This window comes from Dreissena polymorpha, chromosome 11, assembly GCF_020536995.1.
Source record: "Dreissena polymorpha isolate Duluth1 chromosome 11, UMN_Dpol_1.0, whole genome shotgun sequence".
Taxonomy (NCBI): domain Eukaryota; kingdom Metazoa; phylum Mollusca; class Bivalvia; order Myida; family Dreissenidae; genus Dreissena; species Dreissena polymorpha.
The window spans coordinates 14,384,389-14,456,477 of NC_068365.1; the positions used below are offsets into that span (position 1 = coordinate 14,384,389).

Consider the following 72,089-nt stretch of genomic DNA (forward strand, 5'->3'; position numbering starts at 1 on the left):
TTAATAATAATAAGAATAGGGAATAAGCGATCAAATAACATTTAACTTGATGAAAAATACTAATGAGACTTAACTAGTCGTGTACCGATAACCGAAGATGTGAGCACCGAGTCAGTCACTGCGATCTATTTGTCTCCATACTCTAAAGAGTTGTTGGTTTGTGTATTTTCAGACAATGAACCGTGTCGGCAACTTTAAGCGTAGAGCGTATCGCTGTAAGTACTGTACTAAAGTTGATCGCAGGAGCCGCATAGAGGGCCATATTTTGAAGAAACACGTTCCAATGGACAGGGCGGCGTTTTTCTGCACCCTGTGCTGTTTTAGGTGCCAGGACCAGCAAGCCTTTTTGAAACACTTAACTCAATATACAGACTTGTGCCATAAGTAAACATCATAACGTTTTGAGTAATGGCTGCATTGGTAAGGGCAGTAAATATACAACATTCAAATGAAATAAAAATATAAGGGTTATATCCCTTCCTATAATCAATTATTTTTCTATGCTTCGTGACATCATCATGACGTATTTATATCTAGAATATGACGTAATCTGCAGTCGAAATCGTGTTATAAACAGTCATGGTAGGTGAAAGGAAAGAACTCGCCCCTAACACGAAAACGGCTGTTGTTTCATTGTTTCAATCAGGTCTTCGACAAACAGAAATTTTCCGAATATTAGGCATACCACGGACTACAATAGCTGGGATTATAAATAGATTTCGCGCACGGAATAGTGTTGAAAACTTACCGAGAAAAGGAGCCCCGACAAAAATAAATGAACGTGAAAATCGGACATTGTTGCGGATCGTAAAACAAAACAGGAAAAGAACTTTATCGGACATAACTGGAGATTTCAATCAAAATAGGAACGACACAGTTTCCAGACGAACCGTACAGAGGAAATTGTATAGTGAAGAATATCACAGGCGTGTAGTTGTAAAACGGATTCGAATTCGAGAAATCAACCGGAAGAATCGCGTAAACTGGTGCAGAACAAACAGAAGGAGGACTGAAGGCCATTACTGGAAAAGGGTGATCTTCAGTGACGAGTGCAAAGTTGATATCGGGACCGACAGTAAGGTTTTCATTTGGAGAAAGGTAGGCGAAGATTGGCTACCGTGTTGCCTCGGAACTCCCCCAACCCCTAAGTTCAGTTTGATGATATGGGGTTCCATTACATACGAAGGTGTCGGTACTGTAACTGTTCTAAAGGGTAACATTAATGCTGAAAAGTATATTTCCATCCTATAAGATAATCTCTGGCCCAATGTAGCTCGCCATTTCCCGGATGGAAGGTACATATTCCAGGACGACAACGCCCCGATACATAGAGCCCGGGTTGTAAGCCAGTTCAAAACAGAACATAGAATTCCTTCTATGATCTGGCCTGCCCAAAGTCCGGACTTAAATATAATAGAGAACGTATGGCATAGGCTTAAAAGACAACTAAAAAATCAACCCGATGTCGTAGACATACAAAATAAGCTTGAGGCAGCCATTCGGGACATCTGGATAAACATTCCTGTTGAATATATTAGAAACTTGTATTCGAGTTTTCCAAGAAGAATACATAGTGTATTAAAATCGAAAGGCTATATAACCAAATATTAAGGTAAATGGTTGATGTTTAATATGTTTAAACCGCTTTGTTTTATTAAGCACATTTATTGTTGACGTCAGCCATTCAGTTTTTTTACGTTCACTTGTGGCACATCAGTGTACTAGGCATGTGACTGAGGAGAAGAGGTCAGGGAAACCTGACTATACCAAAGTTTTGCGAAGAGCAAAAGATCCATATCATGTTACCGAGGGGAATATGGTAGCATTATCGCCTGAAGAGAGTGCGCAATGGTGTGACCGAAACAGGTTCCAGATGGAGGACATGGAGGAAGATGACAACGAAACGGTATTTACAGAAGACGGGTCAATGGTGCCTCTGTGGTTGGTTAAGCCGATTCCAGTATCAACAAAATCCCACACTCAGGAATTGCCCCGCTTTGAGAGGTCTGGCCAGATCTACACGGCAGCAAAGGCTTGCGGCATTGCTGTAACTCTTCGATTGTCAGCGCCACTGGAAACATCTGCCAGCCAGATCTTTACGGCAGCAAAGGCTTGCGGCATTGCTGTAACACCCCAATTGTCAGCGCCACTGGACACACCTGCCAGCCAGATCTACACGGCAGCAAAGGCTTGCGGCATCGCTGCAACTCCCCAATTGTCAGCGCCACTGAACACATCTGCCATCCCGGATTCATGGTTTGCGGTGGATTATGAACAGGGGGTAGCTGAAGGGCCAGCACCGTGTCTGTAAACTACTATGAGTGCGCAGTCAACCAACGCCAAAATGATGTCATCAGAAGTAGCAGCAGATAACTCCTTCCAGCCATTGTGTCCATCAGCTGGTTTTGGATCACTAACGAGGTACATTGCATCGCTGTCCACACCTGTGCTGGATGAGAAAGAAAGTCCATTTCTGGATTTCCTAGGGGACACAAGACTGATGACCCCTGTCGCTCTGAAAAGGCCACTACCATTGCCATTCGCAAAATCTTCAGGCAGCCGGCATAAGGTCCAGCGAATTGAGGCATCAACCCAGTGTAGTCCCAGTCCCACTTGCCAGTGTAACGCGTCAAACGTTATAAGATCCTTATCAAGCGCAATGGACGAGCAGCTGAAAGTTAGTCTGTCCACACAGAGGTCTGTGGCAAAACTTGTGGAGGTTAGTCTGTCCACACAGAGGTCCATGGCAACGCTGGTGGAGGAGGTCTCAAAAATCTCGAAGCAGCTGGGCGGCATCCAAGAAACATTGGCGAAAGAGAGACGGTCAAAGTCAAGCGGGAAATACCAATCATACAAAGACGCTGGGCACTGACATTAACTTTTGAGTAATAAGTGTATTTTCAATTAAACATGTTATGTTATTTACTGTTAAATATTTATTGAAGTTAAATGTGTGTTTAAACAGATCATACAGACAGTGAACACTGAACAGTAACTGTTATTTAAATGATCTGTCGTACACTATGATCAGTTCGTACACTGAACAGTGACTGTTATTTAAATAGACTGCCATACACTATGATCAGTTCGTACAGTAAACAGTTATACACAAAGTTATAAGTTTAATACTTTGATCTGTTATTGTTGTTTATTTTTAATGCAATGAAGTACGCTGATAAGCAATTATTGGTATGTATGTGGTGTATTATGATAAGTAAAAGGCAGCAGGAGCTTTGCCTTATTAAGAGGGGGGTAATGATACACCCCAGGTGTGACAGTAACACCTTTTCTCATGGACTGTGAAGTTGTTCGTACTGGTTACATTATGTGACTATATAAATCAATTGGCATATTTTCTCAAGTGAATGTATATAATCTAAACATCACCAGAACTTTCATCTAGTTGTTAGCCATCCATGTTATAGAATTTCGTTTCTTTGTAGTACATTCCAATATTTACAATTTCTGCCAGCTTACATGTACCTATTTACCTATTCACTTCAAGTCGCACCTTGTAATTTTGGTAGCCATTTGTTTTATTGAATTCTGGGAAATTCCCTTTCCTGAAAGTCACTTTGACAGTTTGAGATTTCAACTTTGTTGTCGCAGCAAGATGTATCACATCAAAGTAAATCCATGTTTAATTCTTTGTAATTTTCATTGTTTTTCTAAATAAGGCGCCAATATGTCTTATTGTTATGACGTTTTGTAAACGGCGTCATGAAACGTTCCAATTTCTTGGTCATTATTTTTGGTCAGTCACGTCACTGGTGCCCAGAATTCGGGCCATTAATGACCAGAATCTTGGTCATTGCCCAGAATCTTGGTCATTGCCCAGAATCTTGTGCACTGACCAATTTTGGTCATCAGTATTAAACAATAAGTAAAAACAGTTGACAGTGGAGCTTAAGTAGAGATCTAGGATAGACGTAATTTTTGTTAAGAGAGTCATTCATTTTTCGAAGTAAATACCTTTTAGTCGTTATCAAATAAGTTTTAAGTGAATTGAAGATTGTTTACATTAAGTAACACTGATCTTGGGAGGCATTTTAACACTTGTATTGTATTATTTACACATAAATACTGAAAGAAGGCAGAACTGACGGATTGTGCGTCACACGCCATTAACTTTGTAAATACTACCCTAGTATAATTACCGGGAAGCTGGCGGTTAGGAATCACTTACATTGTGTTGCTGTCTAACGGGTTGTTTATTGCGATTATTTATCTTCGCACGAATAAGCGTAACACTATATTAACAGCTATTTGAAAGCTATAAGTAATCAAGTCATTAAAACGGTATACCTCAAAGCAGAGGTACGTAACAATATTAATGGATACTTTAAACAAAAAACAAGTGAAAAATCGAAGTTCATGTTAAGATCCATTAGAATGTTCCATTAGCTTATTGTGGATATAGTTGTTCAAATATTAACTGATTAATTCCTCTTCATCTTATAGTGTGTTGTTATTTCTTAAAAACTATTTTTAATTTAACGTTTGAATAACAGTTCTAAGTTTATTGTTTTCATCCTCAAATATTTCTGAACAATTTAAGTATTAAATTCATCTTATTCATCATCTGTATATGTTAGTCGAGAATAAGTCTAATATTTAAGATGCATATTTTGTTATTGAAAAACAAATAAAAATGGTATACAGTTTAATATTCAAATTCAAATTTTCTGTACAACTTAATAATAAAATGTATTTGATAAATCATATACATATGGTTGTTTGTCGAACAAAACTCTTAATATAATAAATGTATATTGTGTAATTTGTACAAAAAAAAAGAAATATAGAATTTAATAATTAAATTAAATTTATTAAACATCTGTATATGTTAGTTTTACAAAACACTTTATTAAAGTAAATTGTCCAAAAAAATCACAAAAACTATAATTATATTATGTGTGATGATATGAAATTGTATTCACGTAGATATAAGGATATGTGGATGTATTTATAACTTTTTGTGAATGAAAGAAAACCTGTAAAGTTTACTTCAATAAAACACGCCTGTCTCGCTCAATAAAACTATAAAGGCTTTTAGCCGAATAAAATTCTTTAATAAAAATAAATAAAGAATAAGGGCCTCATTCCAAAGAAATTTAAACTGTGTTCCTGTTTTCATTAGCATAACTAAGTAGTATTTATTTAAATTTAGTTAAAATAAAGATTGTATGATGTGTACAAGAAGCTAAGATTAGAAGCAGTTGTAGGTTTCTTCTTATAATTGACCGATACTGTTGACACATACACTACACGTCTGTAACGGTCAGGATTGCAGAAGCTATGATAACCCAGCGCAATAACCCCTCCAGAAACAGATACAAATAAACGTGAACAATAAATCAATTTATTTACAACATTAAAATAAAACTATTTACAATATGATATGACTATGAAAAGAAAATCAATATTCAAGTAATATTTGGACGATAAATGACGTAGTCCAGCTGTAGATGATAAAGTCGAACGGTAGATGTAGTGATGGAGTAGTATTGAGTGTCACGACCTGAACTTATGTCCAGCCGTCAATGACCAGAGCCGGAACTTAGCACCGGTCGTAGTGTTCTGCGAAGTAGAAAACTTCGAGCTGTATCAAGCCCGAAAGTAGAGTGCAGATAATCCGAGCAGTATCAAGCCCGGAGGTAGACTGTAGATACCCGAGCAGACTATGCCCGGAAGAAGACTGCGATACCCGAGCTGTATCAAGCCCGGAAGTAGTGTTCTGTCAAACACCGAGCAGACTATGCCCGGAGGTAGAATGTATTTGAGGCGTATCACGCGACCGGCCGTTTACCGGTTCCCAGTATTGCCGCCTTATAACGAGGTGTCGTAGGTACTGTCAACGAGTATGACGCCCTGTAGACTTGCTGATGCTCATCTAGCACTGGCGTAACGCTAACGGTGCGTTGACGACCTGACGTCTATCATGCCAAACGAGTCACCACATTGAAACGGCTAAAACAAGAGATTGCCAAGCAATATGGTCCCCTACCGGTGAAACTCCACCATTGTCAGTATTTTTTTGTATTTTTTTATATTTGTTGCCATAGCAACCAGAATTTTTCACGTAGGAACAAAATGAAATGACGTGAGTAAGCTCCATATTGACATATATCAATGTTTCAAGTTTCATGAAAAAATATGAAGAAATGTTAAAGTTATCGCAGGATCCAGAAAAGTGTGACGGACTGACAGACAGACTGACAGACAGACGGAGTGCAAACCATAAGTCCCCTCCGGTTTCACCGGTAGGGGACAATAAATGACATTAGTAAATACTTTGTCATTAACGACTGTCTTACAGTCATACCATATAAATATAGTAAATGCACTGTGTGCCAAAGAGTTGCACCTATAATACTCAATTCACAAACTAACATCTGAAATTTAAATGTTATACTCCACCGTTATGTGTAATATTCAATTAAATCAAACTCTAATGGTTTGTTAAATCAACTAACACATAAAGCGTCTACAAAAGATAATGATATAGACATTTACAAACTCATTATTATACATGCCTAGCATACCTAGGATTATGTACAAAAGCAAACTATTAGACAGGTTCATGCACATTTCCGCTTTGACAAATATTTTAAAAAAGAAACAAAGCATAAATTGTAATATTTAAATAAAACAACAATTTATTTCAAACCTAGCAAAAACGAGTCTCAAAAATGCAATGGAAAATAAAATAACTTACCAAAATGCCGTATGTTGCGGACACTTACTTCCCAGCTAGTGCTCTAGTCGCAATGCTGTAACTGTCCGTGTATGTCAAATAGTCTGCCGATTTTATACGTGTAACCGCCCAGCAGCGTTTACCGCCAAATCAAGAAACATGCTTTTCATGAACTCGAACTGAACAACTTTTCTTCAACTGACCAATCAAAATAGACATAAATCGATCATGTACACATCACCCGATATCGTACGACTACAAGCTTGAATTACTGAGGCCCATAAGTCTTACTTAACAGAAGAACATAACAATTTACAAAAATATGAAGATCGAAGTTTCTTAAAACTAAACGTATTTAATCGTGTTTTGGCTTCAAATGTATCTTCTACCACACTGAATAATGTGCCTTACAAAAACTTGCTTAAAACCCCTATTATAACCACCAAACAGAAAACTCTGAAAACTAACATAACTTGACAAACGTACAGTTCTATACAAATGAGGCCCGCTAATTAACATTAAATAACAAAGAAATGGGTTATATCGTTACAACGTTACATTGTAACGTAACGAATATTTTGGGCAATATTGAACAAATATAATTATCAACATGGAATCAAAGCAATAACAAATTGTTCATACAATCTTCAAAAGGCAGGAAGGCCTTGACCAGCATTTCATTGCCTCGGGTATAAAACGTCAAACATCGGTAAATTTCGTATGTATTCGTTATGTGTCCGTTGCATACGTCATATTTACGTTGATATTGTTAGACATGTGACTTTCCACACGGCCCGCAAGAATTTGCACACGTTACAATTAACTTTTTCATCGTTTATATCTGTATTTTTAGTGTGAGCGTTAGCTCACACTAATGTTTCAGACCATTGTTTGCAAATCAGTATGTGTTTAGAAGCCTTAGGTACGGTATGGAAAGACAACCACTGCCTGTTGCAGCAGACGACAAATGCCATTCTACTAGCAGAGTTGTCGTTCGTGCCTCAACATAAATGTGAATGTGATGAACCGCTGTGTATTGGTACACTGCAGAGGGTTTATATGTCTAATAGTGTTTAACAGCTTGTAAAACGAGATTGTCCAGTGGTGTTTATCATTGAACTCTGTACATATTGGCTGCTTTCAGGGAAAACGGGGCTTAATGCATGTCAAATAAGATTAGCCTTTGCATACTGATTAGCCTGTGCAATGCGCACAAGCTAATCAAGGACGACATTTTACAACAGCGAACACCTACAGTGCTTTCAGCGCTGTGATTACTTTAGTAACAAGACAGTATCACGCACATCGCCGAACATTGAAGGCACACAATTTGTTTTGTATCGGGGCGGCTGCGTCCGTTACGCCGCATGTATCTTGTAGTTCAGAATAGTGTACGGACATTTGAAAGCGTGTGTGTCAGAATTTAATCAACATAAATAAAACGAAATGAACACTGAAATGGAGTTGCGTACGTTTATTATGTTTCCAAGACTACTTGACAGCACTATTTCTGCGATATTTTTCAATAGCTCTAGAAAAAGTGTGGGGTTTAGGTTTTGTATACAACGAGCATACGCCATTTGACGAACAACCGGCATTTACTTTATCCTCTAAAAGTATGTATACACATGATGCTCTTAACCCATTTAAGCCTAGTGGACTCTCCCATCCTTCTAAATTTGGATCAATTTATTTCCAAAATTAGGGATGTCTAGTATATTTATTTCTATATTTAGAATTTTTCTTACGGAATTCCTTTAAGCAAACAACGCAGACCCAGATGAGACGCCGCATCATGCGGCGTCTAATCTGGGTCTACGCTGTTTGCCAAGGCCTTTTTCTAGACGCTAGACAAAAATAGGTAAAACATAGATGTACATTTTGTAGTTTTTATAGCAGACTTAATTGTATCTCATATACATGTGTACATATGTGTGTGTTTTCTTTATTATTTTCTAGGTCCTGAATCACGGAAAATGCACTCTGAAGTATATGGCATTATTGCTGATAACGATGATTATGGTCAGAATTAAGCATTATCATGTACGATTTATGTAACTATTTACTAAAACTTGTTATTGATGTTATGTTAAAGATGTATTGCACATAGGCTCTTCGTCTTATTCGAACGACGATTTTGTAGATTATGAGCCTTGTCATCTATTCGATGCTTTTGTTAGATCTACAATGTATACTGAATTACCCATGTGAACCATGGGGTAAATGGAATTAGAAAGGGTGCTCTTAAAGTTAGTAAGATACCCACGATTTATTCGTAGATATTTTAGCATAGTTTAATATCGGTTAAAGCTTATACAAACTGATTCCATATTTTTTTAATCAATGTATGTACAAGCAGTAAATGGATTTGTTAGACACCTACGTTTTGTCATACGTGTTTAATAACCCAAGCTCCGTACATGTTAAAATATACAGCACATTTTTAAACTGTTGTAATCAATAACCTAAAACAGGAGTGGTTTTGATATGTTGAGAATAGTTGTATTTTAGATATGTAGCGTGTGTTTAAGTCTACGTTTGTGTACGAAAATTATTTAGATTTATTACCTCAATTATTTAGACACTACGTCACAAAGATTCAAACTTCGCGTCTGCCACTTAGAATTTGAACTGGAAGATATGCTGGTCAAAATATACGACGACACGAACGTTATAGCCTTTGTTTTTACGAATAACATGCTGAAGATCAGTTTCATTTTGTTTCCTTTATATGCTGATATTAAAAGAAACTACTTATAAATGTTATAACATTAGACCCTCTTGTTATAAATTTCACCAATTGCTGAATACAACGAATAAAGTTAAACTTATTAAATTAGCCAAATAATGTACATGAAGCATCGACGCACGCAAAGATTTATTACGTTTTAATCTCACATTGTTCATTTGTAGTGTGATGTGTTTGTATTGTTATAAATTTGAAAATAAAATATAATTGTTGTCTTTTTTCCTTACTGGTATTTTGCTACATAAACTAAACTGATTAAAACTGACCCAATTTCAGTCACAGCTAATATTTCAAGGTTCTTTTTGTAAGCGATGCCGATTTTTCAAATTGCAGTTTAAAAATGAAGAGTTTACAGCTAACGATTGGCTTGCAGCACAAAACGGTTTACTTATAACTTGCTGCCATAAAAAACGCAGAAAGAGTGAAAAAAAATGGGTAATATTAAATGACGTGGTTTTATTTATTTCTCGTTTAAATTCCACTCGTATGGATAACTTTTATTCTTAGCAGTGGGATGCAACAATAAATTGACATGAGCTTATATTTCCCGTTTCACTTTCTTAAATTGAGAGAAGGACGCGAACGGAACAATCGATGTTTAGCAACAAATAGGATTTCATATGTCGTCTATCTCGTAGCATTTTTATTTAGATTGGCGTTGCTGAAGCACACCAGATTATATGCTTTATTAAAATGTTTTATTCCCTGTGACTGGAAATAAATATGTTGCGAATAAGTGTATTACTTGCGCTTAACAATTGTTTGCATTGTAAGTTAATATTTAATCATATTCACTTGCGATATTAAACGTTTTGAACAATTTTAAAGAAATTCACTTTGAATACAGTTTGTTGTAATGTGTTGAAATACTTTTTTTGCAGGTTCACAACTTCCAATAATTGCCATAAAATCTCTGAACGCGTCCGAATTATCTATCTCGTGTTCCGTTAACGACGATTTAAGAAGAGTGCTACAATTTAAGAGAGTCTCTGATACCTCGAAGGCATCAGTGATTGTAAATAACGACGATTGTTCTCTTAAAACAACACTACCTAATGGAGCAATAAAGTGTGAATGCCTTGAAAGAAACACGGTTGTGTGCACCATTTATGACGCTACATATATTAAAGACGGGGACCAGTGGAAATGTGAATCTTTCAAACACAATTTTCTTGTAAACAGCAATATCGTCGTCGTATCGTTGCACGGTATGTACGGTTCTTATTTTTCAATCAATCAATTTTCTACATATTTTCACCATAGCTTCCCATTTGTAAATATTAAAATGTTTTTGTTTTGGGGTTTTGTATTTACTATCCTGTTTCACCGTTATCTTATCATGGTCTATTTTTATTTATTATATATCACTTACGTAAATGTGAACTGAAAAACTTGTCTCATTGTTTGCTATATAAAGAAACCAAAACCGTGCACGAACAATCGATATTTATCCGAGTAGATTTACTTATCAATTGTTTGAAGTAATTTTGATAACACAATATCACACTAAATACAGTAATTCAGTATTTCACAATCTTGGCAATTGCAGTCTGTAATCGAACTCCTTTACAAAATTACTGGGAAATTCCGCGGAAATGTTTGATTGGCTCTATGCATATCCGAATTCCACTTTGTGTCGTGTGGGATCAAAACCTAGGTCACAAGGTCAATTCTAGAAAAACCCTGTTTTCATCAAATTGTATTTGGATATTACTCAAGAGGCCACATTACGCTGTAGATTGATCACAATTAATATGCTTAAACTGTTTGCCATTAATATACTAAGGCAATTTCGGATTCAGTGGGATCAAAATCTCTGTCAGCAGGTTACATTGTTTGGACAATAAAGCAACAACATAATCACCACACTAGAAGCTACAGTTATTGCTCCATCTTGATAAAACATGCTCATAATGATGACAATACCGAAGCAAATTTTAAATCTTGGTAACATGGGCACGAAAATCCTGGTAACCAGGTCAAATGCAAAAATAAACAATTATCACCATTGAAGCCAAATTTATTACTTATATTTAAATTTGTCAGAATGGTTATCTTTATAATAACTAGGTCGATTTCGAAACTGTATTAATTAGTGTAAACAGTTTGTGTCATTTATGAGTTAATTTTAATAAAACTTAATCCATTTGTTTGTCTTTAAAAATCGTTAAAAAGCTTTAAATTGGGTCACGTCTAGTAAAATCAGGGTCACGTGGTTTCATCTTCGACAATGTATAAAAATTAATGGGTGGGTATTTAGGACGCTTCAGCTATTCTCAGTAGAACAGCGTATTCACGCTCTTTGAGCTATCTGATTCAATTGTTTATTTTTTGAGGAGCAATTACACAATGCCTAGTGCAAGTTGTTTTATTCTTGCGAACTAAAAGAACCGAATTGAAAATCCGACAAATGACCGACACCTTTAGGATCATTGATTTAGTTACGTCTAATTACGATATGTTGACGATCGTAAGATATTACAAATTCACTATGCAATTATTCGATTGTCTCAATTAAGTTTTTAGAAAATAACAACAATTGTAATCACATATGTGGTTTGGTTGCAAAACCATGGTTTCAAGCATTCAATCATACAATATTGTAAAACTGAGTACTTAATTTGGAACGATACTGAACTAATGATAGAATAAAATATGTAATTGTTCATGTGAACGCATTTATGTTGATAATATGTGTGATATTTAAACTGATTTACACTTAGTTAATCAAATGCTTTTTACACTTAGAAACAAGTCCCAAACCGTCCACGGTAGACATTATCTCGATAGCATTAGCTACGTCTGAAATGAACGAAGGCATTAACATGGAAAATGAAACACTGACGACAACTTCTGTTAATGATGGTTTGTCGCATATAATATTATATATTGTTTGCTATATTTTTAAGTTTGTGATTATAAACGGTTTTTAATTTGTCATGTTTATTTTTATTAATTATCTGGTAAATTAGTTGTTGTTATTTTATTTAAGCAGGCATGTTTAGAAACACCCATATATAACAACAACAACAACAACAACAACATTTATTTCGGCAATTAAGCTACAAATAAGCTTCTAGCCTACAATTATATAAAGCAAATGGTAATTCTTCAGGTAAAGATTGCTGTGGTTGTTAGTTGAATACAGAGGAAGAAAGATATTAGTATTACAGGTCAAAGATCGTGAATGCAATGTTAGTGCTTGATGGTCATTAAATATTTATTTGTTAACGTAAACATAATATACCGAAATCGCTTTTTGGTATATTGAGAAAACTATTTAGAATATATAAATATTACAATAGTGCATGCTTTTGGCATAATGAGAAAACTATTTTTACTATCGATATAGTAAAACCAATATTTCACATATACAATGTAGTATTAATGGTACCAATATTTCACATATACAGCATAGTATAAATGGTACATGTTATCGATGAAAAATGTTGACTAATGTACATATATATACATTAACATAGTAAAACTAGTATTTCATATACACTCTCAACAAATAAAATGATGTATGTTATCGATGTTATATATGTGTAAGGAGCTTATAACCATTATAATTTATACTGTTGTATTAAGTTTAACAGAAACGTATTTTACTATAAATATGCCATATTGAATATTTAAAAGTTGGAATATTGTTCAGCTTCCAAATTTCATTATTAGTTAATATATGCCTACATCCAAATACAATAAATACAAAATGGTGTATGACAACTGGTTGCTGATTTAATTTCTGTTTTGATGGTTACGCGTGCATTTAAATTATTATCTACATATACAATCGCCGATCATGGGCAAACTAACATTTTGAAAACCATTGCGTGAGCATATGCAAGTGTTCAGTAAAATCGATCAAAGAGCTGGGTTAAATATAATTCTTTGAAGATAAGGAAAGTGCTAAAGCGTACTTACGCCAAAAATTTAAAACAGAACGTGTCTATAATGGTAAAGACATGTGTTGAATGGTACGTGATACATTATTTAAAACTATGGGGCAAATAATACCTATTGGTTGTCCCTTTATATTATAAAGGGCTACTTTTGTTTTTCTATTTGAATTGAAATTAAGTTTATATGCATGTCTTTTAACTGTCTATCATTTTAGATCATCGAAGAAGATAACTCAGACCAGTACATGTTTATGTTACTTGCACAATTATTAAAAAACAGGCTGGGGCCAATACATGGGACGACCTTTCTGAAAACAATCCATGCCTATTTCTATTTAGCTGCTTACTTATAAGTTGAATAATGATCGTTCTATCTCGTCAATTAGATACTGTGTTAATTTTGTTTGGTATCATTAATGACCTGTTCATCGTAAGTGTGATGTTTAAGGGTGTATAATGATTAATTGTTCATACATTCTTTTTTTGTGGTGGGTTTGTGTAAAATTGAACATTGTTGAATTATAATTGGTTAATTAAATATGAAATTAAAGGTATGCATGGGTATGTTTAAAATACACGTTGATGCTCATTATCGTACACACACACACACATTAAACTTTCAAGTAAATATTCCAAGCTTGTAATTGTATGTCAGATGTTTGTATATATAAATTGAGTACGCTTCCATGTCCTATATTTCCAAGTATTAATTATTTTAATTATATAGTAGTAGTAGTAGTATATCTTTATTTAAGTCTCATCAATATACATTCATGGTAATTATATTACAATTATTTACACATTATCAAATGTATATTGCCATTTCATATTGGAATTATAAGAGACTATCGCAATATATATATGATTTATGCATTTGCATCCGCGTACCATTATTTCGCCTAAAGTCGGATAGCTATTTCTTTCTATCAATAAACAGATCGAGTCCAATGCGAACACAACAAACGACCCAGCCATCAGTGCCAGCTTGTCACTGAAAAAGAAGATATTGCAATAAAATTAATTCTAAAAATAGTGTAATGAATGTTATGCATAACGTATCAAATTTCAAAAAAGTCAAACATATAATATTAGTTTTACCGTCCTCGTCCGTTTAAGCATTGACTTTTACTCATTCCGTGCCGTTTTCTATTATTCCACTTACTGCACTTCCAAAGTCGGTGACATTATTTGAAGCTTACGTAGTGGGACTTCATTGGAAGGATCAATATCTGGTGGTAACGTGTAGATGTATTACAACAATAACAAAACATATGTTACCTGGTTCGATGCCAACAAATAAACAATGCTTATCATTACCGGTATAATCGTGGGCTTGTAAAAGTAAATAAGCGCATCTAAAATTTGCGAACGCTCATATTGGCCACCAGTGTAAGCAATCCGTTCGGCAGATATGTAGCAACTGACTCCGTTTAAAAGAATACTCATAAATTGCAGCATTTAAGTTCATGTAAGTGGCTTTACGTACGCATATATGGAACAATATTTCCCGCCATTATTTGCCAAACTTTCTCGCCATCTGGAAACATGTGAAATGCCCCACCATCCGCAAATAAAAATCTGGAATCTGCGACATCTCAACAAAAACTTTAGAAAGGTAGATGAAACTCAGTTTGAGAGACATATGGTGAATATGAACTTTATATAATGTTTTTTGTCTGGCAAACCTTGTGGTTGCTAAGGTAATAGAAAATTTTAAATCAATTGAAACTAAATTCATTTTCCTTTAATAACGAAATAGTACTTAATCTGAGTTAATAAATTGTATCGCGTTCTTTTTCCGACGATATTGACCCGGTCGGGCATTGCCGATTTGTTTGTGAAAAGGCTGTTACTAATTTTCGTTTCAATATTTCAACAGATATGCCCATTGAAGTTTAGTTTCTGACCACTAAAATACGTATTATATATCATATCCTCATATCTAAAGTAATTGAAATACATAGTTTTCAATATCTCTGATCCGTTACTTTCCAAAGCTTGGGCTTACGCCCTCGTGGTTTTATTTTTTCACAGCAAAATCGATGATTATTAACATATAAAATCTCTATACGATTATCATTATTTATAGCGGTTGTTGACGGTATAACAAATCTCAAAGATTAAACTTTGTTTATCGGAAATGGCATTTCAAATAACCTGTCGTATTTATATTCTCACATTTTTGTTTTACAGTTCAGTGGAGTAAGTCGTTTCAATATGACCCGAATGTTCTTTCTCTCATAAAACTACATATGCAAAAAAGTAGACTTAACAATCGCATCAAAGCCGAAGTAACTTTCTGATGAAGGTCTATTTACAAGATAATTTATTGCGCTGGGTATTGATGGTCTAAAATACATGCAGTTTGGGAAACATGACAACAAGATGGTTCCAAATACTGTTGATAAGATTGAAGATTGAAAAGTAACTGATGAATATACGATTGCCATCAAGTGCTTCAACTCCAGAATTCAATACTTTTAGTTGTTTGTTTCCTTGTTTCCTGTTTCGTTTTATAATATCATTCAGAAATTTACATAATGGGCAAAGTATAAATGAGTGTTCGCGCTTCTCGTGCATATTTTGTTGAATAATGTAAAACGAATGATGCGAGTTCTTTTCTCGATAAACTGCCTTACAGCATGGATCGGATAATATTATTTTACATACTGGATGCGTGTTTCAATGGCTACTTCTGTAAGTTTTTTGACGATGCTTTGATTCTGTGATGTGTATAAAATGGCAAACATTAAACTGGAGAGTCTATACTATACATCTTTCTAATCTGCTTTGATTCGCTTTGCCGGATTTCGTTTTCAACAAAATATCTTTTTTGTTCTGCATGGTAATTTAAAACCAGCTGTTTAAGCGGATTTGAGCTTTTCTAATAACAGATATACAAACAAATATATGTGTCAATTTTATTGAAACTTAAGCCGTAAGCGATTGTCGCATTTGACTCCTTTGCAAATGTAATAATGTATAAAAATGTTTCTGTATGAGAGAAATAACATTTTTCATATTACACACGCTTACTCGACAGCACTATAAAACAGAGTCGTTAATATATACGTACGACAAGTTATTTGAATAACCTTCTTTGATACAGCAAATTTGAGATTGCAAATTATGTTACTAACTGCTATAAATAATAACTACCTGATAAATTGTCAATATTGGTCAATAATGACTGAATCACGAGGACCTTAGGCAAAACTGTTAAAAAAACAAGCACCAGATGTATGTATACACGTATATGTGTATGTTTATGAAACGATTAAATCGATGATGTGTACGATATTACTTCGATTCTAATCTTATTTGGTTAATTATTTAGAAGTTTGAATCAAACTACATTTCAATGTTCGGGGCGTTTTAAAATTAATTTGTATGCGTCTAAATAAACATGTGATATCATAAAAGAATATGTATTTTAGTGGTAAGAAACCCAACTTAAATATGCCACATCTATTGAAATATTGAAACGAAAGTTAACAAAAGCTTTTAACACAGATAAAACGGCAATCACAGAGCGGGTTAATTTTGTCGGAGTAAGAACAGGATCTCCATACGTTTTTAACATAGCCTAAGGGCTTGTTGTTTATGGCAGGGTACTTTTTTGTTTTCAATTAGAAAACAGACGAACAGACAGACAAAATAAAAATAATAAATAGTCTTCATTATTAGAGTATCAACAACAATTTGTCGCGAGTAAAAATGAAATAACGTGCGTATTGCCACAAGGGTCTTGTATCCACATTCTGAATTAAGTGATCGTATGATCCAGATTTTGTGTACTAATGGTCAGGCGGACAGAGGGACAAAAGCGAACTAAGGTACCTTCCCTGTATGGTTTCTTATCACATAACAAGTTTCCTCCGCCAACACTACATACTTTTTAGTCATCGAATGATCATTATTTTAATTATTTTGTATTTATTTCTGTCAACATAGCATATGCAACCACAGTTATATAAACAACTAAAATAATATGCATAATAGTATGTCCCATATGAGCTTTTGGCAGCAATCCAAATTCCTTCAACCGAACTTGAGTACTTTTGTAGTACCAGATTTTAAATAGCAATTATTTCCGCAAACATAGGCGCCACAATTGCGATCCGAAGACAAATCTTAAATGACGTACATATTTCATATATAGCAATCTATACACATCCCAAGTTTCATCAATGAGGATTAAGTACTTTTTGAGTTATTGCAGATTCAGACAGACACACAGACAAACAGGCGCACTGAATGACTTACACACGGACAGACTGGGAGTCAACCTATACTCTCCACCGGTAAAACCGGTACGTAAATTAAAAAATCTCATTTTAGTGTCGCCAGTGCCATGGATTGCCGTAAGAGAGATATGTACTTCAAAATTGAATGTTGAATGCAGTGTTTCTGGTGGTAGTTACGGATTGTGGACGTTTCACTGGACTCCAAATGGCGAGACGGTTTGGCAAAATATGGCAAAAATATTGTTCAACAAATATGTATGTATTGCAACTTACCATCGCAGTATTGATATGATGCTATGTATGTGTATACCTGGAAATGGGGTCAGTTGCTTCTTCTGAAGAACATATTGCAAACACAGGCGACAAATGGAATTGTTCTAAAATCTGGCATGGTCATACTTACTTTAGCGATAACACGAATGTACCCGGTAATGGTAAGATTTTAATAACCGTAACGAAGAGGGTATTTTGGGGGTTTAAGCGTGTATCATATATCCGTGTTTTTAATTATAATATTTACTATAACCTTATACCACCTGATAATGACTGTTCTGACAAAATGACGTTTTTATAAGAAACCAAACCATGTCCATCTACGTCGGCCGAAGAGAATTTTACCGACATTGGACGTACGGCTAGCGGAATCCTAGAAAACGGCGTTGAACACGTAACAGAAACTATCAATACTTACACAGACGAGGAAGGTATTATGACAATAAATGTTAAAAGCACATTAGAATGACACTATTTGCATATACGAAAATAGTTCATGGAGCAATAAATAACTGATATGGTTTTCTTTCATCTGTAATTAACATATTACATAACAATTGTTATTACATATTCCAAAGAACAATAGTACCATTCAACACTATTTACCTAAAAATAAGAATAGTGTTTTTATTGTCCATAACATTAAGTCAACCGTTTCATTTAAATGCACGAGGATATGGGCAGGATATTATTGTGTGACTATATCGATCACGAATTCAGAACTCAAATGCTATTATTTTATACGCTTAAAATACAAATACGTTTTTAAAGTGACATGCATACATGGGATTGTACTTTTCATGTCAAGAAAACAATATCACAGCGGAAAGCGCCAATATCATCACGATACGCAATGCATACAATACGGCGGAAGTTAATCGCGAGGAAACGGATAACAAACCCGAGAGTAAGAAATTGGAAGTATTATATGTGTCACTTCATTAACAGTCCAAAAACGTTAACACAGCACAATCACAAGTAACTTTTTTGAAATTGCATAAACAAAAATCTGTTTAACAAATTTACAAAGTTTGTTTATGGTGGCTTAATGCCACTGTAAAATCTAACTTAAATTGAACGCTTATCGAAACAGTCGTCTATAAGTTCATTTTTAAATTCACTGTTTTGTTATTTAAAAGTAACTAATTAGTTAAGTTCGCTTTGGGTAATTTGTTAACAGAAATTGTATTCTTAAAAACACAAATAACACATGGTTTATGAATGATACATTTGGTACTTTGTACCTTAACTTCAGTAAAAAAAATACAGCAAGGACTGTATTATTATTCAAATTAAGTACTGTGTACGTCCTATTCTTTACAGCAATGTCTAACAGGCAGTTAATGATCATCGTGGCAGTTGTGGGTGCAGCGATTGTTATTGCAACCAATGCGTCCATTTGCACCTATTGGAAAATGAAAACCCGTTCAAGGGGTAAGTACTCTAAGAAATTAATTCATATAATTCATATTAATCATATTTCATATTATGCTATTGTGTACATGTAACAAAAATACACTATCATTGATTTAAACTATTTTTATGAACTGTAAATTTCACAAATGTGTTCTTAGTAGAAGCTAACTATTATATTACTGAAATTGATAACACCATAGCAGAAAGGCAAACATTGACGATTATGCTGAGCGATATAGAGACCACCACTGAAGAAAACACACACGTTCATTATTATGAAATCGAGGACACACCAAGCAATGTCGGTTATGACGGTTCTGCGGTGCCTGATTTTCTTAACACAATAGCATCAACAGACAACTTCGTAAATATCCCACAAGTCCACTACGAAAATATTGCGCTAACGGCACCAACTGAACTCAGCAATATCATCCAGATAAACACCATGGAACACCAAGACAACACCGTCCCAACACAAGCAATCGGAATTAATAACATTTGTAAGATACCTCGCAAACACAGCACGGTGGTTTCAACATCCAGTAGCAGCCAGACCTTCAGAACAGCGCAAGAACATGATGGTTTTATGACATTAGCCGATATCAACATTTTTGACGGTAAGAGAACACTGCAAGATGAAGTTTCTGCATTGTTCTTAAATAAACAAAACAGTGAAGCGTTTATATTTAGACTGTGATAATGTTTTGCTTTATTCTCTGCGTCTTTCTATCCGTACACATGTCAATAAAGTTATAACTGCTCATAGTATTTAGGTATATGTATGTTAATGCACACATGTTTGTGAACTGTAAAACAGTATTTGTAAAAAAAATAGAAATAAGCATAAACAGAAAGTGTCAATAATCTTTCATGGAAATCACGTATTTAGCGGTTCAAACAATATATGTTTGTGATTTTAAACGAGCACGTGGTGCAGTTTGTGATTTTGTATGAATGGAAATCAATCCTTAAGCAATTAGTTTGCTCATTAATAGTTCTTAAATAAACAGTTACCCAAAAGTATGCTACTTAAGTTGAAAGATCGAATATTTACTTCAATGGTGGTCATAAAATATATTTGCCAATCGTGAAGCGTTAATCATTCACCAAATGCAACACAGATGTATATTTTCCAGGTGCTGTTGCCGATTCAAATGGCCCTAACGATCCGCCTCGTCACAGGTCCGTCTCTAACATTAAAAACAAATGTGATGCTTTACATGTTCGACTGGTTTCCAATCATAACCAAATGGTAGCAACAATAACTTTTAATAACAAAACTACCAAATGTATTAACTGTTTTGATTAAGCATATATTTAATTACATTTAATTGTATACGTATTTTTATCAATCAGTGTGTCATACTATTTGAAATCACATCGCTTAAAGACAATAAACATCTACATGCGTGCATTCGCTTTCGCATTTAATTACTAGAATATTTTTTTGCTTTAAAACTAGTAAATGTTTTCAGCGGTGCTGTATTTAGGACGGACGTGGAATGCAGTCATTACGAAAATCTTGATCCAACCTCACGGGATGCAAACTCGCAGTACACCACACTCGTTTGAAGCCATAATAAAACCAAATCCATTGCCAATTCATTTTTATTGTATTTTCATCACGAGCACAATCATATTATTTAAGAAAAAGAAAACCTCACTGAGGGCCCTATGGCAGAATAGTGACCAGCCAGGCAGCCCCAAATAGTATATGGACCGATGCCGAAGGTATATTATACCGAACATTTTTGTGCAGATAAATGTCAATAGAAATAAAAATAAATAACACAATAAAAATTCCATAAATATTTATCAGTTTCTTTGAATAATATAATATGTACCGTATTATTGTTGTGCGCGAGTTGTCTCCCTGCAAAAGTTGGACACGGAAAAAATCGCTTCTTTATATAAAATTCATTTTTATTGTAAAGCATTTCACATATTGAGATACATTTTACATAGAGATAAGTGCTTATATCACAGACAACATGTTGCAAAACATTAAACCCAAATACAGCATTTATTTTTTGTATTTTTAAGATGTGAATAATAATAAAAAAACACACACTCGTGACCTGCGAAACGAATCGTTACTTTTAATAATATGTACGGTATTATTGTTGTGCGCGAGTTGTCTCCCTGCAAAATGAGACACGGAAAAATACGCTTCTTTATAAAAAAATTAATTTTTATTGTTAAGAATTTCACATACTGAGATACAATTTATATTAAAATATCTGCTTTTATTACAGACACAATTTTGCAAAACATTGATCCCAAATATAGTATTTGACTTTTGTATTTTTTAAGATGTGATTAATAATAAAAAACACACACGTGTCACCTGTCAAATTATTCCTTGGCATCGTATTTTTCCTTACAAAATGCAATTTAAATGAAATTCGTATGAATAAACGGCATTCGTTTGGCGTATTATCATTTTTCAATATATGCATTTTATGCTGTGTTCTGTGTGTTTCCAGTTAAGCTTGCAATCACTCATCAATTATGATTTTATTTTTGGGTGTGTATGGTAATTAATTTTAGTTTAATTTAGTTTTTCTCTTTTATTATTATTGTATTGTTCAGTTTTATTTATGTTGTTATTTTTAAAAATGTGTGATGTTAAAATTTATAAACAAAACTTATATTCAAGCTGAGAATTGTATTATAAGCAAACATTTTTAGTAGTTAAATTTAACAATAATACACTATCTGAATTCAATACTTTATTTTTTAAATTCATAGATTAAAAACAAATTCTTCGTGAGACTACCAATGTCACAAAAAGCACTCTTATGACTACGTGTTGTTATTTGTCTGTTTCTCTTATTGAATTTATAATTAACAATAAGAGCATGGAGAGTAAATATAACCCAGCAAATTTAAAGGCATACATGTTCGGTATTTTTGTTAAGTACATTGATTGTTTTCAATAAGAAATAAACTGTTTAAATGCTTTTATAGTTAAAGCTCGCATTTCTTATGTAACAATTGTTCCGCGGTCGGATATATATGCCCCCCCCCCCCAAAAAAAAAACAGGGCTTTGAACTAATGACCCCCATGTTGATATGGGTCATATACTGTCCAAGGCCAATGTGCATGTGAAGTATCAAGCCAATCGGTCAATTTGTTGATGAGTTATTGATCGGAAACCGTTTTTACACTTATTGTGACAGTGACCTTGACATTTGACCTAGTGACCCCAATTTCAATAGGGGTCATCTACTGTCCAAGGCCAATGCACATGGAAAGTATCAAGCCAATCGGTGAATCAGTTGACGAGTTATTGATGGGAAACGATTTCACACTTAGTGTGTAGCATTGACCTTGACTTTCGACATAGTGACCCCAATTTGAAAAGGAGTCATCTATTTTCCAAGGCCAATGCACATAGGAAGTATCAAGCCAATCGGTGAATCAGTTGATAAGTTATTGATCGGACACGATTGTACTCTTAATGTGTAACAGTGACTTTGACCTTTGACCTAGTGACCCCAATATCAATAGGGATAATTTATTGTTTAAGGCCAATACACATGTGAAGTTTCAAGCCAATCTGTCAATTGGTTGACAAGTTGTTGATCGGAAACGATTTTTACACTAAATGTGATAGTGACCTTGACCTTTGACCTAGTGACCCAAATTTCAATCGGAGTCATCTTCTGTCCAAGGCCAATGCACATGTGAAGGATCAAGCCAATCGGTCAACTGGTTGACGAGTTATTGATCGGAAACGATTTTTACACTTGGTGTAATAGTGACCTTGACCTTTGACCTAGTTACCCCAATTTCAATAGGGGTCATCTCAAGCCAATCGGTCAATTGGTTGACGAGTTATTGATCGGAAACGATTTTCACACTTAGTGCGATAGTGACCTTGACCTTTGACCTAGTGAATCCAATTTAAATAGAGGTCATCTACTGCCAAAGGCCAATGCACATGTGAAGTATCAAGCCGATCGGTCAATTTGTTGACGAGTTATTGATCGGAAACGAACTGGTCTACCGACATTCAGACTGGTCTACCGACAGATATCCAGCAAAACAATTTACACCTTCTTCTTCGAAGAGAGGCATAATAAGTGATCACACAGTTATAGGTGTCTCCATTTCGGCTTTTGCTTTGATTACGAATGTATTATATTATTTTAATTTACCTTTTCGCTTAAATGTACTGAGGTCAGAACAAATATGTTTACAAAAACCTATGCATACATGTTTATGTATTGAATGACGTTGTAATGCCAAGTTAAATACAAATTGTAACATTGAACATCATTTCAACGCTGTTTGTTTTATATTTAAGATTGTTACATCTCGACTTCATATGGTTAACGTCTAATACATTACTTATGCTTTGCTAAATATTTGTAAACATATCCTGCACATACTACGAATCATGTGAGGAAATCCATATTTGCATCTCAACGTTAAAACGCACCTCTGAGATTATAATGTGCTTTCATATAGATATATTCGTGAATGTGATATTGCGCATGCGTGAACATGGCGGGCTAAAATTTTAAAGGAGTAAAATTACATCGAAAAAATTGAAAGTTTATGGAATAAAACAAGTGAGGATGAATGAAAAGTGTTTTTAAGTGAATATTTGGATGATACCTATGATTATCTATTCTGGATTTTCGTAATTAAGAAGTTGTCTCCCATTCGGGAAGGTATCACGAGTATCCTGGGTAAAAAGAGATCCGTCTAAAATGCGAATATGACTCCTGTCCGCGGATTGACCGAAAAGTGCGGATATGGACGAATACAGGCAATATCGACACTTTTTCTGCAATGTTTTAGTTTAAACTTATTAATTACGACATAGTAACATATTCATAAGTTACATGACATTGACATAGGATTGGGCTGAAAGGCGAACCTTATTGGAGCCCTCTCCCGATAAATAATATATGTACGCCTGACATTATGTCATGACGTCGTAGTAAATTGACAATACAAGATGCAAAATGCAACTTACAAATCCAAACAACATAATACAGAATGCAACGTATATTCAAGTCTACTAACATTGGTGGAAAGGGACACAAGCATTTTTACAGGGGAAAAGAAATAGAAATTGAGGGGGGGGAGGAAACATAAACAGAAAAAGAATTGATTTCGAGGCTGTAAACGGTCATGTAGAAATTTATGGAGAAGAAGAGTGGCAGAGAGAAGAAAATGGATGGCGGCTAGAATCTCTTGGTTGATTTTATGAAGCGCTGAACATGGTCAAATATGATACAATTTTCATTGGCAGAAAGCGAAGGATCACCAAATAGAAAAACATATAGTGATGGAGAACATATCTGCGATACACTATTTAAAAGCTGAGCTCGTTCTACACTGAACTTAGCACAATGAAAGAAAAAGTGGTTGCAGTCTTCAATTTCGTCACAAGAATTGCAGTTTGGCGAGTCATTAATGTTTTTTCTAAAATGATGGGCAGCAAGAGAACTACAATTGGTGCGAAGACATGTATGTAAAATTTGAAGATTTCGCGGCCCATGGTAAAAATGTTTTGGACTGCTGGAAGGTTCAGTGTTAGTATTCAACATATTTTTAAATGCGGCAATAGATGGTGCATTTTGAATATGACTTGGCAAGGAATTGAAACTGGCGATGGTTGAGGGTAGAAATGTGTTCTTATAGAATGATGTTCGGAAATTGACGTTTTGAATGTCACTTCTATTTCTTAAAGAGTACGGGACAGACTGACCTACTGTAAGCGGGACAAGGTTAGCAAGGTAATCAGGAACATGCGAATTTTTCATTTTGTAAAACATAATGAGTTTGTGTTTGTTTCGCCTAGATTCTAAAGATTTCCAACCGATTTCTGATTGAAGTATTTCAATAGATACTAGTTTTGTTGTGCCAGTAGCAATTCTTGCTGCTTCGTGTTGAATTTTTTCGGCCTGTGTGCAATTGTCGAATAGGATGTCACCGTATTCGAGAATTGGACGAATAAACGAGATGTATATAGTTTCCAGGGATTGTCTATCAAGTTTGAATTTAAGTTTTCTCATTACGTTAATTCGTTTCCAACACTTTTCTTTTATATAATTTATATGGGTTGACCAATTAAGATTTTCTGTCAGAATTACACCCACGTGTTTGTGAGAAGAAACTTCTTTAATTGGAGTGTTATTCATAATGAGTGTAGGGTGAGCATGGTCATGTGTGCTTCTAGATATAAGCAAAGACTCTGTTTTGTTCGGATTGAAATTTACAAGCCATTTAGACGCCCAGACGGATATTTTTTGTAGATCATCGTTCAGAGTGTTTGCGGCAAGAGTTGGATTTTCGACAATGATTGAGAGTGAGGTATCATCAGCAAATAATCTAATGTTTGCACAAATGTCATTAACAATGTCATTGATGTAGATAAGGAATAACAAGGGACCTAGTATAGAGCCCTGGGGGACACCGGCAGGTACGACATTCCACTGGGAACAGGAACCTGGTAGGACAACTCGTTGTCTACGGTTGGAAAGATACGATTTAAACCAAGTTAGCATAATGTTAGATATTCCAATTTCGTTTAATTTAAAAATTAGGCCGTCATGCCACACTCTATCAAAAGCTTTTGATATGTCGCAGAAGACTACTTTGACCTCTTTCCCCGAATCAACAGCTTTGGCAAACATATTATAAAGATACGTTAATTGATTTGTTGTGGAATCGCCAGGTAAAAACTCCGATTGGTACGGCGTTAGGATATTGTAGTCATGCAAGTAATTGAACGTATGCTTGAAAACTATTTTTTCGAAGGCTTTTCCAATTGTATTTAGTAATGATATTGGACGGTAGTTATTTACAAGACTCGGGTCGCCGGATTTAAAAATTGGGCAAACATTTGCGTCTTTCCAAATTGACGAGAAAGGATCCCGTGCGAAGGGAATATTTGAAGAGCGTACACAAAGGACCAGACAATTCTAAGGACAATTCAAGGAGCAATCGATTATTTAGTCCATCAGGACCAGAAGCTTTTCCTAGAGGCAATCCCTTAAGAACTAGTTCTACTTCATATGGCTCAAGAATAAGTTGACCGAGGCTTGATTGGGTTCTATTTGTGACTGTCGGTAATGTTGGTATTTGGCAGTGGTCAATATTTGACTGGGATGTAAAAAAATTGTTTAAAATATTTGCTTTGTCGAATGCATCATCAATTATTTTGTTGCCATATTGGATTGGTGGTATTTCGGAGTTTCCCGAGGATTTAATAAAAAATTTCAATGTGGCCCACCAATTTTTGGAACTTTTGCTGCTTGTTTTTAATGTTTCGGTAAGTTTGTTAAAATAATTTCCTTTCGAGCATTTTATAAATTCTGTCGTTTTGTTTCTAATTGTTCTAAATTTTTGCCACAAAAATGGTGTATTAATATTTTTAGCTTTACGATAAGCGCGTTTTCTTTTCCGAATATAACGCCGTATATTATTGTCTAGCCAGGGTGGGTCGTTATTACGAATAAGGACATCTCTGTTAGGTATACATTGACTGGATAATTTAATTATGTTGTCACTTATGTTTTTTGCATAGATGTCAATATTTTCGTTTTGTAATATGTCCCAATCAAAATTGGAAATATCATGATGCAGTTTAGAAAAATCGCCCTTGTCAAAGAGCAAGACGTGTCTTGAGTGAGTACGTTGTCGATTTTTATGAAGTTTTAATAGAGCATAAATAGGACAATGATATCTTGTTGTTTGACTTAGAAATGGGTCAGCAACACCACTGAAAAGAATGATGTTTGGGTTTGATGTTAATATTAGATCAATTAAGCTTGCCGAAGATTCTGTAAAGTGCGTGTTTTCAGAAATTACTTGTGTAAGTGAGAACTGATCACATATGGACTTAAGCTTAGATGCTGATGTCGTGACATTTGCATTCAGGTTGAAATCGCCAGTTATAATAATGTCTTGGATACCAGTATCGAAAGCTAGATGTATTGAGTCTGTGAGAGCGGAATGTTGTTGGGGTGTGGTATTTGGGGGTCTGTAGAAGGCTCCAAACAGCAGAGGCCGGTTCGAGACAGTAATTTCAATCCAAATACATTCAACACCAATTATTTCTAGGTCATCTCGCCGCCTATGAAAAAGGTTTTCTTTGATATAAACCGCTACACCCCCATGTCTATCCTGACGGTCTTTGCGTTCGGGAACTTTGAAAGAGTTCATCTGAAGTTCTGTACTCGGAATATCATCATTAATCCACGTTTCAGTGAAGGCAAGAATGTCGAAATCGTTCAATTCAGTATAAAGGATATCCAGCTTGGGAAGTAGGCTCTGAACGTTGTAATGGACAAATGAGAAATAGTGTTTAAGGTCAATGTCGGAATCGACAGAGGAAGTGACGGAGGAGATCGAAGATGTTCGAGACGTCGATAGTGGGCCTGGATTTGGATGGACAACGCCTGATAGCATCAGGATAAGAAGAATAACCAGTGAGTTCGTAAGCAAGCATGTACAAATCAACCGCTTGGTAAACATAGTGTTTTGCAGCTGGGCTTCACTTGGTGGGAATCGGGATCGCCTAGAATTTGTCTGAGACTTGATATGGGTATTTTGCGTAGCCGCAAGATATATAGAGAAGGCAGACCGGTGATCTTGATGACAGTAAATGATGATCATAAAAAGTGTTAAAAATCTGAAGTTAAATTTCGGGATACTCAAGCTGGCTTTGTCTTTTCTTAGTTTCATGTTACTCCACTGGGGATGATGTAGGGAAGGGGATGAGCCAGCATGAGTATGATGTTATCGAAAAGAGACAAGAGATAGTGAGCCGCCATACGAGAGAAGAAACAAAGGAAGTAAATGAAGTAAATGATGAATGATAATATTTGAAAAATTATTAGGAGTGTACAATACATGTATATACATGTATTTAACACAAGCGCATGAAGTCGTTAATTATTTGAGTTGCTTCAAAGTAATGTTGATTTCATAAGGGCATGTTTTGGAAACGTAAATGGATTGTCCCGTAATCGTTCATAGTTCATAGACGACACATAGTTACTAACAATGTTCATTACTCTTAAATTACCGGTATGTAGCCTATCATTCGATATCTCGTCATGCGCGAATTGCCAAGATGACGAGTTTTGCATTAACTCCCATTTTCTCGTGCCGCGCATGGGACAAGTCGGTCCCTCTCTATTATGTTAATTTCTCTGCATAATACAAAATAAAATATTCAACAACACCATGTATCAGTTTCTAGTCCAATTTAATGTCTAACATACTTAATATTTTCGGTTATACAAATACAGTCTGATAGCTACATGATCGTATCTTTCTCGATCCGTACACCTCCAAGTCTAAACGCTAACCCAACCGCGGAGTGCCGCTCTCCTTCCAAACATCCCCATTTTGTCCCCAAATTAATTTGCATATTTTTCTTTTTAAACTTTTGATTGGTCCTCAGCTAGTATGGTTACTATTCATTGGTTGATTCGTCAGAATATTCTAGAAGGAACACTTTTTCATGTATTCACTTGCTTGGCGGATATACTAAAATTTAATCAATATATATTGGTACTAATCAATTTTTATTGATATAGAGTAATTCTGTTACTTTCGTCAGTACTATAACTTTTGTACCCCAGACAATAGGTGACCTTTTCATCTGTGCTGTTTATTGACCATGAGTGTTACTTATAATCTCGTATCTATATGCCGACTCTGGACTCAATGTGTTCTTATTTGGATTTAATCAGGTCTGACTTTCCATGTTATTGATTCCAATTATACCCCACCCTGAGTGTGTTTGCTACTTTAAATAAATCTTAACCAGGTCTTAGTTTTGTAAATACCTCCCATTATTAATTGTTCAGACTTTATCTTAACATTGCATATATACATTATTTGAATATACATATTATCCTTTTTAATTTCTATCGTAAGAATAAAGTCATAAGAATAAACGATAAACGATATGTTTGCATACTCGCTACTGATATACTTGTCAATATTTCGTACATAAAGAAAACCCAAATATTTCACCCAATTTCTCATCATTATTTGACACAACCCAATTTCTCATCATTATTTGACAGGATGCTCATTGAGTACATAAAGAACATATTTATAAATGTTAGGCAATGAAATTTTATTTTAAATTAGTTGGCGAGAAGAAATTAATATTTACCGTTAAACAATTTATAAAGATTTTAGAACGCGTTCTTTGAAGATAACGGAATGTGTATTTCATAAGCGGACAACTGTTACGTAGTATCAGGAAGGACACAAAGTATTAGTACAAAGGGCATGTTTTGGAAACGTAAATGAATAGGATGCTCAGTGAGTACATAAAGAACATATTTATAAATGTTAGGCAGTGAAATTTTATTTTAAATTAGTTGGCGAGAAGAAATCCATATTTACCGTTAAACAATTTATAGATATTTTAGGACGCGTTATTTGAAGATAACGGAATGTGTTTTTCATAAGCGGACAACTGTTACGTAGTATCAGGAAGGACACAAAGTATTAGTACAAAGAGGGTTGTTTATGCAATACTTGTTCAGTGAGAAAGACTCAAAGTTTAAGTACAAAAATGCTAGCTTATGGCTTATACAATACTTGTTCAATAGGAAGAGTACAAAGTATTAGTACAGAGAGGGTTGCTTATACAATACTTGTTCAGTGAGACAGGCACAAAGTATAAGTACAAAAATGCTAGCTAATGGCTTATACAATACTTGTTCAATTGGAAGGACACAAAGTATTAGTACAAAAAGGATTGCTGATATAATACATGTTTAGTAAGAAATTAATGTTTTTAATTTAAGAAGATATCGTAAACAATTTGGACACGGCAGTTAATTTCGTTGTAAGAGAGCCAGTTAATACTTGTTCAATAACTAGGACACAAAGTATATTAAATATAAAAATGTTAGCATGTGCAATACTTAAACAGGAAGGACACATAGTATTAGTACAAAGAGGGTTGCTTATACAATACTTGTTCATTAAGAAAGACACATAGTATAAGTACAAAAATGCTAGCTTATGGCTTATACAATACTTGTTCGACAGGAAGGACACAAAGTATTAGTACACAAAGGATTGCTGATATAATACATGTTTAGTGAGAAGGACACAAAGTATCATTTTAAAAAAACACTAAAAAAACACTAGCTTATGCAATACGGGTAATATATTTATCGCATACTAACGATATATACGCATAAGTGGGCACGCACAACGTATAAGGACAAAAAGGTTAGCTTATACAATACTTGTTCAGTGAGAGGGACACAAAGTATAAGTAAAAAAGGTTAGCTTATGCAATACGGGTAACATATTTATCGCATACTAACGATGTCTACGCATAAGTGGGCACGCACAGAGTATAAGTACAAAAAGGTTAGCTTATACAATACTTATTCAGTGAGAGGGACACAAAGTATAAGTACAAGAAGGTTAACTTATGCAACATATTTATCGCATACTAACGATGGCTACGCATAAGTGGGCACGCAGGCACAACACACAATCGCACAGTTAATCGGAAACAAAAATGTAAATGCCACACACTTTTGAAATAAAATGTGTTCATAGGAAGACCCATCGTGATAACTAATTATCACTTAATCGCAGGGCATAGAGTGTGAATGTAAACAGGGTATCTTATGCAATACGGATGACGCATGTATCGCTAGCGAGCGATCGTTACGTGTATTCGTACGAAGGCACAATACACACGCACACACGAATGCAAGCACGCCGCACACACACACACGCACATATTATACATATCATTATATTATAAATATCATAATATTGTCACAAACACGCACCATACAGTGAAAAAAACGTAAGCAGAGATAACTACAATAGGTACATGTACATGCGATAAGTCAATGTGTAAGTTCAGCACGTATGCAAAGAAATGGAAAGCAAGAGTTACACGCCGCTGCGCACATATAATCACATTCAGTCATGCGCGAATAAAACTATTTGGATATCAACTTTTTGCTAGGTGTTAACAACTGCTAACTGTTCCGTATGACTATTTGTATAACAATGAATGAAGTCTATCTGATAGTGTGATGCTTGAATAAACACGTAATGACGGCAAATATACTGTTCAGGGCAGAAAAGGGGACTTATTCGAACACTTTGAGTTCATAATGTCGAACAACCCTGTGGGTACGGTGATTGAGGTCCTTGACCATAATGATCCCGTCTGCAGTCCAGCAGCCCTCCAGCTTTTTGTACTTTACAAGTTGCCTGGCGGTGAACATGATCTGGCTTCTTTTACGGGTTAAGTCCTCGTTTAGATAGGCACCGGAGAAGCCCGTCGATTTTAGCGCCGCACGAGTTTTGTAAAGGGTTTGACGTGACCGATAAGTTGCAAATTTGACTATGATAGGTCTGCTTTTGGAAGGGCCGGGTTTACCAACACGATGACTTCTGTCAATATCTGACAATTTTATGTCAGCATTGACCTGCTTACACAGTTTGATAATGATGTCATCTGTACTCTCGCCCTCTGTCTCGGGTATACCAGTAAGTCGTAAGCAATTCCTGCGGCTATACTGTTCCGCGTCATCTATCATGTTCTCCAACGAGTTGACGCGTAATCGGAGATCTTCGTTTTCCTGTTTCAGAGTTGCATTTTCATGGCTCAAAAGATCTAGTCTAGATTGCAGACCCTGAACCACGCCATCAACGACCGGTTTGATAAGGCTTAGAATATCATCCTGGAAAGCTGACTTTAGTACTAGTGCGATTTTCTCTAAGTCAGTGTCTGAAAGTGCTAGGCTATTAACAGCACTAGTGTTGCCAGCAGTTTCCATGATACTGTCCAAGAATCGACCCTTTTTTAAATCAGCTATATCTTGTGGTGATGACAGAAACCTCTTTTTAGTGTTGTTGACAGTTGGTGTCGAAGGGGTTGTTGTATTGGTATCAGACATACGCTAGTTTTTTTAGTAGTATACTCTATCAATACTAACACAAGCCATATAAGGATATGTGATTGTCAAATATAGACAAAATCCGAGGAAGAACAGTCAATTTCTCGTGATCAGCCTGGGAATTGTTAAAATCGTGGAAAATCGTGGAAAATCGTGGAGCGTGTAAAGTCAGTTGAACAATACTGTAATAAGATCTTCACTTACTTCTCTAATTCCTTAAATTCCTTAAATAAAAGTCCGTGCCACTTTATTTTCCTTGCATAATGCACTTAAGTATTGTCTCCAGTTTATTTAGCACTCATTTTTCATAAGAACAACATCACTTTTCGTAAGATAAACAGTGAAAAACGACCACACACACAAAACACTACTCCGCCATGACATAAAAAAAACCCACAATATGTGTTAAATATGTTAGTATTGTCTCAAAATATAACACTTTAATAGACATTATCATTTTTCCAACATAATATCACTTTAAAATCGATAATCCACCGAATCCAACAAATGTCCTCTATATATTATAGTTTATTAGTACGTACAAATATGCAAGTCATTTTATTTATTCAAATGAACAAAGGATATCGTAGTGCTACATTTAAATGTTTCAAGAATGATTATAACCATTATAGTTGCGCTGTTATTGAAAAGCAATGCATGTCCCGCTAAAATTTTAGATTTTTCGTTAATATTATGTTTTATAAGTGAATGTAACCGCTGTAATATTGATCTTTAACATATAGGCTTCGTATTTTAACTTTTCGGGATATTGAATATGAACTGATGAAATATTAACGAAAAACCAAAAACTTTTGCGGGACATGGATTGCTTTTCAATAACAGCGCAACAATAATGGTTATAATCATTCTTGAAACATTTAAATTTAGCACTACGATATTCTTTGTTCATTTGAATAAATAAAATAACGTGCATATTTTTACGTACCAATAAAATATAATATAAAGTAACAATCAAATATAATATATTTTACTATGCATATTAAATGCATATTGTGTATTTTCAATGAACATTGCAGAAAAAGTGTCGATATTGCTTATATTCGTCCATATCCGCACTTTTCGGTCATATCCGCGAATATGAGTCATATACGCATTTTAGAAGGACCGCTTTTTACCCGGGATACTCGTGATACCTTCCCGAATGGGAGACAACTTCTTAATTACGAAAAGACCGAATGACCAGAAAACGCAAACCCTCCAAAGATTCGCCGGATAACGGTCAAGTAAGCTCAACACAAAGCACGAACAAGCGAAACAAAGGGAAAAAAATGGCGCAAAATGCTCAGGCTTCACCCGTGACTAATATAAGCGGACAAACACAGGCGAACCAGGCAGGTCAGTACTATGGCAGTCCACAACTAACGCAGATACCATTTCCATACATGATGAACAAGCCCAATTTTTATGGACAGGGGTTTATACCCCCGGCAACGCCATCGCCGCCACCAAGCTCGGACATTTTATCATCAATTTTGGAAAGGTTAAATTCTGTTGACAAAAAACTTTCACAACTTGACCAAATTCATCAAACAGTGTCGGGCATAGTTTCGAGAATAGACAAAATAGAGCAACGAATGAATAGCTTTGAAACCCGAATGAAAGAGTTAGAAAAATCGTGTGATTTCAGTGGGAACATGATAGAAAACATAACAAAACAACAGAGTGAATTCGACTCAACTCTAAAATCCACGAGTAACTTGCAAAGTCGCGAGGATTCAGTGATCCAGCACGAACATAAATTACAGGCTGAAATAACGGACCTCAAGTGCAGGAGTATGCGGGACAATTTGTTGTTTTTCAAGATACCTGAGGAGCAAGAAGAACAGTGCGACAAAAAAATCTTGGAATTCATCGAAACAAAGCTTCACGTGCAAAACGCCAAAACCGAAATCAAGTTGCACAGGGCACATCGGATAGGCCGATACCAGCCAAATCAAGTGCGGCCAATTGTTGCGAAATTCGCATACTACCCGGACAAGGAGAGGGTTCGCAGGGAGTCAAAGGAACTAAAAGGTACCCCTTTCGGAATATCCGAGCAATATCAACAGGAAGTTATGGAGGCCCGACGAAGGCTAGTACCCATCATGAAAAAGGCAAGATCCGAGGGAAAGGAGGCGTATCTCAGGATTGACAAACTGTATATAAACAAGCAAGTGTATAAAGAATAGGACGTTAGTGAGGGTGTCATTAAAATTGTCACATGGAATGTGGAAGGACTAACAGCGTTTAAATGCTCTGATAGTAAGTTTTCATCTTTTTTTAACTGTCACGATATTATATGTCTTACTGAAACATGGACAAATAAAGACTCTACCTTAGACCTAAAAGGCTATAGTAAGCCTATTCACTCATACAGACAATTACAACACCGTAGAGCGAAGCGCTCGAGTGGTGGTATTGTGATTTACATTAAAGACTATATTCGTAAAGGTGTTACATTAGTAAAAAAAATGACATTGATTGCATTGTTTGGCTTAAATTAGATAAAATGTTTTTTAATATTGTATCAGATGTATATTTATGTGTAATATATATTGCACCTGAAAATTCCCCTGTCCACTCTTTGTATACTTATGATATTTTTCAAACTATTGAATTAGATATTAATTTTTATCAAACCAAAGGAAATGTATTTTTAACCGGAGACACAAACTCGCGAACGGGAAATAAAGCCGATTACATCGAAAATGATAGGTATATAAGCGATACCGATTTTGATACTGTCCCAGATATTGAAGCCTTAATCCCACGCTCAACTTGTGACCTTACTACGAATCGATTTGGAGACAACCTGTTAGATATTTGTAAAGCGGCCTTGAAATAAAATTACAACAGTTTATCATGCTTTTGTAAATATCTAGTTAGCCAGTGTATGTTTTTTAATGTTGTAGGTCCCTCCGTGCTTCTTTACATTAGCATGATTAGGTCAATAGATTTGCATTGACAACCTGCATAAAGCTTAACCATATAAAGTAAATACGAAATTTACACCAATATGAAACTTATCGTTTATTTCCATAATCCTTACCTGTTAAAGTCCTCCTCCGTCGCACCTATTGTATAAAAGTAAAACAACATTACAAAAGTAGTCAACAAAATATAAATGGGCGATTCTTATTCGCTGATCTGTTTTAATAATAAACGTGCTTTGTGACTGTCAATTTGAAGCGGACGGACGAAAGTACTGACATTTAAATGTGCATCGATTTGCTTGCGCACACAAAACAACCCTGCTTCTCTCGTTTTACTGACTCGCATAGGAAGGACTTTTTCGACCAAATAGTCAGTTTTTTTAATTGTCAAGAAATATCTTGATGTTTGATAATCCCGATTTTTTCTGGTTCACCGTTTTAAATGAATCAGATATAACAAATTGTCTCTCTCGTGTGCTGTATATTTCAAATACAAATATATACTACTTACTGTGTCACTCTATTATCCGACTTTGACATGAGCCATTCGAAATCTGAAAAACAGACCAGAAGAATAGGCATAAATCAGTGTACAACTTGTGTTAAGTAGTGCACAATATTGTCGATGTAGATAAATTCTTAGAAGAAATAATTGGTGTTTACGTTCAGAATAAATTATTAATTAAATTAATAAAGATCTATGCTTATATTGAAATTTGACTTTGGAAGTAAACACACAAAAAATAACAGGTTTACATTTTACACACCTGCCCGAGAAGGGTGAAAAACATGTTTAGGCCGACGATCACGTTTGAACTGCAAAAAAATACAATGTCATTATAAATGAAACATGCACTGTCAATAGGCTTAGCATACATAGTATGACGGTTCGGAATTCTTCAGAACATAATCATTGCAAATTAGCAAACAATTGAGTTCATTCTTTGTTTAGAGAAAACACGCCATTATGTTATGCCTTAATTATATTTTTCAACGAAACTTGATCCAAGTTCCTACATACTTAAATTCTCGTCAACACTTAAAACGGGGATAAACAAGGAACACAGGAATTAATCCATACCTAAATATGAACGAGAACATTTAAATCGAAAATTACTCAATTGTTTTTTATGGAGGAGTTATTTATAAGAAATATATTCTGAACCAGTAAATTCTGTGTGCGTGGGTAGCATTCATAAAACAATCTTTTCTATAATGATGAAACAAAACTATTTAGTGCGCGAATTCCGACAGTGGTGGAAAATAGCTGGACACTTATTTTAGCTCTCGTCAAAACTGAGAGTGGGAATAAAGCAAGAAAGTTCACAGTGGCGTAGTGGATATGGTGTCCGCAAAGCGGACTCCATAATGTTTTAAATACACCTTACGCTTTCGGTGCAATTGCGCTTAAAAATAGGTTTAAACTTAGTAAAAAGGGAATTAAACCATAAGTAAAAAAACGCAAGTATTGGAATCGATAATTAAGCAGTTGTCTTTTTATGGCTGAAGGTATTTATGTGAGCTTTGTTTGCACCTATAATACTTCTGATTATTCTTCGAACGGAATTGGAGCTTCGGTTAAGTGTTCATTTAAGACACATTTCACATAAGTCGACCAATTGCACGCATAATTTAAGAGACAATATACCATCTATAATTCCATTATTTTTCGAAAATCGCAACTCTCAAATGTTAAAGATTCCGATTGCGTAGAATATTGTAACTCATCTTTAGATAACTGCAAACAATTACGACCTTACCCAAGATCGCCTCGGTTAAAGGTCAACATTAACTCATATGTTTAGAGTAATGAAAACGATTCTTGTAGAGAAATAAATAATCATGTTTTCATTACTCTAACCAGCCGCACACAAATGAATCATATAAATGAAAAGTTACTTGTCATGGTGTTAAAATAAACATACCCTGCCTTTACCGCACATTAGCCTAGCCCACCTAATGCATCCTGAAAAGGGGATTATGTATAAGATATTAACATTTCGTAGTACAACGTGAGGTAACAATTAGCATTAGAATGCCATCGTGACTGTTTGGCAATCATTCAACTCGCTTTAAGCGTCACTTGCCGTTTAAAGGTATACGAATCATAAAATTGTCCGAAATTAATTTCTGGATAAATATTTTTATAACGTTATACAAAGTTCAAGACAAAAGTATGCGAAATTGCTTTTAAGAAATATATTAAGTATTATATCGTCTATAAAATGTACCCATTATGCTATCACAACTAACACTGATATGAAAAGGTAGCATATATCTGCGTGTAAATGATATATTATACTAACTGTACGGTTTACCTCAATAGGTACATATTAATGTGCATGAATATTTTTGAATGTGTATTTACAGTCTGGCCTACATATTGTGCAAACAATTTGAAAGATAAAGTCATAGACTCATAGGGCTTAAGTATGAAAATATGGGGCTTTTAATTTCCGGCTTAATCGTAAAATGTAAAATTTAGATTTCATATATCAAATGCGTTACCTTTCTTCCTAAAGTGAAGGCACACCAATGCAACATTAATAATGCACGAAATGCACAGTGTTGTAGAAATCACACTTAGGACTGCACAGTCTTCTTTTGTTCGTTCTGCAGTTAAATATGTTAAGATAAAAAATACGTAAACACGAATGCAAATTAAAATGTAAAAATGTGTTTCTTTGGTAGAGTTGGAAACAATAAATTTTTCTTACAACAATGATTATATATGGTCTGTGCTGTCCCATGAGTCTGTTATTCAAGTGCAATTATATAATAATAAATGTTTAGATTTTATCCAAAAATGATCATATCAGAACGTGTTTGGGTCCATTTTAACTTCATTCGCAAAATGAATTTTGTCTAAAATAAGTGCCTACCCGAACTGTTGTGTTTTTGATTAGTCATGTCCCACTCTGACTTAGTGCTTGCGTTGTCCGTTAACGCACAAAATTTAATGCTATGACACAGCTGGGTATCATACGTTTCACAACAGCTATATGTCCCATGTGATTTGTCCGTAACAGTGTTAGTATAAAATCTTGCTCCGCGACCAGTATAAAACACTGCATAGATATTGTCAAGAGATTGTTCAGTCAAATAGCATCCTTTTAAAATAGTTGAACATTCTGCAAGTGTTTGTGTGTAAATCGAAGTGATGTTTTTAAACTGGATGGTTATATCATTGTTCGAAATGCACTCGAAACCTTCAAGCGTCTTCTTTTCCAATGGGCGCACTTCAATGGTGCAAAACCCCAGACTTGCCGCTGAAATACATAGGCAACTTGATCACAGGTGAATACAAAAAACTGACCCTTATCGCCTTAGTTGAAAGAGTAATTATATCATTGCAAAAATATTTCAAAATTAAATTACTGCGGAATATGATTACGGAGTATAACGCTTCGTTCAGTCTGCCAACATTACCTTGTATTAGGAATATTGCCTTAAGCCCGAAGGAGAACGCCATCTGAAAATACAAACTCATGACAGACTCAACTTATAACTAAACACGCTTTTTACTAGTGTTATAGTTCACATAGTCATAGTAGTACATTTCTTCTATATAGGCATGCATGCAGCGTATATTTAACACATTCTTTGAATTTTATTTCTTTTAGATACTTATTATTCATGGAATACTGTTCCACACTATCCTTACACTGCAACACACAGACGCACACACTCGCACACACGCGCAGACACACGCGCAGACACACACACACACACACACACACACACACACACACACACACACACAAACGGATTTCCAAACATCTTCATGACAAAGACAAGTAAGTTCATCGACTTGTCGCGGAACCTGTAAGATCATTGTAAATTCAATACTTCTCAGGGAAGGGGGGGCATGGAAATGGTGCTAATGACGTTCTGACAATGTAATTTATCGAAATATACAAGCATGGCGATCAATCAATAAAGGGTACATTATTACATTACGTTACTCCATAATATTGTGGTTTAAGTTCTCCAATATGTGTTTGATGTAATATATTAGCGACAATTGGGTCGTTTTCGAGATTAACTTACTTCACATATTAATAGTGGCGGATTCTACGGTTTTTTTTAACCAACTAGATCCAGTTGCATTTTTTGGAATATGCACAGTTTCTATGCAAAAATTAGACGGCTTTTCAAGTTGCATAGGCGTGCACTATTTGGCATTTATTTACCCATTATGTGTACTCGTGTATAGCCACAACGGCATGGTAATATAGACTACATTTAATATATAATATGAAGGACCGCAAAACATATTATAAATAGGTAACACGATATATAAAATTGTGAACCAGATCTTCATATTTTCATATTTGATAATTCTGAAATTTTGCGATTTTAGTACAAATCGATCGGTTATTATTTTTATTTTTATGTTTAATGTTTGGTACTTGCTAATGTTCTTTTTGCCAAAGAAAGATATACTGATATGCATAATTACCCAACTTAACGAGCCAGCTGTATTGATGGGCTTTTCTGATGCAAGCCGCAAAATAAATTATCGTTCAATCTACTATTATTTTCTTTCGCTACTCTGAAAAGAGTCCTTCAAAAGTATTTGTTAGATGGACGATGCACAATTATTGTTCTAATTACTGAGACATATAACGATTTTTTAATTTCATTCAATCTATTTTACATAAGTACACATACGTACTTGAAATTTTATTTTACTTTACATGTCATAAGAACACTATTAATTCTCAAGACTTATCAAGTTTCAATTTGTGAATGGCAAAATCGGACATTAAACGCATTCGATATTCCGATTTTATTTTAGTTCAAAATGATTTAGTTAGAAAAACACTTTCGTTATGTCATCTTTGATTATCTTTAAACGTCAACAAGATATACTTTAAATGTAGATAAGGTTTAATAGCTTATCTAAATTGTCTTTAAAATCAATATAAAAAACAAAAATAATTATACTCACGGTAAATATTGGGCAAATAACATATCCTATGCAAATAGTTATACGTGGCAAACAATAAACTGAATGTCGTGTTATCCTACCTGTAACTGATATTACAGTTAAACGTCGAGTAATTCATCGATTTAAGACAACAGTCATGTTAACGTGACATTATGTGCAAATGTAAAGCGCACTGCGGTATATAGTTACCCAGTGATCGGGGGAAAAATGTGTAGCGCCTCTGAACGCACATACTGTATGAAAAGGGCGCTATATAAATGTGGTAACAAAAAAAAATGACGTACATGTCATAAGTGTGTGGTTTTGTGACTGTTTGTCGTCGTTGCCACGTACCACAATTGTTCCCTAGGTTAACACTTTAATGATAAAATCACGGCAAGTTATTTAGAAGACTAGTGATGGCAACCGGGTATAATTCACGTGGAAATTGTGCACTGCATGCACAATACAGCTAAATCATGTATTCGACTCGTAAAAATCACTATACATGTATGCAATGTAAAACCCGTGTTTTAAGAAACAGCGCTAAATTATTACTGTCGTCTGCAATGTCAAGTGCCACGAGTTGGGCTAAAAACCAGGGCAAATAGCTTTTTCAAAGCTTGAAACAACTCAATCCAATTGAACATAGAAAACAAATTGGCGACTGTAGATCAATTAGGCCTAGGAAATGATTCAATTCCAGCTCACAAGACATGGTGCATTAAAATGTCGGCAAAAGTGTTGCTCATAATTTAAAAAATAAACAAATAAAGTATCAGATACACTTAACACAACATGTAAATGTTTCTAGGCTTGTTATTCTTTAGCAAGGCAACCAAAATTCTAAAGATGGATGCCAGTGCACTAACCAATTGCGAAAAAAAGAGATATAGTGTTGTTATTTTCTATAAGTTATCTATAACATAAATATGTGGATAAACAGTGCACCCACATCTCGACCTGTGCTTTAAGACACACTGTTTATAAATTTGAATGGGTTGTGTTCATTTCAAACTTGTGATACAAAAAGCTATAACATAATTTTGAAAACTGAGTTGAGTCTAAGATTATGCAATAGCGTACAACTTCACCCCTGTTTTATATTTTTACCCGCAGACCCTAAGAAAATGTAGAATAGCGGTCGAATAATTTCGAACGTTGCACACGTTGCACACGTTTGTGCTATTGAGATGCGCTGTTTTACTGCAATACATTTGATTTAAAAAAAAGACATTGTGCAATAGTGTATACTCGTTCCCCTGACGTGTGTCAAAGAATGCACTATTATATTAAATTGCTTTTTATCTGTGAATCAAGTTATGACACTCATTTGGCGTATCATTCAGTTGAGTACGTCTGACCTTCGTAAAGTTCGATCGTTTTCCTTAAAAAAATAAACAATTATACGCACTACATAATTCATACCAAGAGTACTAAAACGCATCGAATATAAAATATACTCTGGTCTAATTGGAATTCCGAAATGTTCCTATTTTCTTGAGATATACATTAGCTTATATAATAGATTAGCACGAGAAGAATACAATTGTAAACTGTGTTATCAAAATTTATGTAAATCGGAACATCCTTCTTACTATGTTGTCCATTATATAACGAATTGCGTATAATGTCAGGACCACCTTGCCTACCATAAGTAAAAACATATAAATGATGTCTAGCGAACACGTTCTAAAATGCAAAACCATTGAACAATTTCATTGACGCTTTCAAACTTCTGTGTGAGAAACGTCTAGCTGCCCTACATTTCCATTTTAACAAATATTAATGTGCTTTATATTCATGCATATATTTAGTTTTTATGCGTACGTTTCTTGATTGTCATTTTTGTTCACCTTATAATATTTTATATTGTTTGTGTCCCTGTCTCGGCAACATTTTTTTGTGTATATGTACTAGAGTTGCGACACCTTAAGGGTTTCGCGGGATGGAATGAGTGGAGAGTTCATATCAAATTGAAAATCGATTATTTCAAAATAAAAAATTGGTACGAAAAAATATGTGGGCAGTGGGTACTAAAAAAATAAAAAATTTGGGTACGAAAACAAATTTGAGTACGAAAAAAAAAGGGTACGAACAAAATAAAGGTACGAAAAACTATTTGGGTACGAAAAAAATGGGTACGAATAAAAAATTAGGTACGAACAAATTTGTGTACGAAAAAAAATTTAGTACGAACAAATGGGTACGAAAAAATTTGGGTACGAACAAATTTGTGTACGAAGAAATAATGGGTACGAACATAATATGGGCAGGAAAAAAAACTAATTTGGTTACGAAAACAAATTAGAGTACGAAAAAATAAAGGAAACGAAAAAAAATAGGATACGAAAACTATTTGGGTACGAAAAAAATGGGTACAAATAAAAATTTGGGTACAAAAAAATCTGGGTACGAAATAAATATGGGTACTAAAAAAATGGGTACGAATTTTTTTATTTGGGTACGAAAAAAATGGGTATGAAAAAAAAATTGGGTACGAACAAATTTGGGTACAAAAAAGATTGGTACGAAAAAAAAATTGGGTACGAACAAATTTGGGTATGAAAAACATTTGGGTACGAAAAAAATGGGTACGAAAAAAAAATTGGGTACGAAAACAATTGGGAACAAAAAACATTTGGGTACGGAAAAAATGGGTACGAAAAAAAAAATTGTTACGAAAAAAATTTGGTACGAAAAAAATTTAGGTACGAAAAAAATGGGTACGAAAAAAAAAGGGTACCAAAAAATTGGGTACCAAAAAAATTGGGTACGAAAAATTTGGGTACGAAAAACATTTGGGTACGAAAATAATGGGTACGAATTTTTTTTTAGGTACGAACAAATTTGGGTATGAAAAACATTTGGGTACGACAAAAATGATTACGAAAATCGAAAAATTGGGGTATGAAAAATCTAATTTGAATAGTCTAGCCCGTGAATTGTCTCCTGGGGGTGAATTGTCTTGGGGTTGCTATTAAAGCTACATGTACTTTCGGCCAAGCCACGTGTTTATAGCGATTGCGCAATAAAAAAACCACTTTTTCGTGATTTAATCAAAAACTAGATTTTTCCCAGTTATAACGAACAGCCAAAAGGTAGATCGCGTTATATGTACTGTTAATGGAAAATTTCATAGGGCCATACATTGTAACTCTGTGAAAAATCATTTGACCAGAACCGGCTGATAATATGCATGTCTCCCCTTGGTAGTGAAGCTTCCCATTAAGTTTAATTGAATTCCAGTCATTAGTTGCTGAGAAATAGCCCGGACAAAAATTGTGCACGGACGGACAGACGAAGCGGCGACTATATGCTCCCCCCTTAAAAAATTTGGGGAGAACATAATAAAGAAGTTGTGGCAATAAAAAATGAATTTAAAGGTGGTACGCAAACTTTAAAATAGATTTATCAATTATATGCTTATTCTTAGTGAAAAAAAGGCCATAATTGTTACAAAATGCTTGATACAGTTATCTGCTTTTGTTTATACATTGGGGTCATGTTGGTTAAGAAGCAAAATACATGTATGAAAGCAATATGTCAATGGACATAGGAAATATATTCGAGGTGGTACGCAAACATTCCAATGCGCGCACCTACGCCGGGTGAGTAGGATAGGTCCACTATATATATTTCATATATAATAGTCGAGCTAAAAAGTAAATATACTATAAACAACAAGCTTACCTCAATCACAATTTTAATGCAATGCAGTTAAACAATAAAGTTACAATGATATGCCAGGGATTGAAACTAACTTTTTACTATTGTGGGCAACCATCTTTAGTATTTTGGTTGCCCAGATAAAGAATAACGAGCCCAGAAATATGAACATGTGAATATTATTATACATTTTTTTAATAAAATAATAAATAATTATATACATTTGCTGACAATACACATGTTCAATGCATGATGTATTATTATGAGCCTGAATTGAATCATGTCCTATTCCTAAATAATGAATGTTATTTAACTAGTATTGATCCATGGTGATCAATTGTTTTTCAATTTTTATTGCACTGAATTGTTTTAAGATTTAAAAAAAACAAGTTTACCAACTTTTGAAATCGAGTTGCCCAGGCCAAAATCTACTTGCCCCGGGCTCATGGGAAACCACTTATTTCCATCCCTGTATGCTCTTCATTTTCTGTTCTTCCATCCCATTCTCAAAATTAATTTTAAAGCACAATATTTTTTAATAACATTTGTATGAATTACTAACCATTATCACCCAAAACACAATTTTACAACGCTGTAATCGTGTCGTAGAGATTTAGTTTACTATTATCAGTGTTCTCTTTAAATACCGGCAGCCAGCGATTCTGCCGGTTACATTTACTCTTACATTTACATGACGGCTACTTTTCCCAATATATATCAAGTAAATGTCATAAATACTTTTGTTTTACTGCATAGTTGCCGGCCATATAACTGGCTACTCCATTTTTTTTTTGAAAAACACTGAATTATGCATGACAAACACACAATACTTAAAATCTTAGATTCGTTTTTAAAATAAATTGACACTTCCAGCTTGTCAACATTAAAATCCAAAGATTCAAATAATTTCCCACGAGGTACGTCAACAATTGCGTAATCAAATGAATGAAAAATAAAAGTAAAGAAAGCCGGATTTTACATAAATTCCAGGTTGATAAACACAACAAGGTAAAGGTACCTTGTAGTCGGTGAGATATAATAATAATAATGTAAGTAAGGCTCGTACCCTGGGTACGGTAAATATACTAAAACGTACCCGGGAATTTTAACACTAAATCGGTTGTTGTCGGGTATTTTGTAAAAATTAATTATGTTTACATTTGTCAATTTTCTGTTCAATGGCATTTATATTATCAAAACTCATTGTTAAAATCAATAATGTGATTTAATTTTAAATCTTAAATTGTTTAAAGTCGCGTCATTGTATGACGTCGTTAAGTATAATATTTTCCGTGACATCGCACGTTCACTTTTTACCGTCATAGATTATTTAAAAGAAACATTATTTGGTTTGCAAGGTCCGTTAAATGGGGAACACCATATTTGGAATTTATATTATGTTTTAACAATTAATTCATGCTGTGTAATAAATATTGTATAAGATATTTCGATATTGATTGAAAATGTTTCAAATTGTTATTTATGAAACCTCTTATTCTAATTAGTGTATGCCATTATATTATACTTTGAAAAGCATATCTGTTGTACTATAATCTTATTATTCATTTTTTATTGTTAATTTCATTTATTGTAGAGAATCGTCAATGTTACATCTAGTCGCCAATGCTTGTCGTCAGTGTTAGTCGTAAATGCTTGTGATGATTGTCGTCAATGTTAGTCGTCAATCCTTATCGTCGTTATACATGAAGGAAATAAAAGCAGAAACAGAGACGTATTCTTGATTACTTGCTTATTCCTACGGCGTCCTCTCAACACTCAAACTAAAAAGCATGTTGATGTAGATTTTTTAAAAGAGAAGGTTGTTTAAGGTAAACAATATTGTTTTACGTTATCTGTAGCATGTTTAACGACATCGGATTTTGGGCGGATATACAACTCGGATATAATCTAATATTTGCGGGTATGTTTAAGTTTATTTACCGTACCCTGGGAACATGTAAGTAAAGTTAAGAGTACCCGGGGTACATGTACCGGTAAGTAGTACCCGAGCCGAGAATGACCAATCGAGCCTTAGTAAGTGGTTGATGGTGTATGGGATAACATGCACTGAGGGTGTATATTTTTCATGAACAAGTCTATTGAAGGTGTTAGAGATGCATTGATCCATAACATTAAAAAGGGTAATTTACCACGGGCTTATTAAAATTAAAACGATGACATTTCATTGTACCAGCTGTTTATTGTTCAGTACTGTAAGCTTGCAATATTTTAAATAATGTAAACAACTTACCTTGTATTAAGTTGGCACATTGTTGTCAGGTGAAGAAACTTTTTATACTTATTTCTGTTAAGTTGCACTGGCTGAACCAAAAGAATTATGTAGTCGTTTCTGAATAATCACGAAACAACCTACTAATGCATATATGCTTGCCAGTTACTGAGTTTGTGCATTTCCATTCATTATATTATCGGCCTTGGCAAACAGCGTAGACCCAGATGAGACGCCGTGTGTTGTCTGCTATTTCGTTACGCTGAAGATTTCCATATCCATGGGTGTTTTTGTGTCAAATGTTATGGTTTTTCAATAGATCGTATACTTATCTACAAAACAGCGAATTAGCGTTCACTTTACATCATTTTTAATAATGTTATTTTGTTAATACTTTCTCGAGTTCTTTTCGAACATGTATTAGCAGCCATTGAGTCTTGACGCCGTCTGCTATTTCGAACGATGAAGATTTCCATATCCACTGGCGTTTTTTTTATGTCAAATGTTAGTGTTTTCCAATGGATCGTATACTTATCTACAAAACAGGTTCACTTAACATCGTTTGTGATGATGTTTTTTTGTAAATACTTTCTAAGCGTTCATTCTGACGAAGTCGGCCATGTTGACGGGTGTGAAGAAATACCGAAATTCCCGTAATTACCAAAATTTCCCCAGGAATCCCCGAGATCCCACGAAATCCCCATTAATGTTTATTATTTATCGAAAAACTGCGTATTTTAATATAGATTGTTGCGAAATACACTGAAATCACTAATGAAACATTGTTTTTATCAAAGTTTGATTTCGGAGATTTCGGTAGGACTTCGGTATATTCACATACCGCATTTTGTAAATCCGGTTATGTAGAACTTGCGAAATCTTTACGTGATTTAATAAAAAAACTTGATTTTTGCCAGGTATAACGCCTACGCCAACAGGTAGATCGCATTCTTGTCCATATACATGTCAAATTTCAGCAAACGTGCTGGGCCAGTTTTCAAGAAACCCAAATCGCAGTGATTCTCGCCAGCTTAACGAAAGTTAGCCCCCTTTATCATTCGTTCGATTGAACGTCATCAATGATGACGTCCAATACATCACTCATTCCATATTTTGCCAAAGGAAACACGCCGGATCACCAATAAACTTTGATTAAGTAACTAATATTTTACTAGAGTTGCGACACCTTAAGGGTTTCGCGGGATGGAATGAGTGGGAACTAAAAAAATGTGGGTTCGAAAATTTTGGGTAAGAAAATGTGGGAACACAAATTTTGGGTACTAAACAAATGTGGGTACGAACATTTTGGTTACGAAAAAAAATGTGGGTACGAAAATTGTGGGTACAATGGGTCAATGTTAAGGTTTTAGCATGGCGGACGCTGGACGGCGAAAAGACACGATACGACACGATGAGCTGCCTATGACAATACCTCAGGTATTCTCCGAAAACAGCCGAGCGCATATGCATAAGTCAGTGAGTAATACTCAACAAGACTATTGTCAAGCAAATTTGTCCCCTAACGGCTCAACCATTGACAGAATTTATTTTATTTTATTATTTATTGCCATTGAAACCAAAATTTTTGACGTAGGAACAAAATGAAATCACGTGCATAATGTCCTTACTGCCATCTATCCATGTTTCAAGTTTCATGAAAAAATATTAAGAACTTTTAAAGTTATCGCAGGATTCAGAAAAGTGTGACAGACTGACTGACTGACTGACTGACTGACGGACACACAGAGCACAAACCATAAATCCCCTCCGGTGAAACCGGTAGTGGACTAATAAAAGCTAGGCACGGCATATAAAATCAGAACCACTGGGTCGAATCTGCTGAAACTTGGCCACATTATAGATTATAGTCCAAACAAGCTACAGAATGAGCGTTTTTGGACCTGGCAGCGTAAAACATTAACCAATAATGGACAGCACAAAATGGGTCATTTTGTACAAAAAATGTAAACTTTGAGTGGCATTTAATGACCTTTAGACATCAGAAAGTTGCAAATTTTTAATATTCTGCACACTTCACTTGTTTTTTTTTACAAATTTAGAAGCATTTATGCTTGGGATGTATATAAACCATGTTATTCAGTGTCAAATTTGGCAAAAAATCACAATACAATCCCAAAAATGGCTAAGCAGCAATGCCCCTTTAACATTATTCCTTATATTTAATTGTATTGTTTAAAAAGATAACTGTGTATATTTAATCATAATGGCTCTGTATATCACACATGATAGGGCACTGCTGGGGCTTGAACCCAGAACTCATCTCACATTGTAAGATGCGTTTTTCAATTAAACTACAATGACTGTATCTTGTGAAGTGGAGCCAACATACACCCACATACCGGTAAGTGAAAAAATCATTCTGTCCATATATATGTACTGGGCGTTAGTGAAAGTGAAAGTCTTTTTCCAGGTTTTCCCTGATTTCCAGGTTGGCTGGAAACCATGTTTAACTATGATAAAATGTTCTTTAGATGCCATGTGTATTAATATATAGGTCTATTTTTCTGAGATATTAATGAAAATGCCTTTGGGTATGTGGCGAATATTTAAAAAATCTGCAACTTGATATATGGTGCTAACACGGTAAAATTGTATGAGCCCAAATTATAATAGATGAATGCGTATTATGCTTCTCTGCTTATACTATGACGACATGTTCATACAATGTCATTTTTATTATTATACATGTATATGCCAAATTTAATGAAAAAGACTTGAAAATGTGTGTCGCAAGATACCAAGTACGAAAAAAATCAGCATTTTTATGTAGCGTCATCACACGGTAAAATTATTTGTGCCCAAAATAATAATAGATGAATGCATATAAGGCTTCAATGTTGCTTATACTATGACTACTGGTTCATACGATGCCATTTTTATAAATATCTATGCCAAATTTAATGAAATAGACATGAAAATGTGTGTCGCCAGGTACCAAGTAAGAAAAAAATCAGCATTTTTATCTAGGGTCTTTACACGGTTAAATTATTTGTGCACAAATAATAATAGATGAATGCATATTAGGCTTCAATGTTGCTTATACTATGACTACTGGTTCATACAATGCCATTTTTATAAATATCTATGCCAAATTTAATGAAATAGACTTGAAAATGTGTGTCGCCAGGTACCAAATAAGAAAAAAAATCAGCATTTTTATATAGGGTCTTCACACAGTAAAATTATTTGTGCCCAAGTAATAATAGATGAATGCATATTAGGCTTCAATGTTGCTTATACTATGACTACTGGTTCATACGATGCCAATTTTATTAATATCTATGCCAAATTTAATGAAATAGACTTGAAAATGTGTGTAGCCAGGTACCAAGTAAGAAAAAAATCAGCATTTTTATGTAGGGTCTTCACACAGTAAAATTATTTGTGCCCAAATAAGAATAGATGAATGCATATTAGGCTTCAATGTTGCTTATACTATGACTAATGGTTCATACGATACCATTTTTATAAATATCTATGCCAAATTTAATGAAATAGACTTGAAAATGTGATTCGCCAGTTACCAAGAAAGAAAAAAATCCGCATTTTTATGTAGGGTCTTCACACGGTAAAATTATTTGTTCCCAAATAATAATAGATGAATGCATATTAGGCTTCAATGTTGCTTATACTATGACGATATGTTCATACAATGCCATTTTTAAAAATATCTATGCCAAATTTAATGAAATAGAATTAAAATGTGTGTCGCCAGGTACCAAGTAAGAAAAAAATCAGCATTTTTATGTAGGGTCTTCACATGGTGAAATTATTTGTGCCAAAAATAATAACAGATGAATGCATATTAGGCTTCAATGTTGCTTATACTATGACTACTGGTTCATACAATGCCATTTTTAAAAATATCTATGCCAAATTTAATGAAATAGACTTGAAAATGTGTGTCGCCAGGTACCAAGTAAGAAAAAATCAGCATTTTTATGTAGGGTCTTCACACGGTAAAATTATTTGTGCCCAAATAATAATAGATGAATGCATATTAGGCTTCAATGCTGCTTATACTATGACTACTGGTTCATACGATGCCAGTTTTATAAATATCTATGCCAAATTTAATGAAATAGACTTGAAAATGTGTGTCGCCAGGTACCAAATAAGAAAAAAATCAGCATTTTTATGTAGGATCTTCACACGGTAAAATTGTTTGTGCCCAAATAATAATACATGTAGATGAATGCATATTAGGCTTCAATGTTGCTTATACTATGACTACTGGTTCATACGATGCCATTTTTTAAAATATCTATGCCAAATTTAATGAAAAAGACTTGAAAATGTGTGTCGCCAGGTACCAAGTAAGAAAAAAATCATCATTTTTATGTAGGGTCTTCACACAGTAAAATTATTTGTGCCCAATTAATAATAGATGAATGCATATTAGGCTTCAATGTTGCTTATACTATGACAACTGGTTCATACGATGCCAATTTTATAAATATCTATGCCATATTTAATGAAATAGACTTGAAAATGTGTGTCGCCAGGTACCAAGTAAGAAAAAAATCAGCATTTTTATGTAGGGTCTTCACACAGTAAAATTATTTGTGCCCAAATAATAATAGATAAATGCATATTAGGCTTCAATGCAGGGTTGGCATATTGACCGGTCAATTGAGTATTGACCGGGCCGGCGGTCAATACCTGGTTAAAACCGGTCAATACTGGTCATTACTGGTCGATTGAAAATTGTAGCATTTAAACATTACAAAGGAGCCATTTTATATAAAATCAATAATTATTCTGTAATTGATAAACTTTTTTCTGAGTTATTTATTTTTAAAAAAATCTTTAAAGCTGTAAAAAGTTACTTCTTAATTATTTATGGAAACAGCCTCAAATACATAAGGACTAAGGCAATATCTTTATCTCAGTGTATCACATCTGTTACTAATTAGCCAGATTTTACATAAATTCCAGGTTGATAAACACAACAAGGTAAAGGTACAATGTACCTTGTAGTCGGTGAGATATAATAATAATACAGTTAGTAAGGCTCGTACCCTGGGTACGGTAAATATACTAAAACGTACGCGGGAATTTTAACACTAAATCGGTTGTTGTCGGCTATTTGTAAAAATTAATTATGTTTACATTTATGTAAATTTTCTGTTAAATGGCATTTATATTATCAAAACTCATTGTTAAAATCAATAATGGGATTTAATTTTAAATCTTAAATTGTTTAAAGTCGCATCATTGTATGACGTCGTCAAGTATAATATTTTCCGCGACATCGCACGTTCACTTTTTACCGTCATAGAGTTTTTAAAAGAAACATTATTTGGTTACCAAGGTCTGTTAAATGGGGAACACCATATTCGGTATTTATATTATGTTTTAACAATTAATTAATGCTGTGTAATAAATATTGTTTAAGATATTTCGATATTTATTGAAAATGTTTCAAAATGTTATTTATGAAACCTCTTATTCTAATGAGTGTATGCTATTATATTATACTTTGAAAAGCATATCTGTTGTACTATAATCTTATTATTCATTTATTACTGTTAATTTCATTTATTGTAGAGAATCGTCAATGTTACATCTAGTCGCCAATGCTTGTCGTCAGTGTTAGTCGTAAATGCTTGTGATCATTGTCGTCGATGTTAGTCGTCAATCCTTATCGTCATTATACATGAAGGAAATAAAAGCAGAAACAGAGACGTATTCTTGATTACTTGCTTATTCCTACGGCGTCCTCTCAACACTCATACTAAAAAGCATGTTGATGCAGATTTTTTAAAAGAGAAGTTTGTTTAAGGTAAACAATATTGTTTTACGTTAATCGGTAGCATGTTTAACGACATCGGATTTTTGGCGGATATACAACTCGGATACAATCTAATATTTGCGGGTTTGTTTAAGTTTATTTACCGTACCCAGGGTACATGTAAGTAAAATTAAGAGTACCCGGGGTACATGTACCGGTAAGTAGTACCCGAGCCGAGAATGACCAATCGAGCCTTAGTAAGTGAGTGATGGTGTATGGGATAACATGCACTGAGGGTGTATATTTTTCACGAACAAGTCAATTGAAGGTGTTAGAGATGCATTGATCCATAAGATTTAAAAGGGTAATTAACCACGGGCTTATTAAAATTAAAATGATGACATTACATTGTACCGGCTGTTTATTGTTGTATACTGTAAGCTTGCAATATTTTAAATAATGTAAACAACTTACCTTGTATTAAGTTGGCACATTGTTGTCAGGTGTAGAAACTTTTTATACTTATTTCTGTTTAGTTGCACTGGCTGAACCAAAAGAATTATGTAGTCGTTTCTAAATAATCACGAAACAACCTACTAATGCATATATGCTTGCCAGTAACTGAGTTTGTGCATTTCCATTCATTATATTATCGGCCTTGGCAAACAGCGTAGAATCAGATGAGACGCCGTGTGATGTCTGCTATTTCCATATCCACGGGTGTTTTTATGTCAAATGTTACGGTTTTTCAATAGATCGTATACTTATCTACAAAACAGCGAATTAGCGTTCACTTTACATCATTTTTAATTATGTTATTTTGTTAGTACTTTCTCGCGTTTTTTTCGAACCTGTATTGGCAGCCATTGGTCGACGCCGTCTGCTATTTCGAACGATGAAGATTTCCATATCCACTGGCGTTTTTTTATGTCAAATGTTAGTGTTTTCCAATAGATCGTATACTTATCTACAAAACAGCGAATTAGCGTTCACTTTACATCATTTCTGATGATCTTATTTTGTAAATAATTTCTGAGCGTTAATTCCTACGTTGCTATGTCGTCAGCCATTTTGACGGTTGGTTTGTTTACTTTCGGTTTCCACTACAAACGAAATTAATTGATTTGCTGCTTGCGTTTATTTATTGATTAAATAATAAATTATTAAACCCTAATAATGTAATTGTCTGAATATCATTTATATTCAAGATATTATCGGATAAATAGAATACCATTCTAATACCAGTGTGTACTTACATTTATCTCAGAAAGCCTAGCCGTGTAAACCTTTCTTTAACTCGTCGCACTCAATACGTTGAATAACACATAGATTTATGTCATGTTCATTAAAAAACCACAATGTGCACAAAAGACATGCATGTGTACTACCGATTGATATTCAAACACAATTATTACGCCTTTGTTTATCGATTAAACGCCTAACTGAATTAATAACGCGTAACGTCAGTTTCTTTGTTTCGTAGCAAGATGGAAGCTAGCCTAAGCGCTTTTCATGACGTCACGCGCGCGTGCCCTTTCCCATAAAAGTATTTAAACGCAAAATACTCGAAAACTTGATTTTTCCCAGGTATAACGCCTACGCCAACAGGTAGATCGCATTCTTGTCCATATACATGTCAAATTTCAGCAAACGTGTTCGGCCAGTTTTCAAGGCGCCCAAATCGCGACTATATGCACCAACTTAACGAAACTTAGCCCCCTTTATCATTCGTTCGAATGAACGTCATCAATGATGACGTCCAATACATCACTCATTCCATACAGTTTTTGAGTTCAACATTTAAACTAGAGTTGCGACACCTTAAGGGTTTCGCGGGATGGAATGAGTGGGGAGATGAAATAAAATTGAAAACCTATTTCTTTTTGTGCATTTAATGATTGTAACCAAAGTTCTCGCAAAAAATTAATATACATATCATTTGATAGTAACCATAATACTCGCAGACATGTTTATTTTTTCGAGGCCGTTCGATTAGCTACCTTAAAAAGTAGAACTTCAATTCCCATGACTATAATATTAAAAACGTGAAAAGAGCAAACAACTGCAGTGTGTCGGACATCCCCATCTTAAACACTATCGACTAGCATTAAGCCTTTTTCTTTGTCTACAAAATTCTGTGTATTTTATTGAAACATCATTATAGCTTTGCGTTCAAGATAGTGTTGAATTCATTTTGCAATGCAATCAGCGCTTTGATTTTATATTACGAAATGTACTACGCAGTACATTGTGTGACGTCATTTCGGTGACGAAACACAATGGTTTTATTTACACTCTCTGGAATTTAAGGACATGTCGTTGTGTTTTTCATCTGTAAACTATTTGTTTAAAGCATCGAACGAATGCAAAACGTATTTCGGATTGTGTGTTCATCATGCATAAATGTAAACATAGATAGGAATACAATACAATTGTGTGGTTTGAACTAAGTTTCGATAAAGACATGGATTAATAAAGGTGAAAGTGCATATCGTTTCAAATTGTTTGTTATAAACTTTGGATTAAAGTAGTCAACTTATTGTTACAAACATTGGATTAACGATGTCATTTAGGTAAGCGTGACGTTTATACTAAATTAAGTTTTTTATAACTCTTGTTACAGCTGAAATTGAGTCATCAAATTTCGCTACAAAACGGTGTCGGTTGCAATAGATATTTTAATGTGCTATGTGAAATTATAATTATGTTTGATTATTTTGTTTATTTGTTACGCACTTTATGCTGCTAATGATGTGTTGCTCACGGCAAGCCTCGCCGTGTAAACCTTTCTTCAACTCGTCGGACAAATTCAAGTACACGTGATACTTACATTGTATTTTATTTTTTCTGTGTATTTGATGATGGTAACCAAAGATATCACAGAGATTTTAATATACATGAAACTATTTCAATTAATGCTATTTTGAGAAGTCCGTCACCACTCTATCGTTTGTTATTGTTTATATCATACTATTTTGCTCCACTATATAAACATTTCTCAAAACCGGCTTTCCGTACTTTTATTTTGCATGCAACTGATTGCGCAATTTATGACGTATGTTGTGTGACGTAATTTATTTGTCAAAACAAACAGTTTTAAGTTAAATTCTCTGGATGTTTTTAACAGTTATTTATTTGTTTAAAGCATCAAACGAATGCAAAAACGTATTTCGGATTGTGTGTTTATCATACATAATTGTAATTGTTATATTATATTGGATTATTGTCGTCATTAAGGTAAGCGTGTTGTTTATACTAAATTGATTTGCTGCTCACGTTTATTGATTGATTCAATAATTAAACCATAAATTAATAATTTATTTGTCTCATGATTATCATGTATATTAAAGATATTATCGGATAAATAGAATACCATGTTAATACCAGTGTGTACTTACATTTATCCGACACGTCTCGGAAAGCCTCGCCGTGTAAACCTTTCTTCAACTCTTAGCACAAAATAACATAAATTTATGTCATGAATATCTTAACAACCACACTCGATCTGCACAAAAGACATGCATGTGTACTTCGTATTGATATTCAAACACAATTATTACGTCGTTGTTTATAGATTTAACGCCTAATTGTATATATATTGAATTAATAACGCGTAACTTAGTTTCTTTGTTTCTTAACAAGATGGAAGCTAGCCTAAGCGCTTTTCATGACGTTACGTCACAATGTTTATCTACGCGCGTTGTGTTTCGCAGAAAAAATATTTAAACACAAAATACTCGAAAACTAGATTTTTCCCAGGTATAACGCCTACGCCAACAGGTAGATCGCATTCTGGTCCATATACATGTCAAATTTCAGCAAACGTGTTCGGCCAGTTTTCAAGAAACTCAAATCGCAGTGATTTGCCTCAGCTTAACGAAACTTAGCCCCCTTTATCATTCGTTCGAATGAACGTCATCAATGATGACGTCCAATACATCACTCATTCCATACCAGAGTTGCGACACCTTAAGGGTTTCGCGGGATGGAATGAGTGGGGAGATCAAATCAAATTGAAAACCTATTATTTCGACCAAAAAATTGGGTACGAAAAACATTTGGGTACGAAAAAAATAAATGGGTAAGAATATACAAATGTGGGTACGAAAACGTTTGGATACGAAAAAAAATTGGGTACGAAAAAAATGGGAACCAAAAAATAATTGGGTATGAAAAAATTTGGGTACGAAAAATTTGGGTAGTAAAAAAATGGGAACGAAAAAAATTTGGGTACGAAAAAAATTGGGTACGAAAAATTTTGGGTTAAAAAAAAAGAGTGGGTACGAAAAAGAGTGGGTACGAAAAAGTTTGGGTACAAAAAAAGGGTATGAAAAAAAATTTGGGTACGAAAACATGTGGGTACGAAAAAAAATTGGGTACGAAAAAAATTTGGGTATGAAATAAATGGGTACGAAAAAAAAAATTGGGTACGAACAAATTTGGGTACGAAAAAAATGGGTACGAAAAAAAAATTTGGTAGGAAAAAAATGGGTACAAAAAAAATTTGGGTACGAAAAACATTTGATTACGAAAAATATTTGGGTACGAAAAAAATGGGTACGAAAAAATATGTGGGTACAATGGGTTCATGTTAAGGTTTTAGCATGGCGGACGCCGGATGGCGAAAAGACACTTCATGACACAATGAGCTTGCTATGACAAAACCTCAGGTTTTGTTCGAAAACAGCCAAGCTCATATGCATAAATCAGTGAGTAATAGTACTTATACTCAATAAAAGCTAGGCACAGCGTATAAAATCAGAACCACTGGGCTGAATCTGCTGAAACTTGGTCGCATTATACATTATGGTCCAAACATGCTACAGAATGAGCGCTTCTGGACCTGACAGCGTAAAACATTAACCGATAATGGACAGCACAAAATGGGTTATTTTGTACAAAAAAAAAGTAAACTTCAAGTGGCATTTGATGACTTTTAGACATCAGAAAGTAACAAATGTTTAATATTCTGCACACTTCGACTTGTTTTTTGTTTTTTTTACAAATTTAGAAGCATTTATCCTTGGGGTGTATATAAACCCTGTTATTCAATGTCAAAAATAGCTAAGCAGCAATTCCCCTTTAACATTATTCCTTATATTTAATTGTATTGTTTAAAAAGATAACTGTGTATATTTAATCATAATGGCTCCGTATTTCACACTTGATAGGCCACTGCTGGGGCTTGAACCCAGAACTCATCTCACATTGTAAGATGCATTTTTCAATTAAACTACAATGACTGTATCGTGTGAAGTGGAGCCAACATACACCCACATAAGTGAAAAAATCATTACGTCGATATATTTGTCCTGGGCGTTTCCCGACATGTCGCATAACTGTTTACAACAAAAGATGTATACATAGATAAATATACATACATGTAAATGGGAAAAAATGAACCATCTATTTTTAATTTTTGCTTCATATATACACATTTCCTAGCCATGATTTATAATTATATCATGTTGAAATCATTTTTAGACAGAATATTACTGAAACTGCAATAAACAATAAGATGGATAGATATAATGTTTACTTTTATCTAGTACAATGAACAAATGTTCTTCCGATGCCATTTTCACTAAGGTATAGGTATTGAATCCTGTTATATATACGACTAAAAATGAACATCTAAACACCAGTATTTTACATGAAGAGTACTCACAAAACCACAACAATAATACTCAATGAATGGGCTGTCCGAAATCCGAAAAATATGTACACTACAATAACAAGAGGTTAATACAAAATATGCACGTTAACATTATTCAAGATATGAAAGCAATATATCAAGGGATATAGGAAATATTTGGGGTGGTACGCACACTTTAACAAAGAGTCAGTGTGCGAATTTCACATTTGAAACCACTAGCCCGTTCGGGCTACCAGATGGAATTTTTCACTAGCCCGAACCAAAGTTTACTAACCCGAACTGTTTATCACAAGTTTTTAAAATAAGTTTATATTTTTGCGGTTCTGGGTAGATTTTATTGCAGGTAGGGTGTAATTGATGAGGATTGCAACTAACAGTTGATCCCAATTAACTGGAAATGTTATTATAATATTTCATTTTCAATGACACAATACGATTATAATATTTATGTATGACGATATTCGTCAATCAATACCTTACATGCAGTCAAGATGCAAAGGTTTATATCCAGTCTGTAAATAATTTTAGATGTCAATTGTCCCAAATTTGAAATCCGAAACATTTAGCCGAAAGTCTTAGGCCGTATGATAAAGCGAATAGAGGGCAGTGTCTCCTCCCCCTAGCTTACTGTTTTTTTTTATAGTCTTTCTAGGTCCAATTCTGGTGAGTACAATGTGAAAAATTATCAACCAGACCATCCGTAACATCGCATGTGTATTCATCATTCTAGATATTTTTTTATCAAGAATGTCGAAAATAAATTAAAATCGACAGATAATACCGTATCCGGAAACAACTGTCCAAAAACAATCAATGTAAGTCCTTGCACGTGAAATAAAATATGCATAACGTTTGACTGCCAAAACTGAAAACCAGTAAAAAGTAACCAAGCAACTACGCTATCAATATATAATTTGGTTGACATATTCTATTAAAATATGATATTGCAATGCGTTAATTCGTCAATAGATCATTACAAATCCAAGATGGCGGACATTTAAAACATTTGTAGACTTGTATGGTTTTCTGAAAGTACAGCAAATTGAACAACCTGGGTAGATCCGCATTTTATTTGCACGGTATCAAAAAAAAATTGTCATTCAAACTCTCGTCATGTCAACATAATCGGAAGGGTGAGGAAACGCGATACGAAGCTAAATAAACCCTCTAAGGTATGGTTCAAACGATGGATGAAAATAATATTTTTGAGCATTTTTAATTTCAAAAGTTCGAAAAATCAATAGCCCAATCGGGCTAGTACCCATTGAAATTCAGTAGCCCGAAACAAGATCAACTAGCTCCGGGCTAGTGCGAATTTCGAACATTGTAGAGTTATCAATAATATGCATATTCTACATGGAAAAAGTGTCATAATTCTTATAAAATGCAAGTGATACAGTTGTCTGCTCTTGTATTTAGGTTGGGGTCATGTTGGTTAAGAAATATGCAAAATATGGAAGCAATATGTCAAGGGACATAGGAAATATTTGGGGTGGTACGCAAACTATAACATTTGCACGCTAACGCCAATGCCGGGGTGAGTAGGATAGCTCCACTTTATATATTTCATATATAATAGTCGAGCTAAAAAGTAAATATACTATATTATTAACAACAAGCTTACCTCAATCACAACTTTAATGCAATGCTTATAACAATAAAGTTACAATGATATTTCATTGATTAAAACTAACTTATTACTATTGGTTGCCTGCACTGGCAACCATCTTTAGTATTTTGGTTGCCCAGATAAAGAATAACGAGCCCAGAAATATGTACATGTGTATATTATACTTTCTTTTAATAAAATAATAGATAATTAAATAAATTTGCTGACATTGCACTACTCAATGTTTGATGTTTTATTATGAGCCTGAATTTAATTATTTCCTATTCCTAAATAATGAATGTTATTTAACTAGTATTGATCCATGGTGGTCAATTGTTATTCAATTTTTATTGCACTGAATTGTTTTAAGCTTTAAAAAAAAAACAAGTTGCCCGGCCGGACTATCAACTTTGGAAATTGAGTTGCCCAGGCCAAAACTACTTGTCCTGGGCTCACGGGAAACCACTAATTTTCATCCCTGTATACCCTTTCATTTTCTGTTCTTCCATCCTATTCTCAAAATGAATTTTAAACCACAATACTTTATAATAACATTTGTATTGAATGCTAACCATATTATGACCCAAAAAACAATTTTACAAACCCGTAATCCAGTCGCAGCGAGTTTTTTTTATTTAGTTTACCATTATCAGTGTTCTCTGTAAGACCGGCAGCGGGCCATTTCGCCGGTTACATTTACTCTAGACGCCAACTACTTTCCCCAAGTATATCAAGTAAAATGTCACAAATGCTTTAGTTTTACTGCATTGTTGCTGGCCATATAACTGGCTACTCAATTTTTTTTGGAAAACACTGAATTATGCATGACAAACACACAAAACTTAAAATCTTAGATTTGTTTTTAAAATAAATTGACACTTACAGCTTGTCGCCATTAAAATCCCAAGATTCAAATAATGTTCCACGAGATACGTCAACAATTGCTTAATCAAATGAATGAAAAATAAAAGTAAAGAAAGCCGGATTTTACATAAATTCCAGGTTGATAAACGCAACAAGGTAAAGGTACCTTGTAGTCGGTGAGATATAATAATAATACAGTTAGTAAGGCTCGTACCCTGGGTACGGTAAATATACTAAAATGTACCCGGGAATTTTAACACTTAATCGGTTGTTGTCGGCTATTTTGTACAAATATTAATATATGGTCACATTTATGTCAATTTTCTGTTCAATGGCATTTATATTATCAAAACTCATTGTTAAATCATTAATGTGATTTAATTTTAAATCTTAAATTGTTAAGTCGCATCATTGTATGACGTCGTCAAGTATAATATTTTCCGCGACGTTGCACATTAACTTTTTACCGCCATAGATTTTTTTAAAGAAACATTATTTGGTTTGCGAGGTCAGGGGTCAGATCAAAATTCCAAATAGTGCAGGGTCGCACATAATGCTCATAGCTACCATGTGTTTAAGTTTCATGGTTCTAGTGCTTATGGTGTAAGAGATAGTGGCTAGGACAGACGGACAGACTGATGGTGGAGATAACAACAATGAACCTGTTAACAGCCAACTAACGCTGCCAACAAAGCACAAGCTTTACGTGTCAGGATGTGGCACTATCTATACAAACTGCATAAGAAATAACAAGACGCTTAGGGTTTGAGGGACACCAAACCTGATTATGAGTCTTCCACACCTTAAGCATCTTAACCCTTTGCATGCTGGGAAATTTGTCGTCTGCTAAAATGTCGTCTGCTGAATTTCTAAAATTAGCATTTTCTTCGATTTTTTATCAAAGAATACTATCAGAATAGCAAACAGTTTGGATCCTGATGAGACGCCACGTTGTGTGGCGTCTCATCTGGATCCAAACTGTTTTCAAAGGCCTTTAAAATTCGGTTACCGCACTGAAAGGGTTAAATATACTTATTTGCTTGTGTACATGTACCTGATAATAAATTATTATTATTACCTGTTTTGGCATCAACAAGCTTTATCAATTGGCCCTTAAATTTTGCACATAAACGCTACACGATCAACCAATATGCCTTTTCATTTCAAGTTGGAAAGCAATTTAGCCCTTATTCGGCCATAATAGGGTGGAGGATCGATTTAAAATACAACTATTCCAGATACAAAAATATTAATTCATTTATTTAATGCACTTATTTTCTTCATTTTTGCTACGAAATGACCAGTCATATTTTGCACTAGCAGATAATATTTTTTTTTTTACATATGAAAGGTAAAAAGAAATTCAAGCAGCATTTTATAATATAAATTTAAAAATGCACTAAATCATGCACTTAAAAACAATATTATTGTGATTCTGTTATTTATAATCATATTAATAATGCCTCATTTTTCTCCATTTTATGGTTTACTATCTATTTTTCCCAATTTTATGGTTTATCTTGCTTATTTTCTGAATTGAAAAGGCACTGGCTTAAAAAAACTGTCTATGCATGTAACTGTATATTGAAATCTCATTATGAGTGATTATAAATGCATGATAAAATTCTAACATGTTATGTTATAGATAAATCTATATTGTTTGTAATTTTTCCTAAACATTATTAGCCACCGTTGTGGTCAAACATATTTTTTTGTTTTATTAATGACGTTGTTTCACAGATTACTGTAACAGAGCTACAAATTAGGTGCGCATTTGTGTAAATACCCAATGTAAAATTGCCGATTACGCATAGAAAAATAAAACCATGCGTTCCGAAACCCAATTGAAATTGTCGATTAGGCATATCATATTTTTCCTTTGCATATTGAGTAAATCTGTCCCGGAAATACCCTGGTCCGAAATACCCGGATTCTTTCCGCTTTGTCCAAGCGCTTTCAGTATACGTGTTATTGTTGTGAAAATGTAGATGTTAATGTTATACTTGTTATGTACAAACTGACTTAAAATAAAATTTGTATTTGTATATTTGTATACCATGTGCTCAAGTGTTTTCAAATTCAGAATGACATTTCCCGGTATTTTAGAATATTCTGGCTTGTGTTGTTAACAAATTGTAGTGTAAATACAAACTCAAAGTAAATATTTAAAACTACCTGATTCACACTGAAATCAGTTTTATAATCCACCAGACGTATGTTGTTAATCACAAATAATAGATTTCAGAAAACAAAGGTAATGTTTACAATATCAGCAAAAGATGTCAAGGATGATCCAACAGTATCCAAATGAAAACTAGTCTTGGACAAAGCGACAATGGCTTCAAAATTGTGAATTTCAGACTGATGAGAGTTATTTTCATCTATTGTTAAATGCATTTGAAACATTTAAACCTTAAAATATTCCTTGATGCAGTAATTTATATTCATTCACCAATATATGTAGAAATGTATCCAAGAAAATGAGTATTCTTTGATTTATAGCGTGACATAAATATGTTACGACTCTGGTTGACTTTCGATACAGAGTTGGCTTCAGAGTACAGGTATGTCAATACCATATAAATTGTACGCTTAAGTTTCTTTAGCTAATATTTTTCTAATGTTGACAGACCATTGACATTGCTGGGGTTTGTTGATTTAAAGACTTATTATCATCACGGGCAGAACAACATTATAGACATTAAACAGCGCGTCATTAAGTAGACAACAGCTGCACAACTGTATGGTAAAAGGTAAATATGTATCTTAATAATTATGTTGACAACTAGCTTACGTAGCAACGTCCGAAAATATGAAATATCCGACATGTATTTCAATATTTAAAATTCAAGATATAATGACGACTGAACTGTTTTACTTTTAGGAAAAAACGGTAAAACTATGTTGAAAATGAAACACAACAAACTAAATACTTATCTGTTACGGCTAAACGACTAATTATCCCAATATAACACTGTCATTGAATCGCACATTTCAATTATAATTATTCCCCTTGAAAGTTAATGCATATTGATATAACGAATTCATCAAACGTTATCAAACATTAGTAATTTGAATTGCATCGGATTCGCACAATATTATGTGGATGTAAATCCGATCCGGTTGTTGTTTATGTGTCAAGCTCATTTTGTCAGTGACTGAGTAAGATATAATAAATTTCTTCCGTAGTAAAATCTACTGTAAAGTACACAATGATACTTACGTAATTCTGTCGTATCCGTCTGAATAAACATCCGCTGCACAAAATATAGACATTTGTATTAATGTCAATAATGATAATTAAACACAATCATATTTTCTGTGTTTATTGAATTAATAACACTGAGTTTCTTTGTCGCGTTACAAGATGGCGGATGTCTAACGCTGTTTGTGAAGTGACGTCACAATGTTTATCTGTGCGCGTGCCCTTTCCCATAAAAGTATTTAAACACAAAATACTCGAAAACTTGATTTTTGCCAGGTATAACGCCTATGCCAACAGGTAGATCGCATTCTTGTCCATATACATGTCAAATTTCAGCAAACGTGTTCGGCCAGTTTTCAAGGCGCTCAAATCGCGGCTATATGCCTCAACTTAACGAAACTTAGCCCCCTTTATCATTCGTTCGAATGAACGTCATCAATGATGACGTCCAATACATCACTCATTCCATATAAACATCTGAACAACCGAATTTGTCATGCCCTAAATATAAGAGGCATTAGAAGGCTATACAATTGTTAGTCGTAGCTTTTAACACAGATTTATTTTTACAAACTCTGGATCTTTGAAAGTCACATACGAGGATGTTCCTATATTCTTATTTCGTGTGTTAAGCATCGTTTATTGAATGTTTTCATTGCCTTATGACGAATGTTAATAACTCAATAGTAATGCCATTCGTTTTTGCTGTAAACGTAAGATTAATGTTATAATATATCAAAATCCAGGATATAAGTTGGAACATATGTTAAGGCCCTACATATAATCTTGCTCACCTGTTGCACATATTGTTTTCTTTTTGTTGAAGTACCCATTCATTCAACAAAATTAATCATAGTTGTTTTTTTATAATAGTACACTTTGATAAGTTTTTTTCTCAGTAACTTGAAAGCTGGACATATTATAATAAAATGACACTCTTCTTTAATATCTCTTACATGACATTTTGTAAGCGCTGAGATGTTTCTATATTGTTAGGCCACAACAAATTGATTAAATGTTCATCGGATTTGCCGCACCTTAAAATCTTAAAACAGAATAAAATATAGTTTTATTTTGCGCCCGCAGCAACAATTTTGCTGCGCACTTGTTCATTTAATGATTAAGTTTACTTGAATTTAATACGAATTTACAACATATGGATGTGAAATGTCGCCGATATGCGTACGTCTGGTAAAAATCTGCAATAAACTTGTTGTTATTGATTAAGTTAAAATAGCAAACATTAACATGCAACTGCGTGTCGCCGTTGAACTGGACAAAACAAGATGTCGAGTATTATATAAATTGTGCACGCCTCCTATCCACTTGTTTAAACTGTTGATGGCTAAGTTCAAGGTGTACATTATGCCCCAACAACATGAAGTTGACCTAAGTGCGAAAGTGAAGAAACTTTTTGGACATCAACAACTTTACTTAAATTTGATTGACTTTTTTGCATTAAAATACAAAACGTTTACTTCCCATTTCTTATTTTTCTTTCATTAGGAAGTTATGGTGTTTTTTTTACTTTACAATACTTAAACTTCCCATTATTAATTTAAATAGTGCTAAACTAAGAAAAGTAATACATCGAGTATTGTATAATATCATAACAGGGATTTCAATAGATTTTAAAAACCAGGAGTCAATTACCCCTGGACTTAAATTTTGAGGAGGAAAAATGTTGGGGTCAATTTTGAAGCGCAAAAAAATAAGTGTACGTTAAATTGATAACCAACGACGTTTAGAACTAATACAAATTCAAGATATTTCGTATCAGTGTTTTTTTTTTCTCCCAAAATCACAGCCTCTTATAGGCTGTGTCCAAATTGCAAAACGTAAAACAAGGCTGTTCCCATTGGCAAAAAGTAAAATAAATCCCAAAAATCTGGCCGAAATTTCCCCAAAAATAACCCAAACATTTAAAATAATTTCAATTGGTCATACAGCAGTTTTAATTCCCTAGCATTTTATAATATACATTTTAGAAAGCAGTTAAACATTCACTTATTAACAAATGATATACATGTACCGTATACTGATAACTGTTATTTATAATCATAATAATAATGTTTAAATTTGCCCAATTTCATGGTTTATCGCACTCTTTCCCAAATCAGAAAGGCACAGACTGTAAAATATAACGCGAAGAAAAATCACTGCTTATGCTTAATGTTAAATGTATTATTTATTGTTTTATGTTATTTAACCATCAATGACAGACCGCTGAGCTTCTAATATAACTTTGATAATGAAAACTACTGTGTATAATTTTAAATTTAAGTAGTCACTACCTGTTGTGAGTAAGCAGAACAGCTTTTGGAGATTTTTTATTTATTTTTACAAACATTGGATAGGAGCTAAAACTCAGTAATTGCTACTAAATGATCTTGTATTGGTATTTTGCAAATATTGTGCATTTATTTAACAAAATATATAAATTTACATAGAAAATAATAAATAAAAATAATTCGCTTTTCGCTTGCCTGTGATTTAAAAAAAAAAAGGAATAAAAATCAATTTATTTTCATTTCGCTCGCCTTATGTGTATCTGTTTAAATGGCTAATTTGTGAAACGATAATCGTCATTTTGAAAGAAAAATACGCGATTTCTTTAAACAAAAGTTTAACGTTGAGCTAAACATTAGATTTTAACCGGTTTAAAAAATACTTTGTTTACCCAATGTCTAGTTGGTTTAATTAATATCCTCGATATATTGTCTTGTTATGATGGAATATTCGACGAAGAAAGACCAAACGTCAAATCTAAGAGTTCATACACTGGTTTATATCAATATTTGAAAATGCAATTTAAAAAGTTGAATAAATAAGCATTTGAATACTTGACTGTGTACATTTATTTCTGTTAGCCTACATTCTTTATGAGAATTTACTATCATGAATAATAGCATGATGTGCATTAAAACTAAAATGTACACCCTACTGAAAAATATTGTCAAACATATTTTCCAAATTATTTTCTGTATTTATAACTTAACTTTTGTTGCACATTAACGAATCAAATAACTATTTAAATATTGTTTAATGATAAATGAAATAAATCACTCTTCGTCATAAATATTAATGTCTATATTCCTACAAAATAGAATGAAACCACCAACACAAATGGATTAAAATGTAAACGATAACATCATATTACTTATAATGGTAGAATGACTAATGGTATTTAGTAAATACAGTTTTGATTATTATAGTTTACAACTGTACTACTAACAGGTATAATTTAACTTTTGCAAAAATTTAGTACTGAATTTTTGAAAATGTTTTTTTTTGCAATACATTTATTATCTTCCCTGTTTAAAAAATGAACTGTAGTTTTACGCATCAGCAATTACCTGTAAAACGCAGAATACCTATTCTAACCTATAAGCTTTAAACTGTATTATAATTGTATGTAAACATTTGATCATATGTTAATCGTTAACAACAAAGATATTAAAATGTATATTACAATTATGAATGGTTGCAACATTGAATATATAAGTGTCTTTTAAACGTAAATGCTATACAACTTAACACAACATAAAGTATTTCATTTAAAACATTTGAGAGAAAAACGGTTTTTATCATTTGTGCTCGGTGTCCAGTAAACTCTACAGAAGTCAATCTGTATTATAAAAACGAAGCCGTTTCAGAAATGAAAATATATATCGATGTTCTTTATTTTAAATAGCTTTACTTTTAAGTGTATAAATCTTCATGACATTTCTGCCAACAAGATAAGTGTAGTTACGTTATTGATAATCCATGAATCAAAAATAGAAACATCGTATGTATTTACGAGTAAACGAACGGGTATTGTTCCTAATATTGATTTTCATTATCTGAATAAGTTTCACTTGTGAAAGGTCATTTGCTGAATGTTATTGTTCACCAATCAATCCCCAATAGGTTGACACGTCATATTGAGCCAAATTATACCCTGTTGTTGTTGTTTCTTACCGTTGGAAACATTCATACGATGTTTACGCCAAACGGAAAAGTCATTTGTATTTTCCAAAATTACTTGTTTTGCAATATTTATTTTATTACAAACTAAACGTGTAATATAAACGCGATCCAAAAAACTTTTTCACGTTCTCAATGCTCTTAAATCTTAACCCAAAATATAAACAGATACTGTTGAATCAAAATTAAACTTATCGTAAATGTTCATGCAAAGAAGTATCGATTAGGAGTATTCGCATAGTCGACTCCACCATGCATATGTATTACTCATATGCCTCTATTCCCTCCATCTCAATACGTTTTGGTCATTGTATGTACATTAAATAATTCATAAAACGAATATATAGGTTTAAGCTTAACTTTACATAACGCGATCAGATCAATCCTGACTTTGTGTTCAATCACGCCTCCAGTTAGTTGCGAACTCAAATCAACGAAAATCGCGCCTTCAGACATCATTTGAAGGGCCTTTATCATTAGTGTATATGCCAATAGAGGTACTTCATTCATATAACATATAATGTACTGATCTGATTGCATGAAGTTAAGTTAAACTTAAACATATTGAGGTAAAGAATGAAAGGTAATAGGTGATAAACTGATCCCGGAAAAGCACGAGTTTAGAAAAACCCACGAATCACCCCGGTACAAACAACGCTGGTCCATTATCAGGGTAGGTATCCCACGTGATAATTTTGCTAAAAAGGGGTTCTGGAAAATGGCGCCGCCCGTCGCTTCAGGTGAGTTTTCTTGGTATTTTATTGTATAATACTTGATTAAATACAGAATGCTATGTATAAGAGCCGTGCCATATGAAAAACACATGATCGGCGACACCTTATGTTGCTGATAAATGCCCATCTTGCTCAGAAAATGAAACCGCGTGTCTGAGTAACAGAAAATATTGCCGATAAACAGGGGTCACGGAGCATTATTTTTTTCAAAATACATGTTTTTCTGGTTGTTCAAGACAGACTCATGGCTGTCGCACAATAGCACATCGACAAATATGACTAACATATATTAGCGATGTCATGACGCGTTTAAAATAACTTATGGATACCTCTTTGGTCGCACTGACTTGATTATCATTCCTTTTCTCTCCTAAGACTGTCCAGACTGTGCTGGAAGAGGCAAATAGCTCCCCGGTAGCATAGCCTTCATTCCTAAAGCATGCGTATCGTGGTTCTATCTGGTAAACTGTACTTGTCCAACTAGTAAAGATAATGCCGTCATAAGACAGCAACGTGTAAAAAAAATATTATTTTATATAGGGAGGGGCTATGTTCAAACAAAAACATACAGACGTATAGAATTATAGTAATATAATTTCAAGTTCCTGTGGGATAATGCAGGATAAAACTATGACAAAGGGCAATGGCGTTTTCTGCATGGCGGTTCGCCATAGGTCTCAATTCAATTGATGGTAATCTTTTGGATGGTAGTTTCAGCTAGTTTTAGGAATTTATTTTAAGAGGTTTTCCAAATATGACCTGAAAACAAGAGCACCGCCGATCGGCACAATATACGTCCAAAGGCATTTAGGAATATCATAGTGAAGGGCTCGTAACTCTGGAATTACAGAACCGATCCGGATTTATGTTACTTCATGCACAACTAAATAGCATGGTAATCATGCGTGCGAGGTTTGGTTGGTTTAAATCCGTAGTATAGTATGAAAGATCTAATACACAAACAATTGCTGGCAGATGGACGGACATACACACATACAGACGGACGCACGCGCCTTAACATAATGCGACCCTTCGAGCGTATACAAATTCATTTGGCCCATATTTCACGATTCAGACCACCTTAAACGGCACAGAGCGACAAAGGTCATTCGCAACGAGGCATCAACTGGCCGCCCACGAAAGGTCAGAGAACAGTAACAAAGAAATTGTGACGTGCACAACGTGTAGAAAGACTTTTAATTCAGAGAAGCTGTTGAAACAGCAAGGAGGAACTCATGCACTTGAGAAAAGATACAGGTGTACCTGTGGAAAGGCATATACGCATATGCCTAGTCTTTCACGGCACAGCAAGTCCCACGATAAGAAATAAATATAGTGTTATTCATGAAAGGACACTCTAAAAGGCCTACGCATACATAAGTCAGGGGTTGTCCGAATCATTTTCAATCACGGAAATAGTATTTGCATGATTTATATTTTTTGTTCTTTTTTTGTTCTTCTGTCTTTCTGTAACAGACTTTGTCGTGACCATAAATTTGCATTGTATTATTATTTGAGCTCACCAGAGCTAAAAGCTCAGGGGAGGTATTGGGACAGATTTTTGTCCGGCGTTAGTCCGTCTGTCCAACAATACGATTTTTATTGAGCAGTCTACGACGTAAAAATACTTGAATAAAAGGGTTACACTTTAAGATAAAATGAAAACATTTTCAATCCAACAAGATTACACATATCAAGTTGCTTTAAAACTTTTTTTGTTATTTGCACAATACAACACTTCTTAGTTGTCAACAATACACAGTGTTGTGGACGACATGTCTAGCAAGGGAGGCGGAAAACGACAACGGGCGAGGCATGGTATGGTAGTGCGCAAGGGGGGGTTAGAGGGTTAGGGTTAGGGTTAGGGTTAGTGTTAGGGGTCGGGTTAGGGTTTGGGTTAGCCCGTCTAGCAATGTACAATGTTCGAAGTACTGTATTATACTACCGCTAAAGCTTACTAGTGACGTCACAGTTTGTTGACCTTATTATATCAAATTGATTGGCTGAAATCCTCAAGTGCAGATTTCAGCCAATCAATTCGATATGATAAGGTAAACAAATTGTGACGTCACTAGAAAGCTTTAGCGGTAGGATAATAACATAACTGACTCGTACAGTTTTTACGGATAAATCTACCTCGTGCTGTGAGACACAGTCCTGCATTTTGTAGACGCATCCTTATCATGAATATTAAGCTGCTTTAACTGCAGTCACAACATTCAACTGCCAACTCAACAAATGTAATTGGTTTAAACAGAGCAAATGACCAGAAACGTTGTTCCTTCATATCACAATGAAAAACAATTCTTTAGTCATTCTTAATATCGCATTTTCTCTATTTTTGAAGCAATTATAAGTGATTAATGTATGTGTTTATGCATTTATTGTAAAATAAAGACAATTGCCTGATCACATTGCCATTATAATGCCCGTCGGGTATTATTGGCAGTGTGATGATGCAATTTCCTGTATGTCCCAATAAATGCAACAAAACATACATGAATATTTTTAATATCTGCGCAATTATCAGAGAGAAACTATGAAAACTACCTTTTAGAACACAGTAAAGCCTGTATATAGCGACCAGAAGACAATTCGGGGCATGTCAGACTGTTGGGCGCTAAATAAACGTTTAAAGTAATGACTGAATGTATGCCCTGCTTTCAATCTGCATTTTGTGACATCTGATAGTGACCACCACATTTGCTGACGTGATTTTCACTTAATACAGGATTTACTATAATTTAATAAGTTTTGCGTTTGTAAAATGTCGTGCGATGTGTATATATGAGCGCCGCTGTGGTGTGCCAACATTATAACATGGCAAAAACATAATCCCAAATACGCTTTTGAGCTTCCATAATAGCAAATTATCAGGACATTATACTTTTTCATATCTTCAGCAGCTACAGTAGTATGCTTAATTCTCTTCAAACAGTGTAGACGCTGATTTAACGCCGTTTCTCATCAGAGTCTAAACTGTTTACGGTAGCTTAAGGTAAGAAATCCCATAGTGGCCCCCTATTATTCATATCGCCCTTATATTTGTATTTTTCAATTAATAGTTCCGGTGCTTTCCTATACGATTTTTCTGATATTATTTTTGTGTTTATTTTGTATCTGAAGCGGAACGCCGAATATGCTTACGATATACAATTTAAAGCCAGATGACAATGTATCTGAAGGCTTGTTTCTCAATTACAATCTCGTACAAATATATTTGTTTGTTTGATATCATACAATCAATCTAATCATTTCATAATAAATGTGATATATTGTCTGTGATTCAAATACGATTTTTCTATAATTAAAGAATTTTTGTTATGTTAATTGTTTGTTTTTAATCTGGACTGTAACTCCAAAACACATAAAATGTTAACTCATTTTCGCATAACAGGCTGAACAATACAATAAGGTATTTTTCTGCATTAATTTTTACATACTTTAAGCGACCACCTGTCCTTTTAGGTATTAATAGGCTAAAATGGTGGCTGTCGTTTTACAGCATATCACCATCTGTTTTCGGTATTTAGTCTCATTAACGATCTTTCTAACAAAAAGTATGTATTCATCTCAATTCTTCTTCTTTTATTATAGCTAGCAATTTACTAAAAACTAGTCACAAACGACAATTTTAAATTAGGCACCTAAAAGGTTAATAGAAAATCTACGCTTGTCAATGTACATTTGGTGAAAAAAAATGTTATCATTTGTTTGTAAATATATGTTGGTCAAAATGTGACCCCATCTTAGCAAGTTAGTCCGCGTGACCCATTACTTATCATTTTCGGATCGGAGCGATGAAACACTTCATTCATCATGAATTTCTTCTGGAGAATGTTTTGGCTAGTCATATTTGTCGATGTGTTATTGTGCGACAGCCATGAGTCCGTCTTGAACAACCAGAAATACATGTATTTTGAAAAAATAATGCTCCGTGACCCCTGTTTATCGGCAATATTTTCTGTTACTCAGACACGCGGTTTCATTTTCTGAGCAAGATGGGCATTTATCAGCAACATAAGGTGTCGCCGATCATGTGTTTTTCATATGGCACGGCTCTTATACATAGCATTCTGTATTTCATTAAGTATTATACAACAAAATACCAAGAAAACTCACCTAAAGCGACGGGCGGCGCCATTTTCCAGAACCCCTTTTTAGTAAAATTGTCACGTGGGATACCTACCCTGATTATATCAACCAATGATAGCTTCCTTTAAATAATAACAATTGATACGGTGTGTGATTTTGAAAGGATTATAAATGGGTCATGTTTATTTGTACCAGCAGATTAGTGGGTTTTTTTCAA

General features: G+C 34.2%; 3 protein-coding genes across 7 annotated transcripts; 2 read left to right on the plus strand and 1 right to left on the minus strand.

Annotated features, from left to right (window-relative positions):
* The first annotated feature begins 10,117 nt into the window (after positions 1–10,117).
* On the plus strand, positions 10,118–22,210 carry LOC127849502 (uncharacterized). 4 transcript variants are annotated; one of them, XM_052382103.1, is made up of 7 exons: positions 10,118–10,654; positions 12,195–12,311; positions 18,680–18,778; positions 19,195–19,305; positions 19,488–19,904; positions 20,424–20,469; positions 20,763–22,210. In XM_052382103.1, the coding sequence occupies exons 2-7, from the start codon at positions 12,254–12,256 to the stop codon at positions 20,857–20,859; spliced, it is 828 nt and encodes a 275-aa protein (XP_052238063.1). In that variant the 5' UTR covers positions 10,118–10,654; positions 12,195–12,253; the 3' UTR covers positions 20,860–22,210. The 4 variants fall into 4 exon arrangements, with proteins under 4 accessions (XP_052238063.1, XP_052238064.1, XP_052238066.1 ...); XM_052382104.1 differs by having other exon boundaries at positions 19,491–19,904; XM_052382106.1 differs by lacking the exon at positions 12,195–12,311.
* Positions 12,479–40,292, minus strand: LOC127849503 (uncharacterized). 2 transcript variants are annotated; one of them, XM_052382108.1, is made up of 9 exons: positions 40,188–40,292; positions 38,583–38,625; positions 38,036–38,422; positions 37,662–37,766; positions 37,079–37,119; positions 35,921–35,969; positions 35,665–35,707; positions 35,270–35,294; positions 12,479–14,342 (listed from the first exon to the last, which is right to left on the minus strand). In XM_052382108.1, exons 2-8 carry the CDS (start codon positions 38,623–38,625, stop codon positions 35,273–35,275), a joined length of 690 nt encoding a protein of 229 aa, XP_052238068.1. In that variant the 5' UTR covers positions 40,188–40,292; the 3' UTR covers positions 12,479–14,342; positions 35,270–35,272. The 2 variants fall into 2 exon arrangements, with proteins under 2 accessions (XP_052238068.1, XP_052238067.1); XM_052382107.1 differs by having other exon boundaries at positions 40,108–40,199.
* LOC127849634 (uncharacterized) lies at positions 33,510–34,409 on the plus strand. The gene has a single exon (XM_052382381.1). It carries the CDS (start codon positions 33,510–33,512, stop codon positions 34,407–34,409), a length of 900 nt encoding a protein of 299 aa, XP_052238341.1.
* Positions 40,293–72,089: the final 31,797 nt, after the last annotated feature.

Bases quoted from the DNA above. Each gene is read 5' to 3' on its own strand.
- LOC127849502 (XM_052382103.1), top strand. From the start codon at position 12,254: ATGAACGAAGGCATTAACATGGAAAATGAAACACTGACGACAACTTCT. The intron at 19,905-20,423 runs GTAAGAGAACAC...TATATTTTCCAG, and splicing joins CGATATCAACATTTTTGACG to GTGCTGTTGCCGATTCAAAT. The intron at 20,470-20,762 runs GTCCGTCTCTAA...AAATGTTTTCAG, and splicing joins AACGATCCGCCTCGTCACAG to CGGTGCTGTATTTAGGACGG.
- LOC127849634 (XM_052382381.1), top strand. From the start codon at position 33,510: ATGGCGCAAAATGCTCAGGCTTCACCCGTGACTAATATAAGCGGACAA.
- LOC127849503 (XM_052382108.1), bottom strand. From the start codon at position 38,625: ATGGCGTTCTCCTTCGGGCTTAAGGCAATATTCCTAATACAAG. The intron at 37,120-37,661 runs GTAACGCATTTG...TCCCCTTTTCAG, and splicing joins CCTTCACTTTAGGAAGAAAG to GATGCATTAGGTGGGCTAGG. The intron at 35,708-35,920 runs GTGTGTAAAATG...TCTGTTTTTCAG, and splicing joins TTTTCACCCTTCTCGGGCAG to ATTTCGAATGGCTCATGTCA.